This window comes from Stenella coeruleoalba (assembly GCF_951394435.1).
Source record: "Stenella coeruleoalba genome assembly, chromosome: 3".
Lineage (NCBI taxonomy): Eukaryota > Metazoa > Chordata > Mammalia > Artiodactyla > Delphinidae > Stenella > Stenella coeruleoalba.
The window spans coordinates 43,071,814-43,132,761 of NC_137148.1; the positions used below are offsets into that span (position 1 = coordinate 43,071,814).

The 60,948-nt window shown below is 41.5% G+C and overlaps 2 long non-coding RNA genes across 3 annotated transcripts; both read right to left on the reverse strand.

Annotated features, from left to right (window-relative positions):
* Positions 1-8,284: 8,284 nt before the first annotated feature.
* On the reverse strand, positions 8,285-40,349 carry LOC307183628. Of its 2 annotated transcripts, XR_013827541.1 has the most exons (4): positions 39,454-40,349; positions 34,551-34,679; positions 28,275-28,335; positions 8,285-8,397 (listed from the first exon to the last, which is right to left on the reverse strand). It is a non-coding gene; the product is annotated as an uncharacterized lncRNA (long non-coding RNA). The 2 variants fall into 2 exon arrangements; XR_013827542.1 differs by lacking the exon at positions 39,454-40,349 and having other exon boundaries at positions 34,551-34,831.
* Positions 40,350-50,802: 10,453 nt separating this feature from the next.
* On the reverse strand, positions 50,803-60,667 carry LOC307184355. Its single transcript, XR_013827714.1, has 3 exons — positions 60,485-60,667; positions 57,961-58,061; positions 50,803-50,927 (listed from the first exon to the last, which is right to left on the reverse strand). It is a non-coding gene; the product is annotated as an uncharacterized lncRNA (long non-coding RNA).
* Positions 60,668-60,948: the final 281 nt, after the last annotated feature.

The window sequence follows — 60,948 nt, forward strand, 5'->3', positions numbered from 1 at the left end:
CACTGAACTTCTTTTGGTGGCTAGCTCAGTTCTGCGTTGTGTAGCTGTGGGAGGGAAGGTCACCGCTACATGTCTCTCCCGCTTTGGCTATTTCTTCATGCCTTCCTTTCTCCGACACCCTCTTACCTCTTAACATCATTATCGTGGATGTTTTTCCATATACAGCCTTTTTCTGCATGCATAAACGCATGAACGCAGAACAAGAAATGAAAGAATGAGCAATAGCTCCCGTGTGTTTACCTGTAATGGTAGGAGGTGGGAAGGAAGCTGAGTATGTCTTTAAATCTCTCTAGCGTCTAGCTGTAGATGGGCTAAAGAACCCAACCTCAAATGCAGAAAACTATTCAAAACCATTTACTCTGTGATTTTGATTTAAAAAAAAAAAGATAAAATGATGTTTTTTCTAGGTAGGAATACATTGTGCTGCTTCCTCTAACTGCTCAGAGACAAATTTTTGATGCCTGAATAACAAGGGTAGTCATAACAGCAACCATTTTCTTGAGTGTAGCTTTGTGACAGGAACTCACTGTATTAGGTATTTTATATCCCAATTAATCCTTGCAATGTGGAAAGTGTTGTCATTCCCATTTTATATATGGGGAAGCAAAAGCTCTGAGGGTTTAAACAACTGGCTGAGGTCACACAGCTAGAAATCTGTTCATGGGGACTGAAACCTAAGTCTTTATTGCTGAAAGTCATATTCTTTAATGATGCTACATTGTCACCTCACCACATGTCTCATAAATGCCTCTAATGATTTTCATTATTTTGTGCTTATCAAAATGTAATGAAAGAGGCTTTGGAGAAAATTCTTTTCTACCCACAAAGCTTTGTCATGTTGTTCCCTCTAAATCAGGTGGTAACTTCTATGAGTAAGGATTACTGTGTGTGAAAAATCTGGGACTTGAATCCTGAGACTATGCTCTTAAACACTCTGAAAACAGCTATTTATAAATTATAGTGTATAAAGTTATTTTTATAATTTAAAATATGTACCGTCAGTCTCAATTTCTGTATCAGCTAGGGCTCCTTATGCTAAGTGACAGAATAACCCAATACTACTTCTGAGAAGTCCAGAGGCTCCAGGAAAACTTTGATCCAATAACTCAAATGATGCCACTAAGGATGTGTCTTCTCTCTGTCTCTCTACTGTGTTTCCACAGTATGGCTGGAGCCTTGGGCTCTACTCAGTGGTCACCTGGGTCATTACCATGTTTCCATTCCGTGGTGACAAAATACCTGCAGAAGTTTGAAACTTAACATTACCACACCATTTTAATAGGGGAAAAGTGGAAGCTTGCCTTTCCCCAAAGCTCTAGCAAACATTTCTTCATGTCTCATTGGCTCTAATTAGATTACATGTCCACACACAAACCATGGCAAAGGGAATGAGCTAAGCTGATTAGCTTCAGTCCATTGGGTCCCACTTCTGTGGTTCACACCAGACACATGTCTGAGAATGAGAGGGTGGTTCCCTAAAGCAAATACAGGGAATTATTTCATGGAGGGAGAATGTACACTGGGCAGGAAATGGCAGGTGTCCATGGCACCCATGCTCCTACGGTCTAGAAGTATTCATATTTTCTAAGAATATTTTTTACTTGCATATACTTTTTGTTTTGTTTCTTCATCTACCATTATGGTGTAAGCAATTTCGCATGTTGTTAAAAGCTCATTTTACTAACTACACTCATCGTGCTTTTATTAGCTCAATGAAATCTTCAAGTAGAGTCCATCGATATAGACATTGACAGTAGACGTAGCTGGAGGGTATGGTAACTTCAAATTAGCCAGGGTATCGTCTCAGAAGGAGGCAGCTGCCTGACTGCTCCCAACTACTCTTGCTTCTTCTACAGCTAAGCCTCAAGCCCCTCTCTGCATGGCTTTTGCGGTTTGGTTTGTGAGGGGAGAGGGTGAGGAGAGTGTAGGCTCAACCAGTATTTGGCCTACTTTACCCTATCACCACCATCCCCCAACAGAAAAACTGTAGACACCAACACATACTCCTTCATGACCTGAGAAACTTTATAGCTTGGGTAAAAAGACCAAACAGTGGGAAGAAATTAATTAGAATTATGGCACATTATGGGTGGAAGGAGCTGCCACTGTATGACTCTGAAAACCTTCATCGTGGCCCTGGCATCAACCTCTGAAGATATACAATATCGCCTCTGTGTGAGGTGTTTTTCATTTTTGGTTGGAATTTTCACTTGTAAGAGGGCCAATTTCGCTAGGATTTGGCCAGAATATTTTAGATCTTGAATTTGTGGGTCCAAACTCATTTGTGCTTTTTCTAAATAGAATAGTTAGGTTGAATCTGTGGATTAACAGTCAACATTGTGCCAAGCAAAATATTTTCTTCTTTGAGGCAAGTAATGAGTTCCAATATTCTTCCTGAGCCTTTCACACATAAGGAAACAGGTCACATCAGTAAAACTGCCTGGGGGGAAATTATATGATAGCATTTGTAAAGCTAACATTCTAGGAGAGGGAACCATACAAATACAGAAAATTATTAATTGCTATTTTGTGCCCTTAGATGACTTGACGTTTTGTGTGTTAGTCTCTAAGTGAAGTTCACAGTGATCACATTATGTGTGAGGGTGCAAGGCACTGGCCAAGGGGTAGGTAGCTGTTGGCTCTGATTTCTGTTCTGCTGGGCCTTGGTGGAAGCAACCAGTTAGGTGAATAGAGGCAGGCAAACACCTTTTACATGATGTGAAACTGGTAATGATTTGGTGTTTATGATTATGGGTCTGAGAAGAGTCACTGGAGAAGAGACAAAAGACCAGATAACTCTACCACTTCTCAGCTCTAGTAACTTTATTTTATTTTATTTTAATTTTTTCAAAATTTTTTTTTTGCGTTACGCGGGCCTCTCACTACTGTGGCCTCTCCCATTGCGGAGCACAGGCTCCAGACGCGCAGGCTCCGGACGCGCAGGCTCCGGACGCGCAGGCTCAGTGGCCATGGCCCACGGGCCCAGCCGCTCCGCGGCATGTGGGATCCTCCCGGACCGGGGCACGAACCCGCGTCCCCTGCATCGGCAGGCGGACTCTCAACCACTGCGCCACCAGGGAAGCCCAGCTCTAGTAACTTTAGGCGGGTTACTTGTCTCACCTGAACCTCCATTTCCTCATCTGTAAAATGGAAATATAATCTTTTTCAACAAGTTATTAGGGGAACTTCCCTTGTGGTCCGGTGGCTAAGAATCCATGCTCCCAATGCAGGGGGCCTGGGTTCAATCCCTGGTCAGGGAACTAGATCCCACATGCCGCAACTAAGAGTTCGCATGCTGCAACTAAAAGATCCCGCACATGGCAACGAAGATACTGCGTGCTACAACTAAGACCCGGCGCAGCCAAATAAATAAATAAATATTAAAAACGAAAACAAAAACAAGTTATTATGACCATTATGAAGAACAGTATAGAGGTTCCTTAAAAAACAAAAAATAGAACTACCATATGATCCAGCAATCCCACTCCTGGGCATATATCCTGAGAAAACCATAATTCAAAAAGATACAGGCACCCCAGTGTTCACTGCAGCACTATTTACAATAGCCAAGACATGGAAGCAACCTAAATGTCTATCAACAGATGAATGGATAAAGAAGATGTGGTACATATATACAATGGAATTTTACTCAGCCATAAAAAAAATGAAATAATGCCATTTGCAGCAACATGGATGGATCTAGAGATTATCATACTAAGTGAAGTAAGTCAGACAGAGAAAGACAAATATCATATGATATCACTTATATGTGGAATCTAATAAAAAATGATACAAATGGACTTATTTACAAAACAGAAACCGACTCACAGATCTCGAAATCAAACTTATGGTTACCAAAGGGGAAACATGGGGGAAGTGATAAATTAGGAGATTGGGATTAACATATACACACTACTGTATGTAAAATAGATAACTAATAAGGACCCACTGTATAGCACAGGGAACTCAATATTCTGTAATAACCTATATGGGAAAAGAATCTGAAAGAGAATGGAGGTGTATATATATATATATATCTGATTCATTTTGTTGTACACCTGAAACTAGCACAACATTGTAAGTCAACTATACTCCAATAAAAATTATTTAAAGAAACCCAAGTTGGGGCTTCCCTGGTGGTACAGTGGTTGAGAGTCCGCCTGCCGATGCAGGGGACACGGGTTCGTGCCCCGGTCCAGGAAGATCCCACATGCTGCGGAGCGGCTGGGCCCGTGGGCCATGGCCACTGAGCCTGCGCGTCCGGAGCCTGTGCTCCGCAATGGGAGAGGCCACAACAGTGAGAGGCCCGCATACCGAAAAAACAAACAAACAAAACCCCAAGTTATTATGAAATCTAAATAAGATAGTATATGTAAAGTTGATTTATGTGGAAAAATACTTTATAAATGTTAAGGTATGTTATTATTGTCATTATGATTATTATTACTATTAAGTTTTATCATGCAAAGACTTACAGATTGACGAGTAAACTGTCATAGCTTAGTAGAGATCTGTGGCTTGGGGTCTCAAAATAACAACAAAAACATAAATGTTGGTACTAGTCTCCATTTTACAAAAACAAACATAAATATCTACCCCTATTTTACACACAGACAGACAGACACACATACAGCAGTTTGTTTAATTGGTGCCCTTGGTAATGATGGGGTAGATTTTTTTGACCTTTTTAGTTCTTGCTCCCCACTTGTCAAGTAGTCAAGGCAGGATTCCTTCCAGATTCCAGAATCATAACTTCTGAGAATTGGTAGATACACCAGAAATTTGACTGTACATCCAACCTTCATATTTTACAGATGACAAAATTGGGACCTGCTCTGCCTCTAATTGTCCCTGATTCAAATAAATAATTAATGGCAGAATTAGGATGACAAAGCACAGTCCCAGGCTCTTACCACTGTCACAAGTAAGTGTGACATAGGACCAAACGACGTGGAGCAGCCTGGGTCTGACATTAAATCCTCAAGTGATCCCATTACATCGAGATACAGTCTTTTGTCTGTAAATAACTGAGGTTTTTGAGTAACTGGCTGAGCCTGATGGAGGTCAGAGAGGGATTGTTCTGATATCATAAATCGTATTATCTGTAAGGATACTGTTTAGAAAACATTACCATGGTATAATTCTTGTTAATTGCTTAGGATGAGAAATTATACCCACCATTTATTAATCATGCATTATGTGCCAGGTATTCACCTTAAGATAACTTAATCCTTCCACCAGTCTGGAGAGTTGGTATTAATCTCCCATTTTACAGATGAAATCAAAGCTCAGAGAGGCTAGGGAACTTACTCAAGGGCACAGAGCTGGTAAATGTCAGAGCCAGGATTGTAAGCCAGGTCTGTAAGGCACTGAAGCCCAGACTCTTTCCACCACTTAGTGTGTATGGATAACTCAGAGACAAAGACTGATTGTCTCATTGATGGCCACATCTTTAGTTGCTAGCCAATTTGAAAACAAAACTTCTGCACAAGGATTAGTTGTCCTAACCCAGAGTTGCTAGCTTAACAAAATTCACACTGTTAAGATTCTCTACTTCAAACAAGTGCTCGGAATCTTCCTTGTTACAGTGAATTCACAGTGTTGTGACCCCAGCTCTCCAAATCTTTCCAAACACGTCAGGTTCCTTCCTTGAATGTGAAGGGAAGGAAAAGAATCACTGTACATAGTCAAATATGGAAACTTTGGTTTGAATAAATGTAAGAGGTAGAGATTTGGGCAAACACTCAAGTTAAATAGGATTTGGTTACTGCTCAGGGTTAAGGCATAACAATAAATACTTTTCGGATAACTAACTGAAAGACAGATGTGTCCCCTCTTTTTCTTGGGAACCGTATGCATACTTGAACATCCAGCAAAGGATCCTGGAGAGGAAGGTGAGAAGATTTTTACTATTCTACAATTGGGCTAAAATAATCTTACATGTAGAAATACACATTATGCTTTCCTTTGGAAAACCTCATTCTACGCACAGGGCATATGGACTGTGAAGAGGGTGGGCAGATGACTAAGTTGGGGTCAGAACATCTCTGAGTCCTGGCTCTGTAACTTCCTGACTATGCAGCCTTTGGCAAGGCGCATAATCACTCCAAATTTCACTTTCCTAATGGGCAACGTGGGACTAACAAAGGCTGCCCCTGGGTACTGCACAGGGATGGTACGAGAACCAAATGACAGAAAGACCATAAAGCACTAGGGAGATGTAGGGAGTTACTATTAGCTGCAGAACTTCCTTGCTTTGTGTGTGACTTGCTGTGATAGGCTGGTGGGTGGGGAGATGGTGGTGGGAAGTGTGGTGCTGAGGAGGATACTGGTAGTGTTTGCATTTAAACCACAGCTGCCGGCAGAAAGCCAGGGCCAAGCCTGATAGCCTAGCCGCACCTAAGACTTGTTTTCTCTCTTCACGCTCATTCACCGCCTTGCCCGTGAACAGGGGAATATTAGGCCCTTCACCTCCTACAGCCACAGGGAGGAGGGAAGCCAGCACTGAGCGACAGAGAGGTTGGGCTCCTAACAGTAACTGCTACCTACTGAGTGCTTACCGTGTGTCAGGCATGATGCCAAGTATTTGACCTATATGATCTTATTTATTTCTCATGTCAGAAAATGAGATAGGTATGATTATTATCCCCATTTTACAAATGAGGAAACTGAGAGTCAGAGAAGATAAATAACTTGCCCAAGATTATAAGTAGACAGCAGTCTTCACCAAGAGTCAAACCCAGGTAGTCTGATTCTAAAACGCACATCCTCAAACACTAAGCTATACTGTCTCAGGAGCCCGAGTGGTCTCTGTCTTATGTGCCTCACACCTTTAGCTCCCTGCCATCAAACACAGCACCACTGGTGGGATCCTGTTTCTGAAGAAAGCAAATGCAGAGAAGGGGGTTGGGTGCTAATGATGATCTAGAAACTCCACTTCCTACTCACCACATAGACCTGCCTCAGTGCCGTAATGGCCTGTCCTGTGAAGGCGACCAAGCATTTATCTGGTAACCTGTGTCTTTTTGCTCTTGGAGATTCCAGCTAATAAATGTCATAAAGTTGTCTAACTCTAGTTTTAGGCCACAGCAGGATAAGAGTTGTAATTAAGGCAGGGTTTGGTGTGGTGGTCATAGCCAAGGAACATCTGTAAGCTGGGGATGGGGAACAGTGGCAGCAACTGGTAGCACACCAACTCCCATCTCCATGGACCAAGGGAATCACCATCTATAGGAAATATTTCCTGAGCATTGCTGGGATGCCACCCACTAAGCCAGGTGCCGGGTATCTACACACAATAAGGTACTTAGACATAAGAGAAAGCAGTAGAAGGTAGGATATGGTGAAAACAGATCAGTAGCTCAGAAGGTAAGTGACTTCAAAAGAGGAGCAGACAATTTGGAGTAGAGCAGTCAGGATGACCTTTATGAAGGAGGGAGTGAATTGGACTTTGAAGGAGGGATGGAATTTGACTACGTGAAAAGGAGTGGGGATTGAAGGGAGAAATGTGAGAAAGGATAGCATTGTAGGAGAAGGTATAGTGCCAAGGTAGGTTCAAGAAAAGTGGGAATGAGCGCTAGTGTGTAAGGATGCTTTCAGCTAGTTGAAACAGAAATGGCTTCCACACACATAGTCCAGAGGTTGGGTGAGCTTCTGGATGGCTTGAACCAGCAGCTAAACAGTGCCAGGTTTTCATGTCTCTGCTTTACAGTTCCTAGAGTCACCTCTAACAGTCAGGCAATATATTCCCTGCTCACATCCAACAAAAGAGAGATTGATTTATCTTTCCCAGAAATCTCCAACTAACCTCTCTTTGTATTTCATGGGCTCAAAATGGCTCTAGGCCTGTCTGTTTGCAAACCCGTCATTGAAGGAAATGGAATATTATGATTGGCTTACACCAGTGGATCTCAGACTTTAGTCTGCATTGGAATCACCTGGAGGGCTCGTACAAACACATATTGCCACCTTGTTCTACCTAAGAGTTTCTGATTCAGTAGGTCTCAGGTTGGAATTTACATTTCTAACAAGTTACCATGTGATGCTAGTACTGCTGGTCTGGGACCTCACTTCGAGGACCACTATCTTAGAATAATCATTTGGGGGTGGAATGGAGGTTGGGGCCTCAATCACAATGTCTCCTACGGATAAGGCCACCAAATGTCCTGGTTTGCCTGGCACAGCTCCTCTTTATGTCTGTTAAGCCAGTGTAATTATGTCCCCTTTACTCTCAAAAGTGCCCTGGTCACTTTCACATATAAATTACATGATTACCTGACTATAAGGTGCTTTAGTTGAAGACAGAGATCCTTCTCTACAAGTGAGCACGGGCTAGAATTCATCAATAAAATATGTCTTCCAGTTGGGAGATCTCTTCTTTGTCCTGTGTCCAAGGATCTAAAAGAGAGAAGAAATGGCCATCAGTATCAACCATATTTTACACTGTTGGATCCTGACTGATGTGTGTTAGGAGCATTGCTCTTAATTTATAATGGAAAGTGTTCTCTACTCATTGTAAATACAGCTTTTGATATCCTTTTTGCTTAACGTTCTTAACAGTATAATTCATTTTACTGAACAGTAAGGCATCAATTGCAAATAACTCATTTTATGTCTTACAGTCATCGACTTACAATTTTTATGAAAATATGAAACATATTTTATATCAAGCTAAAATATCATATTTTAAAAACTTTGACCATAATGCAGCTCACAGTAAAAGAGAATTCAGAATTAATAAACAGTGTTGGTTGCCAAGTATTTCTGCTTCATCCAGAACTAAACGTTTTTGTTGAAAATTTACTACATCTGGCATAGTAGGAGGCCATGTAATTTCTGGAAGAAAAGCAGTGAAAGAATATTCCTGTTTCTCTTTCTTAACCTAGTAGCTTTTTCTTAGCTTTTCCTACCTAAAGGTTGCCAAAGACTAGATTTGACATGATCTTACATATTAGATACCTCCAACCTTATTCATATAATCTGGTTTAACCTCTTGAGTTTCTTAAGAAACTGATAACAAGCAGTGTTGGGGATGCAGATTAAGTGTTTACTTCAACCACTTCCAACCCCACACAAAATCACAAACTCAAGCAAAATCCAGATGATAGTCACAGACATCTCATTGCTCTTGGCAAAACCAAGAATTGTGAAATTTTACTTAATCCAAAATTGTTTGAATTTTGTTGTTCTAAGCCTTTTGCTAGTTTCTTCTTATGCCAAAATAGCCACATATGGTTTCAGTCCTTTGAGAGAAGGACAATTTGGGCTGAACCTAGTAGAATAGCAACGTTTTAAAAGTTTAAACATGGTAGAATTTTTGAGTTGGAGAGAGCCTAGTAGTCTTCTGCTCTAAACTGCCGTTCATTGTAGTAATCTCCCCTCCAACACCAGTGAGAAAAGGTTCTTTAAACTGAGTTACTGTTGCCAGTGATAGAAAGGCAACAGCCTCAAAGGGTGAGCAATTGGTTTCATTGTTGAACAGTTTTCACCAGAAACATTTCTTACAGTGAGTTACAACGTGTCTCCCAAAATGTTTACTTTAGAGGACTATAGACTATGCTATGGACTAAACTGTATCTTCCCCAAGTTTGCATGTTCAACCCCTAACCCCCAATGTGACTGTACTTGGAGATAGAGATTTTAGGAAGTAATTAAGATTAAATGAGATGATAAGCATAGCATCCTAATCTGATAGGATTGGTGGTATCATCAGAAGATAAGGAGAAAAAGATCTTTCTCTCTCTCCATTTCATGCACCAAGGAAAGGCCATGTGGGGACTCAGTGAGAAGACAGCCATCTGCAAGCCAGGAAGAGAGCTCTCACCTGAAGCTGAATAGACCGGCACCTTGATCTTGAACTTCTAGCCTCCAGAACTGTGAGAAATAAATTTCTGCATTTAAGCCACTCAGTCTACAGTATTTTGTTATAGCAATCTGAGCTGACGAAGACAGACTGTATGGACTGCCTTTTCAATACCAGAGGTCTCAGCTATCATGCCCATCCTAACACAGTCTTTAAAATGAAAATTCACAGTGACTTCCATTTTCTTTATCTGATTGCAGTCCAGCCTGCCCCTTTTGAGATCACTCCAGCTTGGATCTGTCTCATCAAAATAATGTTGTCTAGAACTGAAAATATAATATTCTAAATTCATTCTGACCAATGCAGAATACATTAAAACATTATTTTCTATAAGTTAGATTCCATGTCTTCTTGTGGGCCGTACAATATAACATTGGTTTGGGGTTTTCAGGAACACATTATATACAGGTTAAATTTGTGGTCACCTAAAATCTGCATATTTTAAATAATGAGCTTCTTTCTGGGCCCTGTAATCCAGTAGCCTCTTGGATTACCAAGTATTAGACCATATGGAAAAAAAGGTAGAAGTTTAAAGAAAACTGATACAGTTGACCCTTGAACAACATAGGTTTAAACATATACACTTTTTTCCCCCAATAAATAGCACTACATGATCTGCAGTTGATTGAATCTGCAGATGTGGAACCTTGGATGTGGAAGGCTAACTGTAAAGTTAAACTCAGACATTCAAGTGCATGGTGGGTCGGCATCCCTAACCCCCTCATTTTTCAAGGGTCAAATGTATTTCACCATATAGCTGTGAACTCCAAGAGCCAGGTGGTTTACATAATATATATCAGTTATATACTATGTTGGAAGAGGTTAAATGCTATGGAAAACAAGAAAAAGTACAGCAGAGTAGGAGGTTTGGGGATTACATTCCTCTGGCCAGAGCATAGCAAGAAGCACTAGATCTCATTAACATGATTGTCACTTTTTCTGTTTCTGTTGCCTCAAACTCAGCTGTGAGTAAATTGATTAATTTGGAAATTTATTACGTATTTCACATATTTAATATCTCTAATGCAGGGTTGTTGTAGACTATGCTAATTAATTCAGCTTAGGAAATAGTCACTGAGTTATTCATTTAGAATAACACATTGTGATTTTATTTATTAGTGGTATATCTGATTTTGAAAGTGCCTTCATTTAATCAATTGATTCATCACCCACCATTCAGTCAACAAATATTTGTGGACTGCTTGTTAGGCAGAAGGTTGAATTATAGGTACATGTATTAAAGTTATAGTTACAGAATTACAAACTCTAGAATTCCTGGGTGTTTGTAATGGTGGATAGGTGCCTAGAAATATGAAGTTAAAAATGGCAGTATATATATATATATATATATATATATATATATATATATATATATTTGGCTACATTGGGTCTTCGTTGCTCTGCACAGGCTTTCTCTAGTTGCGACGAGCGGGAGCTACTCTTTGTTGCAGTGCACGGGCTTCTCATTGTGGTGGCTTCTCTTGTTGCGGAGCATGGGCTCTAGGCGCACAGGCTTCAGTAGTTGCAGCACGTGGGCCCTGTAGGTACAGCACATGGGCCCTAGAGTGCACGGTCTTCAGTAGTTGTGGTGTGCAGACTCTAGAGCACAGGCTCAGTAGTTGTGGCACATGGGCTTAGTTGCTCCACGGCATGTGGGATCTTCCCAGACCAGGCATCGAACCTCCCCTGCACTGGCAGGCGGATTCTTAACCACTGAGAAAATGGCAGTATGTTCTAATCCAAAGAATATAGCTGAGGTATAAGCATTTTTCTGTTTTTGCTTTTACCAATAGGTAAGAACATGTTAGTTGGTCTCACAATACCTCCCTGGTAGATAGATTAGCATGTTTTCCTCATTGTATGTGTGGGGAAACTTGAAACTACAGGAAGATAGGTGTCTTACCCTTAGTCACTCAGGGAGTGTTAATATTGCAGTGGAAACCGTAGATTTCAGGGTCATCGTCTAGTAACATCTGATCTTCAGCCGATTAGTATAAGAGTTCATGCAGCTTTGGCTCCAAGTCTCTGGGAGCCAGGGAGCCTTCACTGTAACATCACCCAGACCTCCCCTGTTTCTGGAGTCCACATCTTCGGTGTCAAAAGGCCTCAGGTATCAGAAGTTCTCAGGGTGCTCCAGGCTGTCTGTCTTTGCCAATGGGGTTCAGCCCTCCCTCTGGTCCAGGTATCAGTAGGTGAAAGTAGGGGCAGGAGAAAAGGCCAAAGAAGGAACCAATCATATTTATTCCAGCTCCTTTATCTTACTGCTGCTCCCAACTTGTTACTTATCCTTCTCCTAATCAATTACAGAAAAAAAAGGAAAATGATAATCACAAAAGAATCTAGATAAGTGACCCTGACCACTTAGCTTCTGGGAATGTCATGTTGTTGGGCTACACCGGCAGACCTGCAAGCCTTGTAGTTGCCCAGCCCTGAGACAGAAGAAAGAGGCCGGAGACAGCGACAGAGACAGCAGTGATTTATTGAACAGATCTTACATGTCCGCAGCAAAAGGTCCTGCTGTCTGCTGTCCACTGTGTACGACAGACAGCAGCAGGACATGGCAACAACCTTCACTACTTGGGGAGAAGGAGGCTACCATTTATAGGGGAAATTGACCTCAGGTTGACTCATCAGTTACCAGGGAAACAAGCAGTTGGGCCATATCCTTCCCAGCCCCTCAGGTTAATGACCATCATGATGGCAGATGTTTCCCTTTAATAAACTAACAGGTAGAGCCATTCTGGCCTAAGGATTAGAACAGTCACTAGCTAAGGCAGGGGACAAGCACGTTCACGTGAGGAGGGTGTAGGTGAAGCAGGGACTGGTTGAGCAGGGGATGTACAAACAGCAAGAGAACTTCTTGAGTGGCCTGACCATACACATGTTCACCCCTTACCTTTTGCACATTGTCATCTGGTGATTTTCAACCTGGATACAAAATGGGCAGAAGGCATATTACCCTATTGAGATGTATTAAAAACACCTAGGGGAAGGGTGTTAAAGCGTGCATCTCTGCCTCTGACCCTCCCAAGAGGATCTCATACTAGCAAAGGTTCTCAACCCTGGCTGCACATTAAAATTACCTGGGGAGTTAAAAACAAAATTCCCAGGCCTGGGACCCACCTCCAGGTGTTCTGAGTTCCTTGGTCTGAGGTACAATCCTGACCAATATTTTTTGAAAGCTCCAATGGGCTTTTTATGTGCAGCCAGGATCACTGCTCTGGTAATCCCCTGTGGCTGACAGGAGAGTGTCCTATCCTCAGTGTCCTACTTCCAGGTGTGTGAGTGTTGACGACAAAAGCTTGAGAACCATCAGTCCAGTGATTCTTTTTTTAATAAATTTATTTATTTTACTTATTTATTTTTGGCTGCGTTGGGTCTTTGTTACTGCACGCAGGTTTTCTCTAGTTGGGGAGAGTGGGGCTACTCTTTGTTGTGGTGAGCAGGCTTCTCATTTCTGTGGCTTCTCTCATTGTGGAGCACGGTCTCTAGGTGTGCGGGCTTCAATAGTTGCGGCACGCGGGCTCAGTAGTTGTGGCGCATGGGCTTAGCTGCTCCGTGGCATGTGGGATCTTCCCAGACCAGGGATCGAACCCGTGTCCCCTGCATTGGCAGGCGGATTCTCAACGACTGCGCCACCAGGGAAGCCCCAGTCCAGTGATTCTTAGACTATGGTTCACACACTAGCAGCACTGGGATCACCTGGGAACTTATTGGAAATGCGCATTTTTGGGCCTAACTCCAAACCTACTAAATTGGAAACCCTCTGGGTGAGGTCCAGAAATCTATGTTTTAAAAAACACTCCAGGTGATTCTGTTGCATAGTAAAACTTGAGATCCACTGTCCTAACCTAATCTATGGTATTCTGAATTTGTAATTTGAATATTATTGAGTTAGGTACCTGTCCTTTCTGATAGAGAGAAGATTCTAGTTATAAATGTGAATATAGATAAGGCTTTGTTTGGATAAAGAACTTAAAGTGTGGCTATAGAAATCTTAGACACTAACTCTGAAGGACTCTGGGGTAAGGACAGAGGAGGTACATGTTTTTTGTTTTGAGATATTGGCTCTTTCCCAAGAAATCACACTGCGTAGGCAGACATCTCCTCCCCTTGAGCTAAATCTCTTTTTGTATTGACTATGAGTTTATATTTTAACCTACACAAGGTAGGCCCTTTCCTGTAATCAAACAATATTTTCAAAGACAATGAAGATCAGCAAACAAAGCCCTGCACTAGACAAAAGGACTGAAAATACTCAAAGCTACCCTCAGCCAAGACCTGTCCCTGGGAATCCATTGGGTCCTTGACTACAACAATAATGTTGATTTGGTAACGCTAGAGAGCTGTGGTCATCACAGTTGGGGCTGAAGAGTGATATTTTCTGATCCCTTTTGTCCCTCAGTGATCCCATTAGCTCTGAGAGAACCTTTAGTTATGAATCTTTGGAGGTGAGAAGATGTGTGTTTTCATGCATGCTTCATATTATCATGTTTCCAGCTTTCGATCATATCAGTGACGACTTGAGCAATGCCCTAAAGCAGGAAAACTGTGCTGTCATTAGAAAAGCCTTCCAGCTGACAAACTTTCATGCAGGGTCAGATTTCTTTCTCATGGAGGAATTTATTATATTATCAAAGACCTCAGATCATGTTGGATTAGACTGAACCAGGTCTAAGGGTTAGGCTGCTTTAGAGCTCACCTGCTTCAAATAGCTCTTAAATTCCTGAAGAATAGATCACGCTTACTGGGACTGAAGACACATTTAAAGTCAGAATGTAATGATTCACTCTGAGATTTCATATCAAGCCACAGGAACTAAAAATGCAAGTATATTTCCCAATGGGGAACATGGCCTGTAATCTTAATCCATTTAACTTCCTCAAATTACTGTATTACTCAAAACAGCCTATTTCTTCATTAAGCATAGATGAATTTCCTCTGTGGTAACTGTCACAATCTGACCCAATGGTACAGCCAGGCTCCCCCGGCCACCTGTGTGTTCTCCTTCAAGGAAGGACATCGAGCAAGCAGAATTGGTCTAGCTAAGACCATGTGCTTGGAATCAGATTACCCAAATTCAAATCTACCAACGTGGCTTGTTAGGGGTGGAAAGTGTACTTTCTACAGGACAGTTTCCCCACCTATAAAATGGGGAAATAACAGTACCAACCTGCTAGTATTAGCAATAGCACAGTGTCTGGTACACAGGGAGTGCGCAGTAAATATTACCTCTTATTTGAGTGGTTTACAGCATAATGGTTAAGAGCAGGATTTGAAGGCCAAACTGTTTGGTTCAAATCCTAGATCTGCCACTTACTAGCTGGATGACCTTGGATATGTTTCTATTTCCTTATTTATAAAATAGGAATAGAAGTAATGTTATTTCACAGGTTGCTGGAAGGATCAAATGAATTAATAAATGTAAAAGGTTTACAACAGTAATTAGCATATAGCAAACCTGGATTAAGTATTAGTCCTGTGATACAGGAATCATGACATAGAATTCTTTTCAGGATATAGTAGGGATGGGTCAAGATCAGGTAGAATCAGACTAATATTTCTCTCAACTTCCTTACCTAAGACTGGCTTATTTATCAGAGATGGAGGTGAAAGGGAGCCCAGAGGAAACTGGGACAACCTGCCAATACATTTGTTCCTCACATTTGTGGGGCATCAGACAGAGTGTTAATGAGGCCTGCCTACCATATTTTAAATGCTTAAAAGTTATAGATCAAGTCAATTATACCTCAGTAATAAATAAATAAATAAGTTCTGGGGATGTAGTGTATAGCATGGTGACTATAGTTAACAATACTGTATTATATTTTTGGAAGTTGTTAAGAGAGTCGATAGTAAAGTTCTTATCATAAGAAAAAAAATTGTAAGTATATGAGGTGATGGATATTAACTAAACTTATTGTGTTAATCATTTCACAATATATACATATATCAAATCATTAGGTTGTACACCTTAAACTTATACAATGTTATGTGTCAATTATATCACAATAAAAATGGAAAAAAGTTATAGATCAAGCTAAAAAGCTGTTAAATAAAACATTTTAAAAATCCTCCTATCTTGACAAATATTTCTTCATAACCGCCTGGAAGTTCAGGTTGGAATGTAGACTTCTCAGAGTTCCATGCCAGAAGTCGGAGGTCAAGATCAAGCCAGGGTCCAGCCCCTGGCCCTGAGCTTCTTCCTGAAGCCAGTCTCAATGTTCAAGGTGTACCCCCACCTCCGTGGCCTCCACTCCATACACAACTCAGTGGTAGAAGTGTGGTACCTGGCAATCTCTAGGGAAGTCCCAGGTGGATATTCTCTAAAGAGCCTGGGCTCTTTGGGCAGAAAATTCCAGAGGCTTGGGTACTAGGAACTCATTCTAGAGGGGGATGTTGTACACTAAATGTTTGTGTCCCCCCAGAATTTATATACTGAAGTCCTGACTCCCGGTATGGCTGTATTTGGAGATAAGGCCTCTGAGGAAGTAATCAAGGTTAAATGTAGTCATAAGGGTGGGGCCCTGATCCAAGAGGATTAGTGTTCTTATGAGAAGGTACACCAGTGAGCTTGCTTTCTCCCCCTCTCTCTTTGTGTGCACAAACTGAGGAAATGCCACATGGAGAAGGTGGTCATACAAGCCAGAAAGAGTCCTCACCAGAAATCATCCTTGCTGGCTGACTGATCTCAGACTTCTAGCCCCTATAATGTGAGAAAATAAATTTCTATTATTTAAGCCCCCAGTCTGTGGTATTTTGTTATGACAGTTGGAGCTGACTAATACAGGGAGTGTGAGGCAGGCTCCTGTTGGCACACCCCTTGGCCCTGAAGAGTCCCTGATCTGTGTGGAAGAAAGGCAAACCAGAGAAGAGCTCTCTAAAGAGTCTCTCTAAAGAGCAGGCCTCAGGGCAGGAACCTCTTTGAGCCCTAAGCATGGTCCTCCCCGAAGGTACTCAGGGAGAAGTGGAGAAACTATGACTTTCATTTGTACTTGGTCGAGGGAGAGAGACTCAGCATGGGAATTTAGGCCAAGAACTAAATGGACCTTGACAATTATGGTCATGGACTCTTCAGCTAGAAGTTACCTTAGGAGTCATTTGGTCTTAGTTTTACAGTTGGAGAAATTGAAATCTACAGACTTTCCACAGTTTGCATAGAAGCTTGCAGAGACTTTGACTCTAAAATCTTAGGCATATACTCTTTTAATTATTAGCTTAAGTTTCCCAATTTTTGGATTAACTTTCAGAGGCCCACTGAATTTGCTAGGAGAAGAACTTTGGAGAATGCTTTAAGAATTCTTGCTTCGTTGTGAACCAGAGCTGCTCATGTCTGCTTGACCCAGAGTTAATGAGACGAAAGCCTTTGGTTAAAAAAACATACATAGCCTCCATGTAATTATTTGCATTTTTCTCTATACTAATTACCTTCAGGAAAAGTGCTTAATAATGTTTTTAGGGCAAGACTTTGGATATTTACAAACTGTTATTCACCCCATTAAGACAAACATATGACTAACAGCAAATATCGTCCTGTGAGGTTCAAAGGAAATGTCTGTTTACATTAAAAGTCTATTGAGGTCACATGAAGGAAGCACTTTTGAAACTGGGCAGAGGTGGCCAAGCTGTAGCTTAGTAATGGAGCTCATATTCTCTCACATTCCTGAGGGCCTGTGGGGGTTGAGAGGGGGCCATTTGGGACTTCAGAGATCGAGGTCTAAAGAAATAGGGTCAGCATCCAGCACCCGTGGAGTTCAATGCAGCTTCTGTCCTTTCTTTGACGATAGGTAACCTGTTCCACCAATGACAATGAGAGCCTTTCCAGGCAGGGAGAAAAGTCTAACTATAATAATAATCTTCATTTATCTAGGGTATTTTCATTTCCAAATGACTCCTACACATTTGAAGGCATTTGAGCTGACTGGTCCTATACTTTTATTATTCCTTTTTGGGAAATGACAATATTAAGATTCAGAGAGACTAATAAAATGATTGGCCCATAGTCATGCAGCTGAGAAATTTAGAGCTGAGTTCATGTCTTCTGGCATCAACCTTGGTAGGGTGCTGTAAAAGTAAAACAGCCAGAGAGTATGGACATTTCTTATCCAGACCTTGGCTGTGCTTGTCAAAGGAAATTGTTTTAAGAAGGTAAGCTGATGTATTTTGTTTTCTCCTACTAATGCTATAAATTTGTGAGCATGCTTTGCTCACAGCTTGGGCAGTCCAGGTGGTTCCCAGGCCTCTCTCTTCTGTCTCCAGGAGGACAGAGTTGTGGCCCTTTTCTCTCTGAAGCTCTGCTTTTGACAAAAATGATCAATGGCCTCTGCTACTGCTCTTAGGTTTGAGTGGATAAGATTGGGGAATATCTCAGGATATGCAGTTTATCTCCTGAAAGGAGTAAAAGTCATTCACAATGTTCCAAATAATTCTGTTAAAACATAATCTAATGTTCACTGGCTTTTCCCTGATTACAAGAGAAAAAAAAATCTTACAGATTTCTTTGTAGAAAATTTAGAAGGCACAGAAGAGTATTAAAAGGAAATCAAGTTCACCTGTAATTCTACTTCTGCGATAGCCACTGTGAACACCTTGATGTGTTTGCTCAAGTCTTTCTGTTCTGTATTAAAATACTTAGACCACTCTATATACATATTATGTTATATCTTGCTTTTTTCATATGGTAGTATATATTATTATATTTCCTCATGTCATTAAATATATTTTAAAATGCGTGTTTATTTTAGTAAATGCTTTCCTGTTGTTGAACACTTAGGTTTGTATCTATATTTTTCAGGTTTATAAATAATTCTATAATAAATATTCTTCATGTGAGTCTCCATTTTTATCTCTAACATCCTCAGAATTGAATCTTGGACATGAAGTTATTGGATCAAAGACTACAAATCCTTTTAAGAACCTTGATACTTAGATCAAATTGCTTTTCAAAGAGGCATTTCCAATTTATTCCAACACCTGCAGCACAGAAGAATGTTTGTTTCACCACTTCCTCTCAACACTAACTCTTGCCTCATAGCTTAGCACTGGGATCAGGCTCCTGAATCAAACTGTCTAAAATTGAATCTCAACTCGACCACATCCTAGCTCTGTGGACTGGGAAGAGTTGCTTAGCTGCTCTGTGTCTTGGTTTCTCTTCTATTAAGTGGGCATAGCAATACTGCCTACTTTGTAGATTAATTATGAAGTTTAAATGATGTATTACAAGTAAATACTCAGAAGAGTGCCTAACACACAGTAAATACTCAATAAATGCTTGTGTATTATCATTAATAAAATTCTCTTCCAATTTGATATGTGAAAAACTATCTTGTTGCATTAAATTTCATTCTTTGATTACTAGTGATGATAAACTTGTTTTATGCTTACTGGCCAATGTGTATGTTTGTGAGTTACTATTCATGTCCATTGACTACTCTCAATTGGGGTTGAAGTTTTCTTGTTATAGATTTGTTGGAGACTTTTCCATAGTAAGGATATTTACCTCGTGCATGTCACTATACAGCAAATATTTTTCACAGTTTGTGATTGGCTTTTAATCTCTGTTTATGATTTTTTTTTTGTTATATAAAAGCTTAAATTTCTATGTGGTCAAATTTGATGTTGTCTTTGACTTCTTTTTCTATTGCTTTTATGCTTAGAAATCCAACCCTTTGCCCATATTAGTTTGTAATGCATAATTTATCATTTATAAATTGAATTTTTTATATTCTAAGGTCTGTTTTGAGTTTCACTAAAAGGTTCCATTTTTGCATCAATAAAACAGTGTTTTAATTATTCTAGCTTCATAATATGTTTTAATACCTGATAGCTTTCGTCTTTCAAAAATTTCTTAGAAATTCTTGAATTCTTATTCTTTCAGTTTATGATTATTTTAATATCATGTTGTAAAGTTCCCATGCATGAAAAATCTTTTAAATTACACCCAGATTTAACTTATAAATTAAACCTGTTTTAGGAACATGGATTATTTCTTCATTTATAACAATTTTATTTTTAAAGTTTCACAAGTCTACAGTTTTTGTGGTTGTTTTCATGGAGGCCTATACATTTCTTGCTAGGATTATTTCTACAGTTTTTAAACATATTTTTGTATTATAAGTGGGCTGGTTTTTCCCACTATACTACCTAACTTATTGCTGGTATGGGACATTTACAGATTTCTGGATGTTTTGTATTTGACCACTCTGAGGAACTTTCTTAGGAATTCCAAAGACTTACGGTTGAGTCAGTTGGATTTTCTTAGTACATAATCAGACCATCTGGAAATAACATTAATCTTTTTGAAATCATTGTATCTTTTTCTGTTTCATGGATATTGTCAATTGCTGAAAATGTGTGGAAAATGCAATGTCTAAAGCAAACTTTTCTTCCCTGTTCTCTCCACGCCTATGGCAAATTTGCTGAGAATGAGTTGGGGGTGGGGGAGAGGAGCAGGGATGGTGCTTGTCTGCTAATCTGAGAATAGGCAGAGAACGCCTTGGGGCTCCAGGTAGCACGATTTCCGTAGCCTGAGGGCTGGCTCCTGATCTACTGTTGTCATCGATCTGCCACCTTCCTTGTTTCCTTTCCTTCTGCCTGAAGGTGAGGTGAGGATATGGCAGTAGCTGCACCCTCTGCACCCAGGAGCGAAGTTGCTGACACGCTTCTTGCTCTACTAGGAGCCTGTTCATCTTTGGCCAGAGATCGGACCTTGGATCAGCTGTAAGAGCCCTTAGTGCACCTGCCCTGATGCAATTCCTCCCTTCTCTCCATCTTCCCTGCTCCCACCTTCCTCTGAGCCACCAACTCTCAAACTGACTCCTGAAATAACTTTCTAAATGGTTCCCCTCCAATCCATTCTCCTCTCAGGGTCATATTTTTAATAATCAAAATCAGAATGCACTCCCTTGTTAAAAACCTTTCAGTCCCCATAGGACTTAGAATGAAATACAAACTCCTTAACATGGTCCCGTGTGATTAATCCCTTTCTATCTCCAACAGCATCTAGTACCACCTCTCTTTTCCTTGTTCTCTGGGTTCCTAGCACTCTGCCTTCTTTCTGACTCTAGAGCACACCAAAGGCATTTTCACCTCAGGTCCTTTGGACTTGCTACACCTTTCCCCTGGAACATTATTTTTCTCCAGCCCTTGGCATATGTTCACCTTCTTATGATTCAGGCCTCATATCCAATACCCAGGTCCCCACCCTTCCTGCTCTCAGAGCAACTTGTTTGTGTTCTTCAAGGCACTTATCACAATCTGTAATGATCTTGTTTATTTGTTCACTAACTTATCATGTGTTTGCCACCTGGATTGTAAACTTTATGGTGGCAGGAAATTTTGTTCTGATTACGTCTGAATCCCTGGAATTCAGAACCATGGCGTAGAAGGCACTTGAAAAACACTGCTTTAGCTTGAGTTATTCCTAGAAAATGGTGTCTGCTACCAGGGCTTGCGTGCATTTGGGGAAGTAATCTCATGTAAGGTTGGGGGTTGGGGGACTTCCCTGGTGGGGCAGTGGTTAAGAATCTGCCTGCCAATGCAGGGGACATGGGTTCGAGCCCTGGTCCAGGAAGATCTCACATGCCATGGAGCAACTAAGCCCCTGCGCCACAACTACTGAAGCCCACGTGCTTATAGCCTGTGTTCTGCAACAAGAGAAGCCACTGCAATGAGAAGCCCACGCACCACAACAAAGAGTAGCCCCTGCTCGCCGCAACTAGAGAAAGCCTGCGCACAGCAACGAAGACCCCACGCAGCCAAAAATAAATAAATAAATAAAATATTAAATTACTTAAAAAATAACTTATAAAAGAATAAAGATTGGGGGCTGGGGAAGTGGTCACTCAAAGATGGGGGATCGTGGTGACACGCACCTTCTGTGCGGCCTTCTAGAATGTGTCTCAGAACTGTCCATTCAAGGGACAGAGGAAGGGGGTATCTACCTACCAGATTCTGTTGCAGCTCTGGTCAAGGGCTCTCATTTCCATGGGCGCATGCAGGACCAGCTATAAAATTCATGAGGCCCAGTACAAAATGAATTTATAGATCCTTGTTCAAAAAGTAGTAAAAAATTCAAGATAATGATAGCAGAGCCTTAAACCAAGCCTGGGGCCCTTCTGAGCACAGAGTCTGTGACACTGTACAAGTCTCATGGCCAAGCCCTCAGGTCCCAGGTGTACACCTGGGCGCTAAGCAGGTTCTGGGAAGGCATCCTCCTGGATGTCAGAGTATCAGAGAAGCCCCAGGGCAGAAGAGCTAGAGGGATGAGGGGCAGCTGAAGGAAGGTGCTGGCAGGTTACACCTGCAAGAAGCAGGTTTCCCAGAAGTGGCTGGAGGAAAGGGTGGGCTGAGAGGATGTCAGGCCGGGCCACTAGAGGTATCAGATACCCAAAAGAATAAATGAGTTTTGTGTTACTATTGCTCATTGAAATATACCTAAAATTCCAGTAAACCTAAATGATAAGTTTGAGAGTAATCATTCTTGTATTTTTGATGTTACTGAATACATCATTTTTGCTTCACCATTAAGTATGATCTTGGTATTGGTTTAAGTGAGATTATATTTATTATGTGAGAAAACACCCTATTCCTGGTATTCTGTACAATTAATTATTAAAGTATTAAATAATAAAATAGTTTTGTTTTCTTCTGTTCTGGTTATCTACTGCTATGTCACAAAGGACCCCAAACTTTAGTGGCTGAAAATAACCACCTTTTTTATAGTTTATGACTGAGTGGGTCAGAAATTTGGGCAGGGCTAGGTGTTTCTCCTCCACCACATAGTGTCAACTGAGTCACTGAACATTCAGCTGTGGGGTAGGCTGGTCTGGAGGGCCCAGGATGGCTTTGCATACATGTCTGCTATCTCAGCAGGACTGGCTAGAAGGCTGAGCTCAGGGACAGTCAACCAGGGCTCCTACATGTGTCCTCTCCAACATGGTGGTCTTAGGGTAGTCAGATTTCTTACTACCCTTCTCAGGGCTTCTAGAGGGTCCAAAGGGACCTGGGTGGCAGCCGCAAGGCTTCTTGTGTCTTAGCCTCAGAAATCACAGAATGTCACTTTTGCTACATTCTACTTGTCAAGAACGTCCCTAAGGCCAGCCAGGATTCAAAAGAAGGGGAATAAACTGATCTTCTCAGTTGGAGGCGTGGCAAAGAATTCGTGGCCATCTTTAATTTACCACACTCCTGTTAAAGTTTCTTGTAAATCACATGGTAGGACAACTGATCCCTTTGGTATGGAACCAGTGGTATCTTCAGTTAGGGTTGCCATATAAAACACAAATATCAAATGAGACATATTTATCCTAAAACCTATTTGTTGTTTATCTAGGCATCTTTTTTTTCCTCCTAAATCTGGCCACTCTATCTTCATTACTCTGAAGTATGCTGCATATGTACTAAAGTATACGGTAGATATGCCAGTGTGCCCTCAGCCAAGGGAGATGAGCTGAAGATCAAAGTGAGAGTGGATCTGTAACATAAAGCAAAGCCAAGGAGCAAACTTCACGGGAGAAAGGGCTGGTTTACTTTTCTGATTAACTGAGAATTAGCTAGAAGGCTTTTTGTTCTTAGACCTAGTTTCTGCAAATTATCTAAAGTGTAGGAAAGACAATATGCAACAGTAGTAAAAGGTCTAGGCTCTGGAGTTAAACATATCTGGACTCAAATGCCAGCTCTCCCCTGAGTAGCAGTGATCTTGGGAAGAAAGTTGACTCTCCTGAATGTCATTGCCATATTTATAAAAGAAGGGTAATAGTACCTTACAGGGCTGTTGTCAGGGTTAAGTGAGTGCCTGTAAAGTCCCTAGCACGAAATGAGTGCTCACCAAAATTACTTGTTACTATCATTATTTTAAATCTTAATAAGTAGAATAGGCTGAACATAATTGTTTTTTAATTACTGAAATTTGGATGAAAGACTACTCTTGCAAGACATATAGTTACAGTTTTTAAAAAAAATTCTTGGTATTTTCATGTAGCTGGGCACATAGAAAGAGCTCAGCAAATATTTGCTTATCAGCCTCATTCATTTGTACACACATTATAAAAGAAAGAGAGGTTAAATGGTTCCAGCTAGTTCACTTTGAGGTAAAGGAGAGACTGCCCACTCTTTAGAAAACTCCCTCTAAAGTATGATTATCTGATTGTGAGACATTTGGGGTGATTTGCTTAAAGTGGTGTCATTCCTCAATAGTCATATTGCTTATGTGCTAGTGACTAGCCTTCAAACCCAACACCTACTCAGCCTCAAAAACCCTAACTAAGGGCTTCCCTGGTGGTGCAGTGGTTGAGAGTCCGCCTGCCGATGCAGGGGACACGGGTTCGTGCCCCGGTCCGGGAGGATCCCACATGCCGCAGAGCGGCTGGGCCCGTGAGCCATGGCTGCTGAGCCTGCGCGTCCCGAGCCTGTGCCCCGCAATGGGAGAGGCCACAACAGTGAGAGGCCCGCATATCGCAAAAAAAAAAAAAAACCCTAACTAAAATGACTACTTTTTATCACTTGCAAAAAGATAAAAGATTTAATCTTTTGATTTTACCCTTCTGTGCTCTATTCACCCACAAAATGAAACCAGCTATAGTATTATCAACCATCGAGCCCACTTTGAATATCAACTGGCCAGTGGGGACAGCTCAGCCCATTATTCCTCAAGGACTAAAAAAGTGTGCACACTCGGGAATTCCCCGGCAGTCCAGTGGTTAGGACTTGGCTCTTTCACTGGGGGGGCCCCGGTTGGATCCCTGGTAGGGGAACTAAGATCCCATAAGCCGTCCGGCATGGCCAAAAAAAAAAAAAAGTGTGCACACTAACCAAGCAAATGTGTTATAAACTATTGGTACTGTGGGTTACATCTAAGTTTATTTACTTTAAGCATTGACACAATTTCCTAAGGCATCCTAGAGAGCAGCTCTGTCCAACAGAGTTTTCTGAGATGATGAGAATGTTCTAGGTCTGCTGTCAGGTATGGTAGCCAGTAGGCACATGTGGCTATTGAGTACTTGAAATGTGAGGAACTGTATTTTAAATTTCATTTAATTTTAATTAATTTACATTTACATTTAAATCGCCACATGTGGCTGGTGGCTCCTGTATTGCACAGTGCAGCTATCAACAATGACATTTGGTCATTCTACCAATTTTTTTTAATTGTATTTTTAAAAATATATTTATTTATTTATTTAATAATAATAAATAATAAATAATAACCTGTGCCGGGTCTTAGCTGCGGCATGCATGCGGATCTAGTTCCTTGGCCAGGGACTGAACCCGGGCCCCCTGCATAGGGAGCGCCGAGTCTTACCCACTGGACCACCGGGGAAGTCCCTCTATCAATGTTAATAAAATTCACCAAAAGTTCACTTCTGTTCAGTCTGTGAGCCTCACGAATTCAGAAAGTTAGTCCAAGCTTGCTTAAGTCTAAGGCAATATATTCTAGATCCAGGACAAGAAGTTCCATTTCCCTATCTCGTACCCAAGGTGAAACAGCTAATTGATCGTGGCATTTTTTTCCCTTCTGAGCATAGAAGCTTTATAATCTTTCCCACAGCTAGACTCCATAAAGCCACTACTCATTGAGAGGAGTTAATAAGCTGATACTTACTGAGGGCTAACGATGTGTTGAGCATTTTATAAAGCCTCACGTCATAATTAAGTCCTAGTCATTCCAGCCACACAGATCTGCATCTTCTTTGTGTTAGAAACCAACAAGATATTCTTCCAAATGTGGTTGGATATCAACCTGCTCTGAGACAGCCCAGTCATTCAAAGGACAAAGGAGCTCATTTCCCTCCTCACCATATTTGACAAAACTTTAAATATTGATCTTCCAATTTTCATTCCACTACATTAATTGCATGTACATAACGGAGGCTGGACATGGGGGAAGAAAAGCAAAAGAACATTTACTAAGTGTCTGTGTGAGCACTGTGGAGGATGCTACAGATATCTGATGTCATTTAGCAGCTAGAAGAACCACACTGACAGAATATAAAAAGCATCTTTAATTTTCCTTCTCTGCTGTACCTCCCAAGAAGTGAATAATTTTTGGCAGAGGATATTTAATTCAATTTGCTTATTAATTCATTCACTTACTCCTTCAGTGATATTAATTATCTATTAAGCATAAAAGCCAGTGCTGGGTGCTGGGAGAGGCATATAGACAAGGTCCTGGTTTCAAGGTGTTCAGCTTCTTGGAGTATAAACTTAGAATAAAGAGCCAGGGCAATACAGAGAAGAGAGTGTTTGAAGAGACAAGAAAGGATACAAAGAGAGGTGACCTTTGAACTGGGTGTTGATGGATGAAAAGGGTTCATCAGGCAGGAAAGGAGAATCCAGACTGCAGTAAAATCGTTTATAGTAGCATGGAGGCTTAACAAAATCATGTGACATATTTGAGAAATTGCAAGAGGTTTACTATTACTAAAAGTTCTGCTCTGGGACTGATGTGTCGCCATTTACTATGGTATGTTGTAAATTACTTTGCAATTTCACGATGAACTCAAAGTAATCATTTGGTATGTAAGTGAGGTTGTGCTTGTGAAGCTGTTGTCATGCGAAATATCAACATGTTACAATATTGAAGTCAAGTCAGAGGGAAAGTGATCTGCTGCTAACTAGCTATCTGATGTCAGGCAAGTAAACTTGGTTACTTTAGGTTTTAGTTGCTTCATCTATAAAATTGAGAAGTTGATGTAGAATTTAGTCTTCATTTTTTTCTACTATTCCAAGAAACAATAATTATCCTAAGGAATCATTCTCAGAATGAAGGAAAAAAGATCGACAGGTATTTATTGAGTCTGCCTCCATAAGCTTGTAAGCAAACAAAGGAAAAGAGGTAAGTATATCTCCGGTATAAATTTGTACAAAATGATTAAAACCTGCTAAGATGGTATTAGATGGAAGTTTAAGCATAATTATGAGTCTAAGCTGTACTGTTTGAAGAAGAATTGCCAGACTTGCACAAAGCAATCAGAAAAAAAAGGTACTGCTCTATCAATAGCGTGTTCTTAAAAAACAGTTATTATTCCTGAAACTCTGATAAGAAAGGTTCCAGTAGGCAGGTCAGCTGAGGTTCAGCCAGGAAGGCTATTTACTTAATATTGTTGCTGCCTGGATTGAAGGGAAAGAGACACTCTTAGTTTCAAACTCAGCCTAGGCTATAACACATGGTAAAAGGATTTGTGTGTTTTCTAGCAAGAAGCAGATGTTATCAGTAATAATAACTCTACATAGCTGCTGCTATTGTAAAATTCATGTATGAGAACTGATGTCACATTCATGTGTGATAAATGCCATTTGTTCTTTACATAAAGAAAGATAGTAATGTATTTTCAAATGATCAGATAGTTTAAAAACTATTTGATTTGTTAAAACTAAATTAGGAGGTGAATTCTCTAAGGCCAACTGGTGGCGGATCTGAGGCTCCCACTCCTACAGATTTCATTTCATTCCAACAAATATTCATGAAGTATGTGCCAGGCACTGTGCTAGGGGTAGGTATACATTGAGGGATGAAACAGACACAGACTTGGTCCTCATAGAGCTTAGAGTCTAATGGAGGAAACACATGTACAAATAAATACAATAATAAATATCTCACTAAAGCCTTAAAGGAAAACAGCAGCATGCTATGAGAGAGAAAAATGAGGATAATGTAATTTAGGTTGAGGACCAGGGAAGTAGATCCTGGCTGCTCTTTTCACTGCTTGTTAAACAGACCCCATTCAGCTGTCTATTAGGGATTTCTCAGAGTAAAATAATTCTGTAAGTATCCAAGTGATTTAAGTATTAATTCAGGGTTTTGTGGCCATAAGAGTTTTAAAATCTCCGTCCTTGACACACTAGTCAAAAACTATTTTTACTCATAGCATCTTGACCCACATTAAAAATAGCAACATAATCCATGTCATCCCCTTCAGATCTAGATAAAATTTCATAAAACCTCCCTCATTCCATGCTCTGTAGAAGTCAAAGTCCATTCCAATACTTCTATAAATTCCTTAAGATTTTATGATCTCATGGTCATGGCTGGCCCTGAACCCCTGCTTCTGTAGATGGGTTTAGACTCTGGAACATATTACTTTCCTGTAAATGCGGTTTCTGTTCCATGCCATGTTAACCCAGATGTGAAACTCAGCCTCCTTTATGAGCACCACAGAGCCCTCACTCTCATAGGACATTCATATGTATAGTAGACTTGTTTTTAAAGATTTGAAAGGGGATGAGATGAAGAAGAACCTTGTGTTAGTCAGGACAAGTCCGCTTAACCACTATAACAAACCAGTCCCAACTGCAATAAGTTAACAACAAGAGCAAAAGAGGAAAAGGATGATTCCTTACTCATGTCACAGTCCAAAGGAGATTGGAAGGAGTCTGATCCATCCAGTCCTTCACAGGCTGAGGTTCTACTCACCTAGTGGCTCCAGCATCTTCTGGGGTCCTTGGGGTTCTCCACCTGATCCTCTGTAGCCGGCCTGTAAGGAGAGGGCAGGGTGTGGAGGATAAGGTGGGAGTTATATTTGCCAGGCCTGGAGGAGGCCCACATCCCTTCCGCCCACATTCCTTGACTAGAACTAGTGCTATAGCTACACCTAACTGCTAGGGGGCTGGTAAACGTAGTCTAGTTTTGAACCAAGGAAAAAAAGAAAATGCGTTTGTAGAACACTGAATCTGTCTTGGTCAGAGGATTTACACCACAGCAACACAAACAACTTCAAATTTAATGTTACATCTCCTAACTTTTAGATTCCTTGCCTTCTCACTACTAGGGATTTTTAATGCAATGCTCAGGCTCATGCCAACTCGTTCTTCTCTCTCACTTTATTCCTTCTATCCTTTTCTTTCTTTCAATAACCCAACATTCCTGTTAATTTTTTCTGAAAAGGATTTTTAACTCCCTCATCGTCGTCTCGCACAAGTTCCTGAGGCTCTCAGCGTCCATCTAAATGTCTTATCAGAGAACAGACCGTTCTTCAGTAGACAATTCTTCACAGGACTTGAATGTGAGGCCCTCTAAAATACTGTATGACATGTGTCTGTGCTTCTCAAAATGGCATAAATGTATTCTTGGGAATATGAGGCTTTATGCCTGGAAATACATAAAGCCTCAAGATAAAAATAATCTGTTCCTGGCTCAGAACAATTCCCCCAGGGGCCATGTCTGTGCTCTCCCCTTCCTTTTGAAGAATTGTTCCCTTGCACCCCACTGCTCTAACATGCAGTCTGAATCTTCTGGACGTGACTGATGTGTGTGTTTGTGTGTGTACACCCACGCAGGTTGCATTCTTTCTTCCCTCTTTTATGGTAAAACTGAAATACGTGTCCCCCAAATCCTGCCATATCCTCAACTTGCAGAGAAAAGCAGAAGCAAGAGGCACAGGGGAAAACTGTATTGGTGGTGTCAAGCCCTTGAATTATTCTTTCCCTTATCTTTTCTGGTTATATGAGCCAATAGATGCCCTTCCCTCTCTAAGCTGGTTCAAATATGGTCTGTCGCTTACAACGAAAAGAATTCCGATTTATATAATGAACATGGCAATTTTCCCAAAAAGTCATCTTTTACTATCAAATTCATGCAACTCCCCAACATGATTTTTATTTTAACTACTTGGAGGAAGACTCACTATTCACAGTTTGGGGAAAGATCAAATTACCTCCTCCACAGAGAAGGAAATTTTGGCTAGGGACCTGTGAAATAATGAGCTTTTTATGCACTTTATTTTTGGATGTAATTTGGGGTGTGGGGTAATAGCAGTAGAGATGTGCAATAGAGTAGCAACACCAGAAAAGTCTGCCGAGCCATCTGGCATCAGGAGAATTTGCCCAGCTTGCTTCCTGGAGGGTGTGATAAAATTGGTAAATAATTTATAACACAAGGACTTCTAGAGAGGCTTATAGGAAAACTCAGTGCTGTCTCAAACTGCTAGAGTAAGCTGTAAGTCCTCAGCTTCCTCCCCCACTACAAAAAAGTGCTAGTTTTGAATGGAAAGGAAACACTTGTAGCTCCATTTCCTCTCAGGCACAAGCAGCTCTAAAAAAAGAAGCAACATGAACAGAATGCATCATTTGCAAAGTGATGAGGAAGCAAAGCAATAGTGGTAACAGAAATAGTTTGAGGCTAGGGCAAGCAAAAAGAATTGTAAATTAGAAAATGTACTCTAGTGGGATGGAAGCATCAGATACCTCACTGCACTACCTCACTACCTCACTACCTCTCTGCACAGGAAGATGTTTTGTTTTGGTTTTTTTCCTTTGTCACGCAATTGAAATGAGCATTATCTTCCAATCTGAACATTGCCTACTGCTTTCTTTTCTTATACTTGGAAGCTTCTATTTGAATTTTTTTTTTTTGCGGTACGCAGGCCTCTCACTGTTGTGGCCTCTCCCGTTGCGGAGCACAGGCTCCGGACGCGCAGGCTTAGCGGCCATGGCTCATGGGCCCAGCCGCTCTGTGGCATGTGGGATCTTCCCGGACTGGGGCACGAACTCGTGTTGCCTGCATCGGCGGGCGGACTCTCAACCACTGCGCCACCAGGGAAGCCCTTCTATTTGAATTTTATCCACCTTGTTTAAGTAGATGGTTAACTACAGCAGGATATGGCTTTTTTCTTAAAGTGAGATTGGGCACAGGTTAGATCCACAATTAATGAGGTTGGTTACTTCACATAAACATCTGTCCACAATTTTCATTTGTTTTCCATAGTTGTAAATTTTCGCAAATAAAGGGATCTATGAAGAGTCTATTGTCAAATATGCCACTGACTCACTTTGCATCTTGGTTAAATAAACCTCTTGTTTTCCTTTCTGTAAAATAGGTGTCTAATCTTATAAAAATAATCAAAATGGCCTACACTGAAGTTGATTAGGATTATTGGATTTATCACATGAAAATTTCTGGGCTTTGGTTTTGATTTGGGGTGGATCTTAAAAATAAACTGTTAAACATGATGTTAAATATATGTTTTGATAAGTTCATAGGTTGCCTTCTGATCTCCATCAGTGGATATGATTTCTCTATGAATCTGATGAAGATTAATCTGATTAAGAGATAAAGCATAATTCACATTTAAAAAAAAACGTTCTAAAGTCACTGCATTTGTTGTAGTGATTTCAGTTTGACAAACACTGGAACAAAACCACTGCATAGGGCTTCCCTGGTGGCGCAGTGGTTGGGGGTCCACCTGCCGATGCAGGGGACGTGGGTTCGTGCCCCAGTCCGGGAAGATCCGGCATGCCGCGGAGCGGCTGGGCCCGTAAGCCATGGCCGCTGGGCCTGCGTGTCCGGAGCCTGTGCTCTGCAGTGGGAGAGGCCACAGCAGTGATAGGCCCGTGTGCCGCAAAGAAAAAAAACAAACAAAAAACCACTGCATAGCCCATGTCTGTGATCTGCCACATCTGACAGCTTACCGTCGTGCTTCTTATCTGTGGAAATGTCCAAATGCCATGATGATAAAGAGAGATAGTAACTGTAACTTGGCAGGCCCCAGGTGTCCAAAGTGTAACTTGACTGGGTTATAGAATAACCAAGTTGTCCAGCATTATCTACGCACTTGTTCCCCAAAGAGGATACACATCATAAACATCCAGAGAACTTTAAAATGTTTTCCAATTCATTTTAAAATTTAAACATAGTAAAATTCACCTTTTGGTGTTAAGTTCTATGAGCTTTGACAAATGCTTGTCACCACCACCATGATCAAGAAGCAGAACCATTTTACCGCCCCTCCAAAAATTCCCTTGTGTTGTTTCTGTACTCAAAACCCACCCCCACCCTTAAACTCTGGAACACACTAATCTCTTCTCTGTCACTACAGTTTCACATTTTACAGAAGGTCATATCAATGGAATACAGTATGGAAAGGGGATTCCTTCACTTTGTATGATGTACTGGAGATTCCTCCTTGTTGCTTGTATCAGAAGTTTGTTCCTTTTAATTGCTGAGCACTATTCTATAATACGGATGTATCACGGTTTGTTTATATATCCCCAACTGAGAGACTTTTAGGTGATTCCCAAATTTGGATGATTATGAATAAAGCTGCTATAACCATTCATATATAGCTCTTTGTGTGGACGTACATTTTCATTTCTCTTCGGTAAATACGTAGGAGTGAGATACCTAGAAAGCTTTGAAAAATAATCCCATGTCCACTGAATTTCAATCTCTTGGGTATGGGGCCTTGGAATATATACTTTTAAAGTGCTCCTCAGGTGTCACTTCTTAATGGGTATGGAGTGTCCTTTTGGGGGGATGAAATGTCTTACAAAGAAATATAAATGTCTTACAAAGAAATATGTGTGATTATTGCACAACATTGTGAATGTACTAAATGTCATTGAATTGTACACTTAAAAATGGTTAATGGTTGGGACTTCCCTGGTGGCGCAGGGGTTAAGAATCCGCCTGCCAATGCTGAGGACACGGGTTCGAGCCCTGGTCCGGGAAGATCCCACATGCCACGGAGCAACTAAGCCCGGGCACCACAACTACTGAGCCTGCGCTCTAGAGCCCGCAAGCCACAACTACTGAGCCCGAATGCCACAGCTACTGAAGCCCACATGCCTAGAGCCTGTGCTCCGCAACAAGAGAAGCCACCGCAATTAGAAGCCCGTGCACCTCAACAAACAGTAGCCCCCGCTCACCACAACTAGAGAAAGCCCGCATGCAGCAACGAAGACCCAATGCAGCCCAAAATGAATAAATAAATAAATAATTTTAAAAAATGGTTGATGGTTAATTTTATGTTATATGACTTTTGCTTCAATTAAAAAGAAACTAAAAAAAAGTGCTCTCCAGGTGATTCTGATTTTTGGAAACTCCGAACTTAGGAAGCTGTGTGTGGATAGGTTTCATGTTTAAGATGTCTGTACTTGTTAGAGGTGGATCTCAGGAGAATGAACTGGATCTTGGGTCCAACCTTCAACTTGTAAATCTGTAACAAACTGAATTTTCTTCAGAAAGCTCAGGGAGTCTTAACAACTTTTGGTGGTTAGAAGGTAGGCCTGTAGGTTATGTGCCCTCTTGGAGGTTGCTCCTGGTTTGGATGGATCCAGAATTCTGAGGTCATCAGAATTCTGTTGTGGTCAAACCAGAGCTCCAAGGAATTAGCATGGAGCCTGGGTCCAGCCTGTCCTGGAGTGGAGCAGTGTAGCTGAGATCCTTCTCACCAGAGGATTATCAAGGGGTGGGATCACAGGGATGTTACAGTTTAGACCTGAACTGGTGAAGAAGATTCAAGGATTGAACTTCCCTTCGTGCATGTAGGTTGCATCTGACCATGAACATAAAGAGGCCATTACTGCCCCACCATGTACATGTTGCCTTTCCCACCTTCCCCTGCTTCCTCAGGCTGACTCAGGGCTAGGAGCACTTACTACATATTTAGTCATGGGGATGAGGGACAACCAGGCCAACTTGTAGTGAAGATAATTTGTTTGGACTGGCTGCTTCTTCATCTCCCTTTCTGGACTTCTTCCCCCAGACTTGATGCATTTCTAGACAGACTCTGTGTGGCCTTCCACTCCAGTAGGACTTTAGGTACTAGACCATTTCTGACCACTTCTCTTTCCTCAACCTTACTATTCCTGTATCCTATCCTCCCTTTAGGGCTAGTGTGAAATTGGACTTAAGGTGTGGTGAATGGCAGGGTCTTAACATATATGCCCTCTCTCTGCTTCTAGGTGATGTTTTATTCCCTCCTCATTATCACCTGAAGAAATGAGCAGGGCAGGAGTGTGAGGACACATGGTAGGGCTGTTGGTGAAGATATTTTTCTGGTCAGGGGAACATTTAGATGCATGTTACATAGGAAATTGACTGGAATGTATTCAGCTGTTTATATAAAAGCTCAAAATTCCAGAGTATTCTATGGAAGCATAGAGTTAACATGCTTATCCACCCATCCATTCATCTGTCCATCCATCTACCCAATAAACCATTATGGACCCCTCCTATGTACATGCTACTGTGCTATATAATATACTGTAATATATGTTGGGAAGGAGAGGGGAAGAGACAAAGATAAGATAAACAACTGCTTAAGGCAGTTATTGTCAGGGGTTTATCATCTGAGAGAGAATTTGAAAATCTTGGCTGGTACACACAATGAGGATCCCTAAGGAAAGCAATACAACTGCTTCACAGACTGTAAGGGAGACCAAAAAAGCACATAATGCCATCTTAGCAAATCGTACCCAAAGGCGCATTTCCCACAGGGCTGTGGTTCCCCAGGTCTGCACCCCTCCTTGGTTATACTAGTGGCTAGCAGGCCATGTTCTGTCATTAGTAACAGCTCTCTTTGTGGGAATAGTGGTGTAATAGTGGACAGAGGTTCATGCTGAGTTCTATTTATAGCCTCTGATTACTCATTAATATGTTACCTTAGCAAAGGCTAGCTCCAGAGCTAGCCTTCTATTACCTTTAGTCACAAACATTCTCACTGGAGTATTCTGATGAAATAAAAAGCAAATTGTCTGTAAAACACTCCCAGCCATTTGTACATCAGCCTTTTAATTGGTGTAATATTAGCCACACTTACATTTAGTATTGTAAACTACAATTTTCAAAAGTACCGGCATCTCCTGGTGTTTACCAACATGTAGATTTTGTGTTAAGGGAAAAAAAAAAGAATTCACTGGTAGTTTTCTAAAGAGTTTAACCAGCAGTTGATCTGGAAATATGTTAACCAACCTTCAAAAGTATTTTCGTTCCCGGAAGTCTTTGTGCCCTCTGTGACTAGGCCTTTGGTGACATTTCCACACACGTGACTTCACACTCATCACTTTGATTCCAACAGCGAAGTCGTGGTCAGGGATAACTCTGAGTTTTGTAGAGATGTTGAAGACTTTGAGTATACAGTGCTTTTATCAATTCAGTCTGAAAAACAATCTCTGTGGTTAAGCATATTAAATCCTCCTGTGCTTTCAGAGCAGCTTGGCTAAAGGGTATTATTGTGAACATTGGAGGGTGAGTGGGAGATAACTGAGACCAGAGTGCTGTCACTAAGATAAGTTCAAAGGAGTTACTCATCTTCTATGCATTTTGGCAAAATCTCATAATCAGATATTATTCTATGCTTTGTTTAAAAGACAGCATACAACAAAGACTACCAAAGCCAAGTGCTAGCAAAGATGAAAGCAACTGGAGCTTTCATACATTGCTGATGGAAATGCAAATGGTACAGCCACCTTGCAAAACAATGTGGCAGTTTCCTATAAAGTGAAACATACGCTTAGCCCTTATAACAGTCTCAAATGCCTAGGTATTTACTCAAGAGAAATGAAAACATATATCCCTGGCAGGGAGTGGTGTGTGTGGTAGAAACAGAGCATTCAGGCGGAGGAAACAGCATTTCCAAGAGCGTGACAAGGTGGAGGAACTGAGGATGTGGAGGATGGAGGGTTGGGAGAGGCAATAGGATGAGGCTGGAGATGGCCAGTGTTGGGCTTGGTGGGCCATGGCAGACTTTGGTCTTTATCCTGAGGTTGATGAGAGACTATTAAAATGTGTAAAGCGGGCTTCCCTGGTGGCGCAGTGGTTGAGAATGTGCCTGCTAATGCAGGGGACACGGGTTCTGGTCTGGGAAGATCCCACATGCCGCGGAGCAACTAGGCCTGTGAGTCACAACTACTGAGCCTGCGCGTCTGGAGCCTGTGCTCCGCAAAAAGAGAGGCCGCGATAGTGAGAGGCCCGCGCACTGCGATGAAGAGCGGCCCCCGCTTGACACAACTAGAGAAAGCCCTCGCACAGAAACGAAGACGCAACACAACAAAAATAAATAAATTAATAAACTCCTACCCCCAACATCTCCTTAAAAAAAAAAATGTGTAAAGCAAGAGGATGGTATAATCAGATATGCCTTTATAAAAGATCAGTCTGGCTGCAGTGTGGAAAACAGACTGGAGGGAGGCACAGATGCCCGTGGGGAGGCTGCTGAATCATCTGGGATAATTCACAGTGGCCTTGGGGATGTTCTCTTTAACCTCCCAAACCCCTGAGATGGCTTGTACTGATGCCTTTCATATAACAATATTTCTAGTAGAAACAAGAATGATGAATTGCTTATTATAAAATTTGTTTATTATAAAATACTCAATATATAAAAAATAACATGTAACATTAAGGTAAATTAAAGAACATAAGGAAAACTATGCAAAGATATCTCCATGTTTCAGAACTAGAACATTATTGTGAAAATCTTCTTTAACCCAGACTCTGTGCTTAATTTTAAAAAGGGATTGAAAACTCTCCTTGGAATGCGGTGATATCAGGACAGTCTAATAATTAGAGCTTTTAGGCAATTAGAAGAAGCTGTCTCAGGAGGCCTTGGGAGGCCAAGCTGCAGTGTATGTAAGAATGCAGAGGAAGGGTTCCCAGGAGGGGAAGAAGGTTGGGTGGATGAGTGCAAAGGTGCCTGTCCTAAAATCCTCTGCCACAAATGCAACAAAGGGAATAAATATATGGTAAGAGCAAAGCTTTCAAGAGGCATTTAAAATCCTGTTGGTTTCTTAAAGTTAAATGTGGAATTGTAGCTATTTCGTGGAGAAGTCCTTTGATTTTTAGAATACATAAAATAGAATCCAGGACTTCTCTGTTGGCGCAGTGGTTAAGAATCCACCTGCCAATGCAGGGGACATGGGTTTGAGCCCTGGTCCGGGAAGATCCCACATGCCGCGGAGCAACTAAGCCCATGCATCACAACTGCTGAGCCTGCGCTCTAGAGCCCGTGAGCCACAACTACTGAGCCCGTGAGCCACAACTACTGAGCCCGTGAGGCACAACTACTGAAGCCCGCGCGCCTAGAGCCCGTACTCCGCGACAAGAGAAGCCACTGTGATGAGAAGCCCGCGCACCGCACAAAGAGTAGCCCCTGCTTGCTGCAACTAGAGAAAGCCCATGTGCAGCAACGAAGACCCAACATAGCCAAAAATAATAATAAATAAATAAATTTATTTGAAAAAAGCACCATGTTTATACCCATATCCAGAAATATACAGAAATATATGTGGCTGCAGTATTTTAAGTTCTTAAGCCCCAGAAGCAGTGGGTTAGGAGCAGGATGAGGGACTGGATAGAGTTTTGAGTACAAGGAAAGAGTTGCAACTCCGTCTTCTATCTGTAGCAGAGGGTGGCAGACTATGGATTTGGGGCCAAATACTGCTTGTTTTTGTATGACCCACAACCTAAGAATGGTTTTTACATTTCAAATTTGAGATAATTGTAGATTCATATGCAATTATAATATGTGCACGTATTACTATACAGAAAAAAATTAGACATACTGGATTCATCAAAATTAAAACTTCTGTGCATCAGTGAAAAGGCAACCCACAGAACTGGTGAAAATACTTGCAAATCATATATCTGATAAGTGATTAATATCCAGAAAATATAAAGAATTCTTACAACTTAAAAACAAAAAACCAAACAACCTATCAAAAAATGGGCAAAAGACTTAAATAGACCTTTTTGCAGAGAAGATAAAAAAAATGGCCAATAAGCATTTGAAAAGATGCTCAATATCAATAATCAACAGAGAAATGCAAATCAAAACCGCAATGAGATACCACTTCACACCCATTAGGATGGCTATTAAAAACTAGGAAAATCCATAGGGAATTCCCTGGCAGTCCAGTGGTTAGGACTCAGAGCTTTCACTGCTGTGGCTCCGAGTTCAGTCCCTGTTCAGGGAACTAAGATCCTGCAAGCCGCACAGCGCGGCCAAAAAAATAAAAATAAAAAAAAATTAAAAAAAAAAATTAGGAAAATCAAAATAACAAGTGTTGTCAAGGATGTGGAGAAATTGGAACCCTTGTTGCACTACTGGTGGGAATGTAGAATAGTGTAGCTGCTATGGAAAACATTATGGTGGCTCTTCAAAAAGTTAAGAATACAGTTAAAAATTACCAACCATTAAAAATTACTAGCCAAAAATGAGCCAGCCATTCTACTTCTAGGTCTACATCCAAAAGAATTGAAAGCAGGGACCTTTGTACAAACAAATATATGTTTGTACACTCACATTCATAACAGCATTATTCACAGTATCCAAAAGGTGGAAACAACTCAAATGTCCATCAATGTGTGATAAGATAAACAAAATGTGGTATACACATACAATGAAATATTATTCAGCCTTAGAAAGAAATGGAATTCTGACGCAAGCTACAGTATGGATGAACCTTGAAAACATTATGCTAAGTGAAATTAACCAGACACAAACAAATACTATATGATTCCACTTATGATGTACCTAGAGTAGTCAAATTCATAGAGACTGAAAAGGGACAGCAGGAAGGGAGGAATGGGGAGATATTTTTTATCGGCTACAGAGTTTCATTTTGGAACAATGTAGAAGTTCTGGAGGTAGATAGTGGTGATGGTTGCACAACATTGTAATGTACTTAATACCACTAAATTGTAAACTTAAAAATGATTAAAATAATACATTTTATGTTATGTATATTTTACCATGATAAAAAAATCAGAGAGACCCTGTATACTCTCTAGTTTCCCTCAGTGGTAACATCTCACAAAACTATACAGTACAATATACAATCAGGACACTGACATTGATATAATCCATTGATCTTGTCTAGAGTTTCCCAGTTTTACATGTACTCATTTGTGTGATTTTAAAATTCTTAAATGATTGAAAACAATCAAAAAGTAAAATTGTGTGACACATGAAAATTATATGAAATTCAAATTTCAGCACTCATAAATAAAGTTTGGAATATAGCCATGCTCATTCATTTATATAATATCTATGTCTACTTTTTTAAAAATAAATTTATTTATTTTTGGCTATGTTGGATCTTTGTTGCTGTGTGCAGGCCTTCTCTGGTTGCGGCAAGGGGGGCTACTCTTCACTGCAGTGTGCGGGCTTCTCATTGTGGTGGTTTCTCTTGTTGATCACGGGCTCTAGGCACCTGGGCATCAGTAGTTGTGGCTTGCGGGCTCAGTAGTTGTGGCTCACGGGCTCTAGAGCACAGGCTCAGTAGTTGTGGCACACAGACTTAGTTTCTCCGTGGCATGTGGGATCTTCCCGGACCAGGGCTTGAACACACGTCTCCTGCATTGGCAGGCGGATTCTTAACCACTGCGCCACCAGGGAAGTCCCTCTATGTCTACTTTTGTGTTATACTGGTAGAGTTAAGAAGTTGTGACAGAGACATATGGCCTACAAAACATAAAATATTTCCTATCTGGCCTTTATCTGGTCAAGTTTACTGAACTCTGTTCTAGAGTACAACCAGCTGCTTCCTCAAACCCTCCCTGCCCTCTCCAAAAAAGGTAGTGAGTGTAAAATAACTTAGGGGAAACTACTGGATATATGCATAAGTTTAGGCAAAAGAATCATAATGAAAATGGTAAATTGACAAGAGTGGTATTTACATAACTTAAGTTGGTGATACTTGGTCTTGCTGGGAATCTTAATTGTCCCCAGTGGGCATACTCACTTCCGGAGAGTGTTGAATATTATTTTTTTGGTTCTTATACTTTTGGTCATTATATCAGTGGATATGTTTCTGATGCAAGTAACAGAAAACAAAATTGAATTGAATTTAAATAATAAAAAATTTTTTTTTACCTCTCATTAAAATTCTAGAAGCAAGGGGATTCCAGAGGTGATTAATTCAATGGCTCAAAGATGTAACCAAGGACCCAGGTTCTGTCCACTTTTCTGCTCTGCCATCTTCAGCTTGTTCTCAGGCTCATCCCGTCATGTCTTCAAGGTGGCTGCTGTAGTTCGTCATGTCCTGAGATTGGAAGAGGGGAAAAGCCATGACCCTTCGTCGTGTTCCATTGTAAGGATGATGAAAACTCTTCCAGAAGTCCCCTAGCAGCCCTGCTTCCTGCATTGCTTTATAAACCTAAATATTGATAGAATACCACGATCAGCCTAGACTAATCAGGATTCATCCCTGGAAGGGGGAAGAGCCCAGTGTTTCTGAGACACATGGTCATCTAATACTTGAATACAACTGGGATTTTGTTAGCAAAGGAAAATGTGGGGGAATGAACACTGGGAAGCAACAAACAGTGTCTGCCGTAGTCACAGTTTAGATTGTCTGCAACCTCAGGTGCAGAGTCTGCGAACCAGGATGTGGCTTTTACCAGACACCAACTCTGCTGGCACCTTGATCTTGGACTTCCCAGCCTCTAGAACTGTGAGAAACAAATTTATGTTGTTTATAGGCGACCCAGTTTATGGTACTTTGTTATAGCAGCCCAAACTGACTAAGACACCATTCAATATCTCCTTCCACCTGGTCTTAAAGTATTTTTGAAAGTTGACTTTCCTTTCTTAGGTGACGTAACTCAGTAGTAGTCATCTCAATCTGTGGGTAGTAATAAAATACTTAGATTAGCCTGGTTCATGCAGAATCTCAAATTTACCCACAGCTAACCCACCCCCTCTTTTTAGGAATAAGGAGAAACAAGTCTGAGAAATGTACCTCTGACTGAAATAGAGAAAGGAGATCAATGGTATCAATGAGAGGGCTTCTAGGAGAGTGAAGTTAGACAGGTGGGAGATGCTATGGAGGGACAGCCTGGGGACTGAATACTTACATAAGAGGGGCATTTGGGGCAAAAGGACATTAGAACTAAATTTTGGGGGTAATGGCAAGTGTCTTCTTTAGACTCTGTTCTCACACTGATCTGAATCTGAAATTTTGAGTGATTAGAAGTTTGGATGGGGGCTATTAAATTCAGACTAGTCCAGAGGAAGACTGTCCTGACAAGACTTAAACCCCTGTCCCCGCTAATCAGCAGCTTTCCGCACCTTCAGGCCTCTCCGTACATCAGTCCTTGCTTCCTTCTTCCAGCAGGTCTAGTGCCTCTACAAAGATAGCTCAAGTCTTTTGGAGGGTCCAGGGAGGTTGGGCCTCCCCCTCCCATGATCAGATCTCTTTCCTGTCTGAATTATTTGTAATGCCATTCCTAGGCCAGAGTGCCTTCACACTCTCTTTAAGAATCTTCTCAAACTTCATTTGTATCCATCTGCCCTGAGTACATTTTACTGATATGCTGAGTACAATTTGAATCTTGGTAAGCATTCTCAGAGCATTCCTTATAATGAATGGGGATGGGGAGAGATAGATGGTGGGATAAATTCTGATGGGATAGAAACAAGTTCCACCATTAGTGTTCCCCGAGATTAAGTGACAGAATGCTGGGATGATGTAAGAGGCACACTTGACACCCTTGGTGAGCAAGCGGAAGTATGAGTGTGGAGAGGGTAAGTGGGAAGCATCAAGAGGATGCTTCACAGCTAAATATTCCACCTTCAAAATCCTTTTAGTTTTTGGTGTGATAAGTAGAGAATTTTTGCTACAAATCTTTGTGGCTATGATACAACTATAAACAGAATGTTTTAGAAATAATGTTTTATTAATTCATATCCCTACTCTCTTGAGATAGGAGGCATAAAATGAACAGTACAGCATGAAAAATAATTAGAAACAAAAGAAGAAAGACAACATAAAACAGAGCCAGGAATGTGACTACAAAAGCACACCATAATTATTAGTCATGACCCGAGTGCACATTTAACTTCAGGCTTACCAGCAACCCACTCAAAGTGGGAAGTATGACTGGTTATACAGTTCACATAATTGATAAGATAAAAAAAAAAACGCCAGTGTCTTCGAATAAGTAAATCATGCTTGGTACTAGGACCAGACAAATTCTTTGGAGAGTCTCCTGGAGTAGGATAGTGTGAAACGCTGAACAACGTGCTCACCCATATTCTTATAGGAGATCCAATGATAAGCTCTTTCAGTCCAGCAAATTGTACTGAGGGGAAGGGTGGGTGGTGGTGATGGTGGGTTCTTTGATATATCAGTATGTGTTCATAACTGTGAAAAGCCACAAACATATTGCCAGTTTAGAACATTTCAATGTCTCAGTGAGGAAAAATCATTAATAGTCCATTTTCTAGCAGAAGGAGAAAGTCCCTCCTTCAGAGCCCTAATATCACTGTTCTCTCTTCAACCTATGGCATGCAGCATACACACACACACGCACACGCACACACACCTCTAAATTCTCATTCCATGCCTTGGCTGAATGAGGGAAACATTATACTATAATTATTTTTATTTATTTTTTAATTTAGTTATTTATTTTTGGCTGCGTTGGGTCTTCATTGCTGTGTGTGGGCTTTCTCTAGTTGTGGCGAGCGGGGGCTACTCTTCTTTGTGGTGTGAGGGTTTCTCATTGTGGTGGCTTCTCTTGCTGCAGAGCACAGGCTCTAGGTGCGCAGGCTTCAGTGGTTGCAGCATGTGGGCTCAGTAGTTGTGGCTCGTGGGCTTCAGCAGTTGTGGCTCATGGGCTCTAGAGCACAGGCTCAGTAGTTGTGGTGCACAGGCTTAGTTGCTCCGCGGGATGTGGGAGCTTCCCAGACCAGGGCTCGAACCCGTGTTCCCCTGCATTGGCAGGTGGATTCTTAACCACTGCGCCACCAGGGAAGTCCCTATAATTGTTTGTAAAATTAAAAAGGAGCCACTAATTAAGATTACTAGGGACTGACACTAGGCAATAAATTATAATTAAATATTACCCATTCTGTTACAATAGTAGAGCCAGATTTTGTAGGTCCTGAAGCTTATACAACTTTGGGCACTCTCTTTAAGGAAAATACGATAAAATTATGAAAAAAATGGGTATGAAAATAAACATACAGAAAGAGGAAAATAAATCACAACAAATTACTAGAGCTGTGGAGATTTGAGTTCTTTCCTTCTGAGATTAGGCAATTTACCAGAAATGCTTACATGGAACTGCTTCTTCCCTTTCCCACCAGCAGCTAACCCCCAGCACTCACAGGGGCCTCTGCAAGAAAGGGGCCCTGCAGCTTAACCTTCATTAATTCATGGCTTTATAGAAAATCTTGTCCTCAGTTCCCATCACTAAGTCCATCATCTTTTCCTGGAAGATTCAGCTTCTCCCTTCCTCTGATAATGCAAACTTTGAACTGTCACTGACAAGACCCCAAAGAAATCAATGCCTTTATTTGAAAATGACTTCATATCCGTCTGGAAAAAATGATAGCTCCCAGACTTGTTCTTTTAAAAGTGATCCTTTGCCCTCACTTACAGGTCATGCTCTAAATATGGGTATCTTTGGCTGTCACGCAAGAGAATTTCCAGAGAAGTGTTTTGGGGCCAAAGAGAAGGAATGTGAGATCTGCTCTGCTCTGCAGCAAACAGCAGGAAAGTCAGATATCTCTGAATGTATTTTCTGTACATCTTGTCCTCTCTTCAAATCAATTTTACTTTCATTTCTTGGATGAAGAGCTAAAATCAAGTTGCCACTGACTAGCTGTGAGAATTCTGACTTCAGTTTTGTAACAAATGAATTTGAAAGTAGAAAAGCCAGATGGAAAAACAATCTCCAATCTGAAAAGTAAAATTTACTTGTAGAAAAATACTGCCTGTGACTTGGAGAAAAATTAGAATTATTTATAAAATGACGTTGGTTTTGCTGAGAGTATTTCCTCTCACTTCTTGTAATTTTACTCTGGGATTTAAGCAGTGTTAGCATATTTGCTACACAATAGATTTCCTGTAGTAAGAGGAAAGAGTCATAGGCTGAGTCTATCTGAAGGAAGGCAAGGCTCTCTGATGATTAATACAAAATGTAAAGTGGTCAGATTTTTTTAGACATCAGCAATCAGTTTAACACAGGAAGATTCCCCCTATGTGACCATGGCTCCTTGCCATAACTGAGCTCCTGGCGGTTGCTTCATGGCAGTGATCCCCCTCCAGGTCCCTGGAAGGTTGTGTGTGATGGGAAACTAGGTGAGTCTGAGTACACAGGGGAGGCAGGGCTCCGAGCCAAGGCTGGAAAGCAAAGCCTGGGATTCTCAGGGCTGATATTTAATCTTCTGGCCCATGGGTCTCTGCAGAAATTGGGAAACGCTTTTATAGAATTGACATCTTTGCTTAGAAGGCCACAGGGCTGCCAATGAGAACATACCAAGCTGAACCATCAATGTGTTTTATAGGAGAATCTGAGAGGAACGGAATGGGAAACAATGCATAAGAAGGCAAAAAAAAAAAAAAAAAAAAAAAGAAGAGAAAGCAGAGATAAGTTCAAGCTCAAAGTATGGAGAAGAAACACAGACTGTTCTGAAGCATAAAACTACAATGAGCTCTCAGTAACTCAGAATAGTGTCAAAGAGTTCTGATTTGGATAAAAACAAAAATAATACATTCATTTTTAAAGTAAACATAAATTTATTATTTTCAGGCCTATTCCCTAACAGTTAAATAGCTGAGAAAACAAGTAGAAATCCTGCTGGGATTGCTTAAATGCCTAAATGAAAAAAATTATGATGAGATTAATTAATTGTTCTGATCTAAATATATACTGCCAAAATACTTTAAGTACTTGAAAACTTCAGAAGGCTAAACATGATTTTGACATTTGTTCTGCAAATCTTATTTTTCAAAATATTGAGATTTTGACTGTATCTTGAAATTCTTCTGTACTCTTTCTCTTTAGCAGGATGAGAAAGAATGTCGTCTTATTCCACGTGGAATACATATAGCAATAATAACAATTATTGTAGCAATAATAATAATGGTTCCCATTTTTTGTTTGTATTTACTATGTACTGGGCTCTGCCCTGATCTCCTTTTCTTTTTTAAAAAAAATTTATTTAATTTTTTATTTTTGGCTGTGTTGGGTCTTCGTTGCTGCGCATGGGCTTTCTTTAGTTGTGGTGAGCGGGGGCTACTCTTCATTGTGGTGCACAGGCTTCTCATTGTCGTGGCTTCTCTTGTTGCAGAGCACAGGCTCTAGGCATACAGGCTTCAGTAGTTGTAGCACGTGGGCTCAGCAGTTGTGGCTTGCAGGCTCTAGAGCTCAGGCTCAGTAGTTGTGGCGCACGGGCTTAGTTGCTCCGCGGCACGTGGGATCTTCCCGGGCCAGGGCTTGAACCCGTGTCCCTTGCATTGGCAGGCAGATTCTTAACCACTGTGCCACCACAGAAGCCCTGTACTGATCTCTTTTTGCATATGTTTTTGAGATTACATTTTTTTAAAAATTGGTAATCTCCACCCACTAAAAAATTTAAAAGAAATTGAAGAGCATAGACTAAGTAAGTCTGAGGTAAGTCTTCCTTCCATTCTTGTTCCCTAATCTTTCCCCCAGAGTCCACTGGCCTCGCCAGTCTCTTTTGTTTGCCTTCCAAGTTATTGTGCTGAGCATTTAAAATATATTATTTTGTTTAATCCTGACTACAACTCTATGTGGTAACTACGGTTATTATGGTAACTACGATTATCATCATTATTAATAGATGAGGAAACTGAAGCACAGAGTGTAACGTTATCTTCACTCCAGATGGCCTCAAAGCCTGGACTCTACTCTCTCTTTCCTTCACCTGCCTGTCTAAATCCTACCCATCCTTCAGGGCCCCGCTCAGAATAATAATTATAACAGCAGAATTTATTGAATGCTTTCCGTGTGCCAGGCGCTTCCACACATGATCTTATTTAATCCTCATAGAGCCCTACGAGGCATGTGCTATTATTATCCTCGTTTAACAGAAGTGAAACTGAGACTTAGAAAGTCACACAGCTACTAAGTGGCAGAGGTCAGATTCAGTCACGATGGTCTGATTGAGGCCCTTGCCTCCCAGCTCAGGAAACCTCTCAACACTTCTCATCACAAAGCAAGATGAGAGGAGCTAGCAAATCGTCCTGTATTATTCTCTGGCAGTTCAGCCTTCTATTGATTCTTCTCTTTCAACTTTGCTGTTCACTCCTGGAGAGCTAAGACTCTATTTTTAATGCTTGGTCATAATGCTTAGCAAGTGCCTGATGAATGGTAATTTTTTTTATTATAAAGAAAAATGTTAGCTCCATGTGAGCAGTTGTAGAAATCCTAATGAGATCTTAAAAAATATAACAAGAAGATGGACTAATGAAAATTGAACTCTTTAAACTTCCGTCTGGAATTATGTCATCAGCATATTTAACTTCTGAAAAATCATATCACTGCACACTGGAAAAACTGAGAGGAAAAAAGTCAACTTAGAGAGGGCAGTGATTTAGAGAGGCCATATGCACCAGGAGGCTGCGGGCTACCTTCCCTGGTTGGGTCTCCATTCCAAGGGCTTCTCAGAGTGTGATGTACCTTCTTTCTGAATGTGGTTCTTTTGCTTCTACTGTGTCTTGCTGGGTTTTGTTGTTTATTTTTTGTTTTTAAATAAAACACGGCCTCTGCAAGTTGACTGTTTTATCTGGTGTTCAACTGAGGACACTGAACTGGGTTCAAATGTTAGAAGATAATCCAACAATATATCCTACGTTTAAGGAAATTAAAGAGTTTTAATCTGAGCTTACACATTTTCTACTTTTGGAATCTAACTGCAGTTTCAGATGCTACAACACTGTACCTTGTATCTAAGGACAAAGTTGGTCCCTAGCCAGGAAAACTTCAGATCCCATTAGTTCACTTGCTAGTACTGGGCAAATAAATTTAAAAACTACTTTCCACAGTGAAAAAAGATCTGTGTGTGAAATGAGGTTTTTTTTTTTTTTTTCCGCGGTACGCGGGCCTCTCACTGCTGTGGCCTCTCCCGTTGAGGAGCACAGGCTCCGGACGCGCAGGCTCAGCGGCCATGGCTCACGGGCCCAGCTGCTCTGCGGCATGTGGGATCTTCCTAGACTGGGGCACGAACCCATGTTCCCTGCATCAACAGGCGGACTCTCAACCATTACGCCACCAGGGAAGCCCTGTTTTTGTTTTTTATTGGTTTGCCTTTTCTCTTTCCAGTGACATGACCTCAACTTGCAAATTAACCCTAATCACAGGTGAGGCCTTTGCTTAAGAAACTGACAGCAACACACTGTGGTAGGTCAACTTAGCATAAACTTCAAAAAGGGATCCCTGCTGGGTGGAACATCAGGTTAGACATTCTCCAAGTTTCCTCCCAAACCTCTCACTCTGTAATAATATTCCAACAGCCCTAGGTCTATTAGAAAAAAGGTCTGCTGAATAATTTATGGCCTCTTTCCTTTACCAGGCACAGCAGCTGCTCTCCAGACCCTTCTATTCCTTTGGAAGCAATTGGATGCTGGATCATCAGCCACTTTGGGCCACTTTGCTGGGCTGTGGGGACCACTGCTCAGGCCTGCAGGGACATATACAACCTGCCGATTTGGGGGTGCCCCCAGTTACTGCTCTTGTCTGCCTCCTGTTAGGTCAGGGTACCACAATGAGTGGATTAGTGAAATTTAAGGAGGATTAAGTGTTATTTGAGAATATTTGTCCCCTGGAAGCCAAGGCGGGGTAGAAGTCTACTCTGGAGCACTCTGAAAGCAGAACAGACTTCTGGAGCTTGAGCACAGGGCCTCCAGGGCAGAAAAGCAGAACACCAGGAAGGGTGATGAAAATTTGCTGGGGAAGGCTACCAGCACTTGCCTCAACCTCTGGGGCTGCCTGATAGTTTCTATGTCTCCTTAAAGCTGTCTTGCCTTGTTGTGACCCATTTCTGGCTTTTCTAAGAAATGGCTTTCTCGACACCCTACCCCCAAGACCCTCAGTTAAACTTTCTTTCCCCTTCTCAGGGGCATATCGCCAGAATGGGCTTAAAAGGCCATGTCCTCTGACAATTCCCTTCCCCATACCCCCCTTTCCACCCAGTCTCACAACCCCTGCCCCCCCAAATCTGAGAGTGCTTTCTTGCTAGAGCAGGAAGGCCAGTCCTGTAACTTCTCTGCCCCGTAAGCCTTCCCATTTATCAAGCCTCAGCCCAAGTGTCATTCCCTTTAGGAGGCTCCCGACCCCTCAAATACGAATTCCCAGTTCCCACCCCACCTGAGACCACACTCCTCCCTCGCTGCCACGGCACCTGACGCATTGATCTGTCTGGTCTGTCTACTTGTCTGCCTTTCACCCTGAGCCGTTACCGTAACAACTGGGTTTCATTCATCCTTACCCACAGTCCCTGCAAACAGTGTTTTGGGGAATAATTGACCTGCATGGGGAGCTTTTCCTCTTCTTATCTTCCTAAGCTCTTTCACATTTTTACACTTTCATACATCTTCACATGAACAGAAAAATGGTACGGTACATAGTGAATACTCATTTAGCCAGATTTACCTAGTTTTACTAATTGCTTACACCTTGCCATATTTACTTCACCTGCTCTTTTTTGCTCAACTATTTCAAAGTAAATTTCAGATTTAATAACATTTTACCCCTAAATACTCATGTATACACTTCTAAAAATAAAGACTTTTTGTTTTTGGCTGTGCTGCATGGCTTGTGGGATCTTAGTTCCCCAAACAGGGACTGAACCCAAGCCCTCGGCAGTGAAAGTGCAAAGTCCTAACCACTGGACCGCCAGGGAATTCCCAGGACATTTCCGGATGAATTATGATACCATTATCACACATATTCATATTATCACACCTAATAAAATAAATAATAGTTGACAAATATCACAACTGTCCCCAGAATTATTTTTACCACTGGTTTATTCAAACTAGAATCCACTCAGGGACTATACATTGTTAGGTCCCTAACCAACCAACTGGAGACAGTCAATTGTTATGTCCCTAAATTTCTTTAAACTTTCTACAGTCCCTTCCCCTCTTTCCCATGTTTATTGACTTGTTGAAGAAATCCAGCCAATTCAGTTGGAAGTCCCACTTTCATGGTGCTGTTTAACTTTACCAGACTTCCGAAGTGAGCTGACCTAAGGAAGAATCACAGCCACCGCTGCAGGAAACTTCTCCACGTCAGGGACCTTCCAGTCCCATTGTCTCCTTTGTTCTCATCACCTAAGCACAAATCCTTAGAGCAGTAAGACTCAAGACTTACCCTGTGCTCTCGCATCTTCTGCTTGGATGTCCCTTTCCTGTCCTTGCTGTCAGCTGGTGTGAGCCTTCCAATAAAGCAGAGACCTGCACAGCTTTCCCTTCAGCTGCCAGCAACCGCTTGAAAGCCTGGCTCCCATAAAACATGCTGGGGAGAAAGCCTTTGATCTTGGGACTCTGAGTCTTCATTATTGGTAGCAGCAACCGGCAGCCACCATTTCTGAGTGAAGTTAAACTCTATCCTCCAACTTCCGCGAAGTCAATAAACCACCTAAATTCATTCCAGAAAAAGAACCTGTTTTCTAGGTGATGTAAGGTCCAGCAGTGCCACCGCTACTCTCTTGCCCCAGATAGATGGTCTGCCTCCAGGCAGAAAATCTTTCACACTGGCTGCTCCCGCTGGCAACAGGTGTTTCCACTGATTTGAAGGAGAAGCGTGAGGGATTTAGTCTCTGCCATAAAGCCATTAGAGAGTTCTCTTGGCTGAGACGCTCCAGCAAATCACCCAGGAAGAGCAGGATCTATTTTCCATTTCAGAGGGCGGGGTGGAGGTGGGACATGGTGGGCAAGCTTGGGCAGGGAGAGAATGGAGTCGGTGGGAGGCTGGGAACAGCTGTGTGTTTAAATTGGAGGCCCTAGGCCACGGGCACTCAGAGAACAGGAAAATTCAGGCACACAGAGGATTCCTGAAAGTGTTGATCCCTCTTTAGGTGAAGAGAGAAATGGAGGAGAGTCACGGCAGCATGGCGTGTGGGCTGGAAACCCCACAGGGACAACTCCTGCCAGCCTGATATGAATATCTAGCTGTTTTACTTTGGCTCATGGGATTTCTATAGTTGTGTTTGGTTTTCTTAATGAGGAAAAAACTCTCCAACAACTACATTTCTAGTGGTGGAGTAGGTCCCGTTTTATTCTTCCTGAACGTGGTAAAATCCTTGATAGGTAACAAAGGGGAGGAAAGAGAGAACTTTATAATTTTACACAAAATTCTCAATTTGGAGGTCAGTTAAACCTTTTCGTTTTCTGGCTCTTCCTCTTCATAATTCTGTTTCCTGGTTTCCCTTTCTGCTGTGATGCTCCCTTCCCTGTCCCACACCCCCCAACACACACACACACAGCCACACACACACACACACACACACACACACACACTCTCCACTCTCTGGCAAAATCAGAACATTAAGTTTTGAAATAGTCATTGCAGAAGTTTATGAAATCTTTTTCTCTAGTGGTTTTACTAAAGCAGGTCTGAGCCTCTCTTTTTTGCAACAGCTTAGGGGGAGAGTGGGTTAGGGGGGAGGGTGTTGGTGAGAGATCAGGTCACCTCTCAAGGACTCCCCTCTTTGTGGTGCACAGAGAGCAGGGGTGGGAGAAACTTGTGTGTTCCCTCCTCAAGATCCAGTGGGAGGCCTGGCTTTTTTGGCAAATAACTTGCCCTCCACTTGGTTATGTGGTTGATTTGGAAAGCAGATTCCGAAGAACAGCAAGGAAAGCTGGAACCTTGAAAATTGCTTTCATGTGAGGGCCCTCGTAATGCACAATCGGGGACGGATCTGGATCACCTGTGTGTGCAGAGGGCCCTACAGCCTTCTGGTGTCCGCTGCGTGGGGTGGAAATTCCCCTTCCCGCGTGAAGCCGCAGTGGGAAGTGATGTCTGGGAGTCAGAAAGAGCTTCAGCTTTCTGGGAGTATATTATGAAGCCAACCAAGTAACAGGAAGTCATCACTTGGGCTTTACAGCAGATTAATGCTTTATATGAAGCCAATGAATACAGAAAATGGTCTAAAGATTTGTTAAACAAACGGGGCTGGGGGGAGAGGGAGAGAGCTGGGAGTTAGCATCTTCAAGTTCCCGATAACCTGCTGTGTGAGTGTCAGGAAGTTGATCTGGTTGTCTAAGTGAATTGCACTGGCCCTTTCTGGACCTCTATCTTTAGGGTTTGTTTTCCTTCTCTTTAGCCTTTGCTTTTCTGAGGTCAGCCCCCACTTCTTCAGTAATCATTTCCTGGGGCACCAATTCTTCTTGGACTTCAGAAAACCCTCCCTTCTCTGTCCTTCCCCAATGGTCCAGTGATTGAAGGTTCACCAGGCACACAGGAATCATACCTATGAAGGAGGCGGTGCCCAGGAGTTGTCAATAGCTGGGCTGGTCCCCACTCTGTTCACTGGAGCTTGGCTAAGGCATCTCCTGGGCCTACAGTTGGAGGCTGGGAGTTAAGACCCAACTGTTAAAGGAAGAAAAGAGAACCATTTAATGAAAAGTTTTGTTTTGTGTTCATTTTTACTTACAAGTGAAACCACTATCAGAGAAAATTTTTGACTGTAAGGTTGGCATCTCTCTCTCCACGTATATATATTTTAAATCAGTCTTCTGTTGGGGAATCTTTCTTCTACTTTATAAGAGAAAATAAAAGCCACCAGGGAGAAACTCCGTCAAATTCTTGCCACACACCTACCTGCAGGGATGCCTATCTTTTCCTCCTTTCCTTCCATCATAGTTGAAGTGATTGCTCATTGCCAAGGTCAGTTGTAAGGCTCTGTATTTCTCTCACAGTCTGATAGACTCTGCTCCATGGCACGTCCCTTCTCTCTCCTGCTGCCTCACTTGCTACCAATTCATTTCATCAGCATTTAAACAAGTCCAAATATCTCCTATCCTAAAAATAATATTCTCCCCAGCTTCTACATTCCTTTCCAGTGTATTAACAATATTTTCATACTTCTGTATTCTCGACGCTCTGGCACTTGAAGCCTTGCTGGCCAGGGAAGGTCTTCCCTGTCCCCCCTGCACTCCCACAGGGTTAGCTAATTCCCAGAGATATAACACAACTCACCGGAGAGTGTATTTTTCCTAAGCAAACTAACCAATTCGGGAGCCCACACCCCAACTACCTCCCTTATGGGTTCTCACAGGGTTCTTACACTTGGCCCACCATCCTCCTGCCCTAATCACCCCAGGGCCAGATACCAGAGGACTAGAAGTAGTTCCTATGCTGCAGAGTCTGCTAAAATTATTCCAACTATAGCCAATCCTAAGCCTACTTACCCTGCCTTGCCTTCCTGTGAAAACCATAATCAAATCTCCTGCCCGTGTTTCCCCGTCTCTTTCTTCCTCCTGGTGCTTCCCTGTGGGACCCTGCGTGGCCTGGCCCCCCTCCTCTTGAAGATAGTGAGTAACAAGCTATCCTTTCAATGGCAGTCATCCTCTGATCTGTTGGTCTCATATTACTGGAATAATAATGAAATCTATATTGTAAAACATCCACCTACTTCCTTGTCGGTTCCTTTTGTCTTCAGTCAAGTGTATTGAAACAGGTGCCTATACTCACCATCACCACTTCCTTACCCTCCACTCTGAAATTCTCCTTGAAATCTGGCCTCTGTCCCGACAGACATTCCTCTGCTACTGTTTCTGCCAAGATCACTAATAAACCTGTTGCTAAATTTTAAGACTGCTTTCCCAGCATTATCTGATTTGAGTTTTAAGCAGCATCTGATACTAGTGACCACTATCTCTTTGAAACTGTCTTCCCTTGGTTTTAGTGATATTCATCTTTTCCACCAGTTTCTTAGAATCCTTTGTGTGTTCCATTTCTGTTTATCTGTTCATTGTAGAATCCATAGAAAATTCAATGTTGTACTTGTCATCTCCACATGGATAGCCTACCAGCATTTTAAACTGGGAACTTCCTAAACTGAACTCATCATCTCCATCCCTTAGCCTGTTCCCCCTCTGTGCTCCCTTTCTCAGTGAACAGCAACATCATCCTGGAGTTGGCCCGGTCAGAATCCTGACGTCCGTCACCCTTGGCTCCTTCTGCCACATTCCCCACATCCATCAATCACCAAGGCCCATCAATTTTACATCTTGAATATTTAAAATCCATTTATTTCTTTCTATTCCCAATGTCTCTATGTTAATTTGAGTTATTGTATCTCTCACCTGGTTAATGCATCAGCCTCCTAACTAGTCTCCTGACTCCATTTTGCCCTCTTTCTTCCATTCTTCATATTGCAGCCAGAGCTCTTTCTACACATTCATATCAGGGCGCATGCAACCTCCTTTCCTTACTTTACACCACTTTGATGGTGCCTCATTATCCTTAGGACAGAGTCTAGATTGCTCCACATGACCTTCAAGGACCTTCATCTTGTGTTCTTTGTAATCCTCTCTGGTCTCTTGCCTCTAAACCCTAATTAAAGCCTTTTCTGATTCTCAGGTGCTCCAAGAGCCAATAGAATACCTCCACCAAAAATCTTACCACACTCTATTGTCAGTGCCTGTCTCCTTGCTTGTTTCGCTAATTGTTATAAGCACCTTGAGGGCAGCACCGTGTCTGGTTAACTGTACCATGTCCAACACCTTGCACAATGCTGGCACAAATAGCTGCTGAATAAATGACTGTGATTCCAGCCAGTGCTTGTGGGCAAGAGTGTTTCAATGACATGGTCTGTCCCGAGAACACTAAGATGATTGTCCTCACGCTTCTTTCGTCAACAAGAATAACATTCGTTGAGCATTTACCGTGTGTCATGCAATTTTTCAGGGTTAGGGAAAGAAGCCAAACCACTTCCTTATTCTTCCACTGAAATGACATTTAAATAAGCTCACTTTCTTTTTTTCTTTTCTTTTATTCCATTGGTGATTAAAACTGAGATCATTCTTATAGGGACTAGCATATAAAACCCCCAAGGACTAATCGCTGACTTTAAGTAACAATGACCTCAGGGTGATAGATTATCCATGATATATTTTGACCATATGCATATAGTCATTCATTAGATGCCTGGAAATATTAATGCCAAACCATCACCGCTTAAAAATGTGCTCGTTTAGAGATTGTTTTTAAGCTTGTTGAGCTGGACCACATGTTTCCCATCTCCAATAATTAAATGAATAGTGAACTAATAAGCTATCTTTTGGTTTGCTTGTAGGAATGCAATTGTTAATATGTACTGGGAAAACGGAGGTCATTGTGGGGCACAATGAAGTCATTATTGATGAGTCAGTGGAATTTCTGTTGGTTTCCTGGAGCAAACAGATATTTACATATCTGAGCTTTTGAGCATATCTGGCAGGGGCTGAAAAATATAATGTATCTTACATATCAACTTGCAGTTGCCATCCCAGGAGTCTTTACCCTCATTGGTTATAGAAGAGTTTGCAAAGACCTAATGGGAGTAGCCAGGCATTCCTGGATTAAGTTATTCCATTTCATCTTCATGGAGAAGAAGTTGCATTATTTATTGCTCCCTCAAGCCACCATTCACACTGGGGAGAAAAAGTGTTGTCTTAGTCAACTTGAGCTGCTATAAAAAGTACCATAGACTGGGTGGCTTATAACAGTAGAAATTTATTTCTCATGGGTATGAGGCTGGGAAGTTCAAGATCAAGGTGCCAACAGTTTTGGCAAGGGCCAGCTTCCTGGATCATAGACAGCTGTCTTCTCCCTGTGTCCTCACATGGTGGATGGGGCAAGGGAGCTCTCTGGGGTCGCTTTTATAAGGGCACTGATCCCATTCATGAGGGCTCCACTCCCATGACCTAGTCAAGGGTGAAGGTATTAGTAAGTAGGGCCTTTGGGAGGGGATTAGTAATTAGGTCAGGAAAGTGAAGCCTCATGCATGGGATTTGAGCTCTTGTAAAAGAAATCCCACAGAGCTCCCTGCCACCTTCCATCATGTGAGGACACAGTCAGAGGTCAGTAGGCTGCAATCCAGAAGAGGGCCCTCACCCAACCATGCTGGCACCTTGATCTCAGATTTCCAGCCTCCAAAACTGTGAGAAATAAATTTTTGTGTTTTCTAAGCCACCTAGTCTGTGGCATTTTGTTATAGCAGCCCACAAGGACCAAGACAAATGGATCTTGCCCAAGAAAACTTCCTAGCGTAGAGATAATACCCCAATAGAAAGGCAGGCAGTCAGAATCTTGGGGCAGATGGGGAGACACAGCGAGGGAGACTGAGTGAGATAAACGTTAAGAAATCCCACTGGGGGAAGAGGCAGCTATTCCATAGCTAGCACCCAGAGGGCAGAGGCCAGAGCGCAACCTATCAGCATTGAAAGACTGCATCTTTGTTCCCTCATCCACTCTCTCTCCCTGGGTCTGACCCTGGGGGTGTCTAAAACATTTGCTAGGGAGTTGGATAAAGGAGGAGAGAAGTAGTCAATGACAGCCAGTTCTCTGCTGCAGGCTTTCAAGCCTGAAGACAACTTGATCTAGAAATTTAGATTAAGAATTAGGTTGGAGTTTCAATAACAACTGTTCTGAACTTTTAAAATGACAGACTGTTCTTGGGACTTGAACACCTATGGGACCTGCTTGAGATTTTATCTGGGGCCTGAAAAAATGGTCCACGTTTACTATGGAGTGGTGGACAAGATTAAAACTGCTTTCATGATCACACTCTGTTGAAACTGTTTTCTTCAAAAAATGGGTCACAAATACATTTTGGAATGTTTGCTAAAAAAAAATTCAGCTTGATACTTTATGACCTCTTTTTACGTGTATGTGTGTACATCCATACACACGTATCATAGACTCATAATCATAGACTTGTACCGTTGGAAGGATATTTAGAGATGTTCTGGTCCAAAACACTCAGTTCATAATGAGGAAAATTGTTCCATTAGGATCTCTTTCAGTTTTAAAGTTCTCTATGACTTTATGGTATTGATATCCACTCATGGAAGATACTGCAGTAAAGCACACTTTTCTCTTAGGGATATGCATTAGATTATTGTAAAGCAGGATGAAGTAACCTCTGGTATTGGGGAGGAACTCAGGATACCAGTTGGCTCATTGCTTCTGAAGAGAACATAAGGTTGACCGCTTTTTAAAAAAAATTTGACTGGGGATCTGCCAGCTTAAATAACTGCAGTACTTGACCTAGAGCCAAGCCTGGGAGGCCAAAGACACAGAGTCCAAAGATTGCCCTTGTTTTAGACAAGATCATTCCAATTCACCTTCACAGAATGCTTGGTCCAGGGATTTAGGCTTGTAGGCTTCCAAGATGTCAATCTTTCCATAGAGCCTTGGCTCTGTATCCCTGGGTTTTTCTCCCTACCCCAATGGCAGAGACAAATCCAGAGGGATCTCTCAAGGAGCTTTAGGCAGGAAAATAGAGGAGTAGGCAATGGCCACAGTCCATTAATCTCATTTTCTTCTGTGTTCTCCATTTAACATCACCAAATTGCCTCTCCCTTACCACTCAGGAACCACTTATCCTGTGTAGAATATGATTGGCAGGAGGAGGGCACGTCTACTGCAGCTTGGCAAGCATTCCATGGTTGATAGAGCCCTAAAGATGCTAATACCACTCCCCTTCTCTTCTTAGGCCCCCAGTGGTTTTGAAGTAGCAGCAGTGACTGAGTGGTTGAAGTCTCAGAGCAGTGAGGCCATTGCCTGAAGCTGTGTGTGTGTCAGGGCCTTGCATATTCAGACAGACACTGAGAGCAGTGACAAGTGTATGGAACTTGCTTGGAGAAATCTCTTGGGCGATATGCATTGATAGAACCCAGGAGTTCAGCATCTCAATGGCCTGGGGATTGAAGGAGAAGCAGGCTTGAACACAAAGATCTCTGTTTCAGCTTCGGGGATCCCCCAGCACAGTTTCAGGTTGACTCTAGTAGGAGACTCAGCTTGTCCCAGCTCTGGGCTAGTAAGCCTCCCTGGCCTGCAAGAGCACACAGGTTCCCACTGCTTAGGTTGCTGGTCACCAAGAATTCTGAAGAAGCTTTAGCTCTGTGAGCAAAGCCAAGAACCACTCTGTGGTTTTGCTTGACGTTTTCCTTTATAGTTATAGAGGATGAGGAACTTTTCCAGAAAAAAGAGGAGATCTTAACAGCAAAAAGCTTCCTGCCCTTAGAACGTGATACAATAAAATGACTGAATTAATTGAATGACTGCCCATCAGTTTATTCTCATTGGTATTTTAATTATCTCCTATTTTTTTCTCTTATGACTACCTGTTTGCTTTAAAGGAAACTAATAAAATCACCTTTTAATAGAATCACTACTGACCTGGGCCATTGTATTGTATTAATCAGGGTAGGTAATAACTACTGTTAAAACAACTCCTAAATCTCAGTAATTTGAGACTAGAAAGGTTATTTCTTGAAAACATTAAAGTGCAATTGGGTCTTTGGCAATTGGAGTCAGATCACTTCCAGCAAGTGGTTCCACCATCTTCTGGGCCTCAGAGCTCTCCACTGGGTCTTCTGCATCTTTCTCCGGGCGAGGGAATAGAGCCAGCGTGAGTGACCCTATGAGAGGTTTTAGGGAAGTCGGCACATCACAGCCACTCATGCTCAGGATCAGCCCCGGCCTCGCCCCACTGCAAGGGGCTGGGAGAGGTCGTCCGGCACGTGCCCAGGAAGAAGAGGAGGCTATGGTCCTGGTGCGCACGGCAGTCTCAGCAGCAGCCCACCGATCCTCCTGCAGAAAGCAGTGCGTGTTGGGACTGTGACACCGGGTTCTAGAGTCTAGCCAGACTGTCTGCACTGGAATTCTGGCCCTGCCACTTGTAGCTGTGTGACCTTCTTTGTCAAATGGGCATCATAATGGTATTCACCTTTTAGGGCTGTGGTGAGGGTTAAACGAGATGACTCCTGTAAGTACATACTGAACTTAGAACAGTGGCTGCACATGGTAAATGCCTGAGGAATATTCAATGTTCATCATGAACAGGAAGCACTTAGACCAGGCCTGATAAGAGGATGCAAGAGGACATCAGCTGTAGTGTTTCTCCTTTCTCTTACTGTGACTTCAACTACAAATGTCATTTTCTAACACGTTCAAGGTCCTCTACTGACCTCCAACTGCTTCTCCTTTTCGTTTTTGTTCTCTTCTTTGCTGCAAGTTTGGGTGGCTATTTCTGTTCCTGATTTTTATTTCTTTCTCCTCCATCATGTACCCTCAAGCTGTAAAAGTCTTCTTTATTTATGCCCCACTCTGGCCTCCAGTCCCCTGCCTGCCATCAAACACCTCCTGAAAAGTTCCTCCTAATGAAACCTTGTCTTTATTGCTCATTTAAAGAATGGCTCTAAATTAAGTGGAGTGGTCCCCTCTGGTTTTCTATTCCCCCTGCTTTTATTGTATCAATTCTCATAGGAAATGAAACCCAGCAAAATCTGGGCTATTAGTAGCAGCCATGCCAGTAATTGGGAATCAGATTTTATGGAGTTGCTGGGATACTGATAGGACAAAGTCAGAAAATAGAACCTGAGATAATTAACAGATTTTGTAATTGCTTTACCTGCATGAAAGCAATCTGGAGAATTTTGGTTGGTATCTTCATAGACAATGAACTTTATGAGAGTAGGCGTTCTGTTTTACTTGTAGCTGTAGCTCCCTCACCTGGAACAGTGCACATAATGGGTGTTCACAACTTTTTTGCTTAACTAAGTGTTAGCAGCAGAAAGGAATGGGTAAATGGTAAATGAGAACAAGGGAACATTTATTTATTAAAGACTACTTTTTTTTTCTACCACTACTTTTTATGGATTTTTAATTAAAAGAGTAAAGTCATTATTAATAAGTATTTTTCTTTGCACCAAAAAGGACACTAGCAATGTTGGAAGGACTAGCATATTTTATAAAAGCATATGTCTTAGGTCCAAATGGCCAGTCTTCTTCATCATATTATTCATTTTCTTTTAAAAATTGTCAAGAAGACACATTCTTCAGATTTAGTTTAATTTAAAAAAGGCAATTACTCATATGTACACATTGGTGAAAATTTTTTTTTCTTGTGGGGAAGATAAAATGATTCTTAAATTATTTAGAAGGAAAAAACTCATGAAATTTAGCACACACAAAAAAATAGAAAAATAATGATGGCTAATTTGCCCAACCTGTATGAAATACAATATAAAGGTTTACTAAGTGGAACCCAAGGCACTACAGCTGGAATAAGATAGTAGTATCCAGCATTTATTAGTTGTTTTCTTTGTTCCATGCACTGTTAAGTGCTTTACATGCATTAACTAATTTTATCTCATACATAACAATGCCCTGAGGTAGCTACTATTTTTATCTCCGCCCAAGAAGAAAGCAGAGCAGTGAGATTAAGTAACAACCATCCCCACTCACACAGCTGGTTAAGTGTGGGACTGTATCCAAATCTAGGCTTCCCCATCCTCAGAGCTTGTAAAAGATCTTTTAGAAGCACTTAACATACGAAAAAGTTTTAATCATGTACATAACTTAAAATTTCATATAATACCTCAAAGCTTCAAATGAAGCCCAATGTCACACTCTTACACACACACACTGAATTCTCACACCCCAAAGGCAGCCACTTTCAATTATTTTAGGTTTTGCTGTTACTGAAACCGGAGGGAAGGGGGCAGGGCACAACCTTTAAAAGAATGACATAGCCATAGGACATGACAAAAACTGATTAGAACCAACTAGGTCCAAGATTGCGGAAGGTTCCACTTCCAGTGGACCTTGAGCCTCATTTTATGCTCATTGTAACACATTAGCATGATAAATGACACCCCCACCAGCGCCATGACAGTTCTGAGGCCAACCATAAAAGGTCAAAAAATGGGCAGTGGCCGAATTCCTGGAAATCCCCACCCCTTCCCCAAAATAGTTGGAATAATGCCCCCACTGGTTAGCCTATGAAATTACCCAGCTCATAAAAACTAACCACCCCATATTTCAGGGCCTCTCGCCTTCTGAGATGGCCCACATTGTGTCTGTGGAGTGTGTTCCTCTCTAAATAAATCCATTTCTTACCTATCACTTTGTCTCTCACTGAATTCTTTCTGTAACGAGACATTAAGAACCTGAGCTTCATTAAGTCCTGAGACCAGGTGTGTGATCTCAATGAAAAGACCATGCGTTCAAGTCCCAACCTGAGTTGTACGGTTTCATTACTATTTAATGAATATTTAATGGTATTTCTAAATGTAAACCTCACATTGCTATTTCTTGATATTTTCAATTTTAGACCTTATCTATTGACTTCCGAGTCTGAAAGATGAGGATTTATCTCTTTTCTGCACAATAGTTTCCTATCCTCACCTTATGGTAATTAAACAATAGTTGGTTAAAACAATATTTACTGTTACATTATAATAATATAAATATTATTCACAAAGTCAGGCATAGACCATGATCACATTCTACTTCTTCTAACAACACCGCACCCCTTCTTGGAGTTAATTCTTGTCCCATTTTCTTAGTTGCTTTGTCTTCCATGTACCTATCACAGATTAAGTCCCCCAAATCTCCTCTACAATTATAAATGTCCTCTTGATATAAATCAAACACATCAATCCTATTAGTTGCATTTTGTTTTTCTTTGAAATATCTTGATGCTCGCCACCTTCCTGCTTTTTTTTTAGATTAATTTTTATCGGACTACAGTTGATTTACAATGTTGTGTTAGTTTCTGCTGTACAGCAAAGTGAATCAGTTATACATATACATATATCTATTCTTCTTTAGATTCTATTCGCATATAGGTCATTACAGAGTATTGAGTAGAGTTCCCTGTGCTATACAGTAGGTTCTTATTAGTTATCTATTTTATATATATACTAGTGTGTATATGTCAATCCCTATCTCCCCACACGTTGGTGAAATTTTAAAGCAACAACAACAAAAAATCAGAGCCAAACATTACATTCCATTAAATTATTATGGTTTGTAAAGTTAACTTTCAAATGTTAAAGATAAAACACACTTGAGAAGCTTCTTTATGTTTTAAGTTTCTTATAAGAACCAGCCTTTCACTGAAAACATAGCAAGAGGTGGATTATTTTTACCTGATGCTCCATGTCTGTGTGTGCACATATTTCGGTCTGGGCTACACGTAGCCAATTCTCTATTACTGGGAACTGCTTTGAAAGTTGAAAGATCCAGGTCTCTTTCCTTCCTTCTCCCCCTTCCAGAGTTCAAGAGCACAGCCACAGGATGGGAAAATGGTTAAGAGAAATGAGAACACAGAAATCAGTTTGTTTTGCTTCTTGTGAGCAGTTGTGTTAAAAGGTATGAGTGAGGAGAGAGAAAGTAATGGATAATTCATTAAAATGCTGTGCCTTAGGAGTACCATCAATGCCTCTCACTTTCTGCTAGTGTCATTCCCATAAAGGTAAATTGCTGGATCATGTTCCTCCTGCCCCTCCACCCTGAGAAACTGTAATCTTCACTCCTGACTGGCTGTGGGACTGGCTGGTGAACGGATCAGCTTCATCACGCCCCACCCCCATCCTTTTCTCCACTTCCTACA